The sequence below is a fragment of the Artemia franciscana genome, chromosome 9 (genome assembly GCF_032884065.1).
Source record: "Artemia franciscana chromosome 9, ASM3288406v1, whole genome shotgun sequence".
Lineage (NCBI taxonomy): Eukaryota > Metazoa > Arthropoda > Branchiopoda > Anostraca > Artemiidae > Artemia > Artemia franciscana.
The window spans coordinates 44,753,141-44,819,990 of NC_088871.1; the positions used below are offsets into that span (position 1 = coordinate 44,753,141).

General features: G+C 35.5%; 1 protein-coding gene across 1 annotated transcript; it reads right to left on the reverse strand.

Moving 5' to 3' along the window:
* Window positions 1-6,892: 6,892 nt before the first annotated feature.
* Window positions 6,893-59,944, reverse strand: LOC136030836 (kynurenine formamidase-like). The gene is made up of 6 exons (XM_065709883.1): window positions 59,770-59,944; window positions 47,131-47,265; window positions 28,722-28,800; window positions 17,593-17,775; window positions 15,137-15,269; window positions 6,893-7,129 (listed from the first exon to the last, which is right to left on the reverse strand). Exons 1-6 carry the CDS (start codon window positions 59,942-59,944, stop codon window positions 6,998-7,000), a joined length of 837 nt encoding a protein of 278 aa, XP_065565955.1. The 3' UTR covers window positions 6,893-6,997.
* Window positions 59,945-66,850: the final 6,906 nt, after the last annotated feature.

A 66,850-nucleotide genomic window follows, 5' to 3' on the forward strand; every position in this document is an offset into this window, starting at 1 on the left:
GAATGGGCCCTCTTGCGACATTCTATAACCATTGGCTCGATACGATCACCCTTGGAAAAAAAAATAAACTCGCATCCATGATCTTGTCTTCTAGAAAAAAAAACAAAATTCCACATTTTTGTAGATAGGAACTTGAAACTTCTACAGTAGGGTTCTTTGATACGTTGAGTCTGATGGTGTTATTTCCGTTAAGATTCTATGACTTTTAGGGGATGTTTATCCTTTTTGATAAAATAAGGCAAATTTTCTCAGGCTCAGAACTTTTCATAGGTAGGAATAAACTTGATGAAACTTATACTATTAAAATCAGCACAAAAAGGCAATTCCTTTGATGTAACTATTGGTATCAAAATTCTGTTTTTTAGAGTTTCGGTTACTATTGAACCGGGTCGCTCCTTACTACAGTTCGTTGCCACGAACTGTTTGGTATCTTGTAATGGCTTGGTTTCGATTATACATCATGCAGTAGCTCTTTTGAGTCAGAAACTGAAATGTCAGGGAATATATTTTGTAGTACCCTGTTTGCAGGTTAGATCAGCCATGCTCTTGGCTGGTTATGAAATTTTGTGTTTACAATCTACTAGTACTACTACTATTGCTACAGTTTACTGCGAAGGACAAGCTGTGCAGACATCAGCACATTACATTCAAATAGGCAATGGTAATTTTTTGGTATTGTGATGTCTGCAAAGTGGGGAGGAGGTGGTTGAGCCAGGAAAATTTGAAACGGATATGAAAAGCCAGAAAGTTGAGTTTATTTCAGCCTGAATAGATTCTGCAGTAAATTTTAGAATGGTGCTTATTGGGGAAAAGGAGACATCTTTCATTAATTGATTAATTTCATTAATGAGGCCTCCGATAATATCCATCAACATAGATTTTTAAAGGGGACTTGTCTCCCAGTTGGCTGGTGGGAAAAGTATTATTCTGAAGTAGAATTATTTGCTGTTTCTTCCAAATTCAGAGCAAGCAAAACATACGTTTGATAAGTTTCACATTTAATTAATATTTAAGCGATTTATACAATGAATCCAAACCAGACCAGACCAAACCAAACCAAAGCTGGTTCTTTATTCTTAATTGTAGTCCGGGTTGATGTGGCTCAATTACTTTCACAGTGCTTGTTTGAAGTATTCCTAATTCCAGTATGCTTATAATAAATTTTTTCAAAAACCATTTTGATTGAATTTTAGTCCGGATTGATGTGGCTCAATTACTTTCACAGTGCTTGTTTGAAGTATTCCTAATTCTAGTATGCTTATAATAAATTTTTTTCAAAAAGCATTTTGATTGAATTTTAGTCCGGGTTGATGTGGCTCAATTACTTTCACAGTGCTTGTTTGAAGTATTCCTAATTCCAGTATGCTTATAATAATTTTTTTCAAAAAGCATTTTGGTTGAATTTTAGTCCGGGTTGATGTGGCTCAATTACTTTCACAGTGCTTGTTTGAAGTATTCCTAATTCCAGTATGCTTATAATAAATTTTTTCAAAAAGCATTTTGATTGAATTTTAGTCCGGGTTGATGTGGCTCAATTACTTTCACAGTGCTTGTTTGAAGTATTCCTAATTCCAGTATGCTTATAATAATTTTTTTCAAAAAGCATTTTGATTGAATTTTAGTCCGGGTTGATGTGGCTCAATTACTTTCACAGTACTTGTTTGAAGTATTCCTAATTCCAGTATGCTTAAAATAAATTTTTTCAAAAAGCATTTTGATTGAATTTTAGTCCGGGTTGATGTGGCTCAATTACTTTCACAGTGCTTGTTTGAAGTATTCCTAATTCCAGTATGCTTATAATAATTTTTTTCAAAAAGCATTTTGATTGAATTTTAGTCCGGGTTGATGTGGCTCAATTACTTTCACAGTGCTTGTTTGAAGTATTCCTAATTCCAGTATGCTTATAATAAATTTTTTCAAAAAGCATTTTGATTGAATTTTAGTCCGGGTTGATGTGGCTCAATTACTTTCACAGTGCTTGTTTGAAGTACTCCTAACTCCAGTATGCTTATAATAATTTTTTTCAAAAAGCATTTTGATTGAATTTTAGTCCGGGTTGATGTGGCTCAATTACTTTCACAGTGCTTGTTTGAAGTATTCCTAATTCCAGTATGCTTATAATAATTTTTTTCAAAAAGCATTTTGATTGAATTTTAGTCCGGGTTGATGTGGCTCAATTACTTTCACAATGCTTGTTTGAAGTATTCCTAATTCCAGTATGCTTATAATAATTTTTTTCAAAAAGCATTTTGATTGAATTTTAGTCCGGGTTGATATGGCTCAATTACTTTCACAGTGCTTGTTTGAAGTATTCCTAATTCCAGTATGCTAATCATAATAATTTTTTTTTTCAAAAAGCATTTTGATTGAATTTTATAGTTCACGTTGATGTGGCTCTATTACTTTCATAGTGCCTGTATGAAGTAGTCCTAATTGCCATTATAGGTAATTACATTAACTTTTTTGCAAAAAATCATTATGATTTGATTTGCAGGTAAATGAAACCCAATAATCTTAATTCTTAATAAGTCATTGCAACCAGTAGGCTACTATTGAATTGTAGGTTATTGTTTTTAAGAATGTCACATCTAACTGCAACAGCTTCAAGACTAAGTGAGATTGATCCCAGATCGGCTAAGCATATACTTATTCATTTTAGTTTGATGACTTACTATAATCCTACTTTAGATTTTGTTTCACTTTGTTTAGAAACTAATTAAACAGGACTGCAGGTTATTATTTATCCCAGAAGAATTTAATCTTGAAAAATAAACAAAGGATGGAAAACTACCATTATTGACTATAATCAGTTTCTCTTTCTTCTTGGTTTTGAGCAGGATTGAATGTGGCATCAAGCATTTAGTCCCCTTTTTTCTTTAATAGTGTTTAATATTATAGATCGTCTTAAGCTAGAAGAAAGGCTGTCATGTTTGGGGGGAGGGCTGACTCCCCCAGTGTTTTGGTCACTTGGTAAAATTGTGATGCGGTGCACCATGATTTTTCCAACACCACTAAAATTCTTTGTTCCCTTAAATAGAGACCACTAACTACTGACATGTTGACTCGGAGATCTGTTCGAGTTTTAGCTTATCGAAAACTTTCCTCTCTTTACTTCTTCTAGTGATATTAGCAAAAGAAAGAGGATTTCTGTCGAGCATAGGTGCGATGCAAAGAAATCTCCACGAATATTAAAATTGGTAGTGTAGATGTGAGCAAAAAATATTCGTAGCTCTTCAGTTTATTCCAATATTTCGTCTTTGAAAAGGGAACTGACTTGAATAGAACATACAGGGACAGAAGAAGGACGATGCAGTTCAACTAGTCGTCCTTTGGTCTGGTCATCTCCTTAAAAGCTATGGGTGTTAGTCAGATGGGCCAAGCAACCCCATTTCTTCTATTTAAAAAGTTCTTCTATTTAAAAAAAAAAAATGTTCAGTTTAACAGTAACACGAAGTAACAGTAACACGAAGTAGAGAAGCCTATGTTAATCTGCTATATTCCAGTAGCCTTAAAACACTAGTTTTTCATTGGGTAATTCCTTGTAATCACCAATTCTTTCTCACTGTCATGTGCTTCTCGTAACTCAGTCTAAAATTGATTGTTATAAATTTAAGTGCTATATATAGCTGAAATCCATTGGTATCAGAAAAGAAGAAAGTGATTCCCATAAATGTTTACCCAGTGGACCACTTAAGTAAATTCAATTTGGTGTGAATATAGAAAGAATTTTATTACAGAAGATGCTAAGAGTCATCTTCTGGTTCACTATCAATCGAAAAAAGTTTCAACCAATTAATTTTCGAATACTAAGTAATTAGAATGCATTGACTAACAAATAGCATTTGATTTCCTTAGGTTGGCAAATCCTAGACGTGGGCGAATGAAAATTTCTGAGGTGGATCTACAGAACAATTTAGACCTAGGCTAAGTTTTTTAAGGTCTTCAACCTTTTCCCTACTTATGAGCTCTTATATATTCCACGAAGATAGGTCTAATTCTCTATTAAGTATGAAACAGAAAGAATAATCAATGTTTGGCTTTGAGCCTACACCAGTTAATTCAAAGTTGAAAGTATTCCACGAACTTTACTTTTCTAGAATCAAAGTTTTTTTTTGCTAATTGAATTTATTAGTTATTGGAATACACGCACTGGCCAAACTGTATTTTTCACAAATTTAAAAACAGCTTCTTATTTTGCTCTCCCAAGTTAAACCTTGCTGAAAGTATGTGTGAATCCTAAGATGTGTGTTTGTGTGTGCATGTGCTTTAATCCTAAGAACTTTCTGGGTCTGGAAGATGAGTAAACAAGCAGCAATCACATCATTTTGTTAGAACGATAATAGAAGGAGCAAAAAAGAACAGAAAAAGAAGGTTTTAGTGTTGACGAAGAAAAAGAAACGTAAGCAGCACCAAAAAAGACTAAGGAAGTGAGAGAAGCAGATAAAGAAACTAGGAATCTAAATGAAAGTTGGAAAATAAAAATCAACGGACTGACCAGAGAAGTAGATCAAGGTGTAAATAATGCAATGTAGGTCTAACTGGACGTAGTTTTCATATTAATAGACATTTAGCGAACCCTAGTCATGAAAAGAAAACAAAGTCAGATGAGTGCTATACGACTCCAATATTATCCTTCAGCCAACCACTCCAGGCTGATGCAAACATTGGATACTGGAGTTCAGATAAAAAGATGGGAGGTGCAGAACTTAGGCTTTCTAGATTTATTGCGCGTCACAATGTCGCTATTGACATCATGGATGAACTGCTGGAAATTCTAAAGACCTGTTTTCCTGACTCTGATATTGCAAAGAACCTAGCCTGCGACCGCACCAAAACTTAACATCTCGTGAACAACGTTATTGGTGAAGTTGGTTTCAAAGGTCTCTGCAAAATGATCAAGAAGCGAACAATTTTCGATAATAGCTGATTAAAGCACAGACTTGAGTAACAAAAAGAGTCTGATTATAGTTGTTCACCGCCTTTATCTGAATCTTGTTTATCGAGAACACAGTTTTCCTGTAGGAGACTCCTTCTTGAGACTTATAGAAGTTCAGCAATGTACAGCCGTAGATATTTACCGAGCCACAAATAAACCACTTTTTCAAGAAATTGGAGCTGTAAAGGCTTGTCTTCTGTGTTGAAAGAGGTCAACAAGCCGGAGAAGGCCACTGCCATACTCAAAAATCTGCTGTCACCGTTTTTCAAGGCTTGCTTCATGGCGCATATTTTGAAGTTTATCGAAGACCTAAACAAACAATTTCAGATAGAAGACACCAGAATTCATCTTGTTTATAATCATTTTTATGAAATGTACAAGACAATGGAATCCCACTTTTGTTGCCTAGTTATCCCATAGAAAGTAATACCCACCTCATAATCCCACATGACACCAACTACTAAATTGATGTCAAGGATGTAGATTATGGGGGCCGAAAGGAAGTGACTTTTACCAAAGAAAAGGCATCTCTATCTGCTTAAAAAAGAGTGTAGGGAATGTTTGATCTTGCTCTGTGATGTGATGAGAAAGTATTTATTTCAACTCCAAGCATTCCTCGGCAACAAACTTCGATAGGCTTCATCCACGCTATGCTATGGGAGTAGAGTGTAATCAGCCAAACCTGGCTCCGCTTCTCGCTCATTGTCCAAATTTATTGAGTGACAATGATCTGGAAGATATTGTATAAGAATGGAAGAGATTACCCTTTTGCTCTGAGCTTGGTACTTTGATTGACTGAGACAGCCATGTTTTGGATTCAAGTTTACAGGCAAAAAGATGTTAATGGGTCAAAGCGTTCTCCTCTGCTCGGGTGTTTCAGTTTAAGCCTACTTGTTCTTCCATAACCTTCCGCAGCTACTGAAGTAAGTTTTTCAGGTATCTATCTGAACAAAACCAGTATTAGAAATCGTCTTGTTTTCACCACCTTGAACGAGCTTTTGAGTGCAAAACGGATCGTTCTCACTCAAATAATTGAAAACCGCCCTTAAAAATGGTTCTGCATCCAAAGTGGAGCAACCGTGGAAGAGGATATAAAAAGTTGGGCTCGAGAAGAGACAGCAGAAAAAATGACTAACTACCACCAATATTCCTCATTTTTTTTTCTTTTTTTTTGAATGTTACAGTTTTGTTTCATTTGTACGGTTAAACCTGATTTCTTGTGCAATATTGTCAAAATACTTCTGCTAAATTAATTTAATTTTGATTATTAGAATTGAACAAGAACTTAGTTAGGATGACCAATGCCTTATGTGGTTAACGCGTAACTCACCGGTAAGTAGTCTAGTCCGTGGACCCTGGGAATCTGTGGTGTTAGCCATTTTCATGGAGCGATACTTATATGATTAGTCTGTAGCTTCTGGCGCTCGCTACTCTCATTCTATAGGCAGATTATAAGTTCTTGACACTAAGTTATTGGCCTTTTTACTTTATTCATTATTCGCCTTAATGCCCGAAATTTTGAAAGAAAGAATCAACCCCAACGATCAGCTTCGAGAACACTTTCAGAAAATTTTACTGAAACCTTCTTCTAAAAAGCTTTTAGCGGTTGGGACGGCTATTTTGTTAAGCTGAGAAAGTCTATAGAGGCAATCTTCATATCAAGCTATGAGGTTGCTACTGCCTTGGGTTTATTTTTCCTCCTCTTGCCCTAGAACTTTTTCTCAGTTTTCAGCGAAATCAGTCAAACATAACTGCCGGCGAGCGTCGCTAAGTGATGCGAGCGGCAAATTTTAACCTACTATTCAGATGGTAAAACTAATCTCTTGTGGTACAACTTGGGTTGCCAAACTCGTACAGTACATCTCAAGCCTTAGAAACGCTGGACACTATCGTTTCCAACATCCACAGCTTTAATTGTATTTTTTGAACTGCTGAAAAATGATATAAGATGAGTAGTTTGCTTTCATGGTAATTTATTCGGTCAATAAAACAAAGCTGATCAATTTTATTGCTAAATTTAGAATCTTCGTTTGGTGAAACGCTGCATCTTAAATAAAAAGCTCAGCTAAATGCCAATTTGACAATTTCTTGTGAAAGAAGGTAGGCATTATTCCTAAGGTCTTCAACAATGTTAAAATGATCGTAGCCATTGAAAATTTTAAGCTCTGCAGCATATCCTTTCTCCAGCAGCAACTACAAAAAAAATGTTATATTAGCGTATAATGAGCAAAATATAGTCATTTCACATCTCTACTTTATAAACCATTTTTAGAAGACAATAATTAAAAAATTGAAATTAAAAAAGATGAATACCATTCCCAAAAAATTCTATAATAACTGGATACACTTACACTCCTTGGATTTAGTTGAACTTTAAGAGCAGGAGTAGTCAAAGAAGCAGCCCCCAAAGTTTGAACTGAATACCCAATCATTACTGGGATAATGCTGAAATTCGCCAGCAGAATCACCATGGTCGAGAACCTTTTACAGGGGAATTACAGTGCCCACAATGGAAAACAAGTAAAATCACATAATACCCTAGTTTACGTCCTGGATATCCCCAATATGAAGTGTTTTTTCCGCAGTTAATTAAAAAAAATATATCCACATAAAAAAAAAATAGTAGTAAGTAGAGCTCCTTTAAGTCAATACTGAGCATAAATAAAGTCAAATGATCTTCCAAGCGTAAAACAACAACAGACCATTGTCAACAAATAAATGAAACTCAAAACGAACAGAAATCAAACAGTTCATGGCAATGAACTGTAAGTAAGGAGCGACCCAGCTCAATAGTAACCGAAATTCTAAAGAATAGAATTTTGATACTAATAGATGCATCAAAAGAATTAGATTTGTATGCTAATTTTAAATATATAAGTTTCATCAAATTTAGTTTTACCCACCAAAAGTTACGAGCCTCAAAACATTTGCCTTATTTCAAAAAAAAGGGTGGAAACACCCTATAAGAGTCATAGAATCTTCATGAAAATAAAAACTTCAGATTCAGCGCACCAGAGAACACTAGTGTAGAGGTTTCAAGCTCCTTTCTGCAAAAATGTGGAATTTTGTGTTTTTTACCAGAAGAAAGATCACGGATGCGTGTTTATTTGTTTTTTTTGTACATGAGAGGGTGCATCACGAGGGGGCGAGCCGCCTCGTATGTGCAATAATTTCTGTTCTTTTAAGTTTTAATGCTGTTACTTACTTTCAGTTGAAGAAACTTGTTTTTTATTTAATTATGATAAAAAGCCTATTCAAACTCAGAACGGGCAAAAATTAACATGAATAGGGCTGATTAGCCCCCATGCCTTCCCAAGACCAGAAAACAAGTTGCGCTTTATAAACTACGTTTGAAATATTTTCACTTCTTTACTTTCATAAATAAAAAATTATCAAAATTTTATGGAGTAAATATCAATATATGTCAATTAAACTGACAAATAACTTCTGTTTATTTTTTAATGACATAGTCTTTTTCACGGAAAAAATTATATTTTATATCTTTTAAGTTTTTTCTAATATACGATGGCATTAACTTGAGGACTGTGGGGAGGTTGACAAAGACATAATTACAGGACCTTTCAATAATGCTGAACAAAACAGTCCTCTTAAAATTTGATAGGATGTGTTTTGGGGAGTGATAGGATTGTGGAGGGAGGCTGGTTGTTTTCCTTTCACTTTTCATTCTTAAAGAAGGCACTAGATCTTTAACTTCCAATCGCGCGAGCCACATCCGAGATGAAGTTTATACGACAATCTGTTCCATGAGAACCTTATATGCCCGGGTTATAACTTACAACCCTTGCACCTGGGTTCTGGAATGTTGTATCCACCTTGAAACCCTTGTTATATGTTCTTTGGACTATTGTGAACAAAATGGTTATATCATGGTTTTGATTGGATGCGTTTGGGGAAAACACGTTGCCAGGGAGAGGGGGGAGCTAGTTGCCCTACGTCAATTTTGACTCTTAAAAGGGAATTAGAACTACACTTTTCAAATCAAGTGACTTTCCTCTAAATTTCAAACAACCACATCTTCCATAAAAAGCTTATATGTCCCAAGGGCATAACTTAAAAACATGGCCCCCAGACTCTGGAGGAGGGAGAAGGGGTGTCAACCCAAAAGGCCTTGCATTGTGATCTTTGGACTGCTTTTGAACAAATGGCTATCTCAAAATATCGGTAATATAGTACATCAAAAATATAAATTTCTTAGTATAATAGCTTAATAGCTATACTAGCTGTAATATATAGGCCTAATTATTAGCTATTAATCTTATATTAGAACAAACTTATCTCGTCTTCTATTTTTGTTTGTTTTTTTTTAACAAAAATATCTGTTTTGTGTTCACTCTGCCGTTGAAGACTCAAAAGCCATTCTAATCCTTTTATCCTACGACATTAAAAGACAAAATACATTTTAAATTTTTAAACTTTTTAACTTTAATAATTAAAAAAGATTAGAAATTTACGGAATTTATATCAGTATATGTGTACCAAACTGATAATCCACAGCCATGTTTATTAATAAAATAAAAATTATGCTCTGGTCAAACAGTTCGTGGTAACGAACTGTAGTAAGGAGCGACCCGGCTCAATAGTAAACGAAACTCTAAAAAACGGAATTTCGATGCTAAAAGATACATCAAAAGAATTGAATTTTTATTCTGATTTTGAATATATAAGTTTCATCAAATTTAGTCTTTGTCATCAAAAGTTACGAGCCTGAGAAAATTTGCCTTATTTTGGAAAATAGGGGGAAACAACCCCTAAAAGTCATAGTATCTTAACGAAAATCACACCATAGCATACAGCGTATCAGAGAACTCTATAGAAAAAATTTCAAGGTCCAATCTACAAAAACGTGGAATTTCGTATTTTTTGCCAGAAGACAGGCAATTGTTTGCCAGAAGAGGAAATTAAAACTTTCCTCAATTTTTTTAATTTATCCAAATCAACACCCCCAACTCTTCAAAAGGGAACAGATCCGTTTCAATTATGTCAATCACGTATCTATAAGATGCTTTTATTCTTCCCATTAAGTTTCATCACAATCTCTCCGCTCTAAGCGTTTTCCAAGATTTCTGTCTCCCCCCGTTAACACCCTATGTCCCCGGATCTGATTCGAATTCAAAATATAGCATCTAAAATAAGACATAAGATCCTTCTATATATCAAGTTTCATTAAGATCCGATCACCCATTCGTAAATAATGATACCTCAATTTTCAGGTTTTCCAAGAATTCCGGTTTCCCCCCACAACTCCCCCCAAAGTCACCATATCTGGTCGGGATTTAAGATAAGAGCTTTAAAGCACAAGATCCTTCTAAATATCAAATTTCAATAAGATCTGATCACTCGTTTGGAAGTTACAAATATCTCATTTTTTCTAATTTTTCGAATTCTCCCTCCCCCCCCCCCAACTCCACCAAAGAGGTCAGATCCAGTCCAGTTATGTCAGTCACGTATCTTGGACATGTTTTTACTCCTCTCACTACGTTTCATCCTAATCTTTCCGCTCTAAGCGTTTTCCAAGATTCCCCCTCCCCCCAATGACGCTGTATCCGGTCGGGATTGAAAATGAGAGTTCCGAGTTACAAGGTCTTTCTGAATATGAAATTTCATTAAGATACGATCACTCCTTCGTAAGCTAAAAATACCTCGTTTTTTCTAATTTTTTTAGAATAAACCCCCCCCCCCCAACTCCCTCAAATACAGCGGATCCATTCCGGTTCTGTCAATCAAGTATCTAGGACTCCTGCTTATTTTTCCCACCAAGTTTTATACCAATCCTTCCATTCTAAGCGTTTTCCAAGATTTTAGGTTCCCCCCCTCCGATTCCCCCATATGTCACCGTATCCAGAGCGGATCCGTTCCGGTTTTGTCAGTCGCGTATGTTTGTCAGTCAGTTGTTTTCATTCTTCCCACCACGTTTCAACCTGATCTCTCCGCTTAAAGTGTTTTCCAAGATTTCCGCCCCCCCCCAACTCCCCCTCCCCTTAATGACTCTGGATCCGGTCGGGATTTAAAGTAAAAGATCTGAGTTACGATGTCCTTCTAAATATGAAATTTCATTAAGATCCGATCACTCCTTCGTAAGTTAAAAATACCTCATTTTTTCTAATTTTTCAGAATTACCCCCCCCCCCCCCCCAACTCCCCTAAAAAGAACAGACCCGTTCTGGTTATGTCAATCACGTGTCTAGGACTTCTGCTTATTTTTCCCAACAAGTTTCATCCTGATCCCTCCACTCTAAGCGTTTTCCAAGATTTTAGGTTCTCCCCCTCCAACTCCCTCCAATGTCACCGGACCTGGTCGGGATTTGAAATAATAGCTCTGAGACACGATATCCTTCCGAACATCAAATTTTATTAAGATCCCATCGCCCCTTTGTAATTTAAAAATACTTCATTTTTTCTATTTTTTTAAAATTAACCGGCCCCCACTCCCCCTCCAATGGTCAAATCGGGGAAACGACTTTCTAATTTAATTTAGTCCGGTCCCTGATACGCCTGAAAAGTTTTATCGTCCTAGCTTACCTGGAAGTGCCTAAAGTAGAAAAACCGGGAACGACAGACCGACAGAATTTGGGATCGCTATATGTCACTTGCTTAATACCAAGTGCCACAAAAAGAACGACGAGCCTCTTACTTTGTATTCCAACAAAAGAATCAGGAAAATCAATCGAGTCCCTTAGAATGCAGAGAAAAATTTAATCGAGAACGATTTGACCCATCCAAGGATATAGCTGAGAAATAATAGGGCACAGTTCAAATCTGGTCAGTTCCAATAAAACAAAATCATTTGATTTCGTATTTAGCTTTTATGTTCCTACCAACTTACGAGATTTTCAGAGCAACTACATTAAAGGATAAATCAAAAGAAATAAAAACCTTCGTTTGAAGTTGAAAGAGATAGTTCCATATTTTGTCATACTTAGTCATATTTAGAATATTGAAGTAGGCCAGCCAAGGCTTTAGTCCTTGCCACAGGTGGGATTAAACCCGTCAACGTCTGATCAAGAGGTAGGCTTTCATCCCCTGTACTGTGACACGGTATCAAAACTTTATTTTTCTGCAAAACTGTTTACATACTATTTATTATAGGACGTGTTAGCCTCTAACTATGATGCGGGCACCACTGCAACCCTGATTTAATAGACTATTTAACCCCTTTCTATGATGTTCTAATGGCCCGTTAGCAGTGAAGAAAAACTGCACATGATGAGTTAATTTAATATTACAGTTAGTATGAAAAAAGGTTCGCAGTTTACTAAAATACCACTGCAACAGTTTTTAACCTGAAAGCTTCAGTCATTGAATACAATTAAATAAAAAAAAAACTAATTTTTTTAGCTGAAAGTAAGGAGCGACATTAAAACTTAAAACGAACAGAAATTACTCCGTATATGAAATGGGTTGTCCCCTCCGCAATCCCTCGCTCTTTACGCTAAAGCTTTTAATTGTTTTAAAAAGTAGAATTGTGGCAAAGAGTCAAACTTCAGCGTAAAGAGCGAGGGATTGCGGAGGGGACAACCCATTTCATATACGGAGTAATTTCTGTTCGTTTTAAGTTTTAATGTCGCTCCTTACTTTCAGCTAAAAAAATTAGTTTTTTTTATTTAATTTCTGAACGTTTTTGAATTAATGCATGTTTGGTTTTGGCTCTCCGCACATAAATTATTAAAATGAAACTTGTATATTAATTCTTTTTTTGGCTAAATGACTTTCTCTTAGTTTTGATAAGACGATTTTGAGAAATAAGGGGTGGAGAAGGAGGCCTAGTTGCCCTCCAATTTTTCGGTTACTTAAAAAGGCAAACTAGAACTTTTAATTTTTAATGAACGTTTTTATTAGTAAAAAATACACGTAACTTAAGAATTAACTTACGTAACAAACTTTCATAACCTTATATTTTTATTATGTATACGAGGGGGTTTGTACCCTCGTTAATACCTTGCTCTTTACACTAAATCGTAAGTTTTGTCCCAATTCTTTAAGAATGACCCCTGAATCAGAAAGGCCGTAGAATAAATAGTTGAAATTACTAAAAATACTTTAGCATAAAGAGCAAGGTATTTATCTCCTCCTAAATACCTCGCTCTTTATGCTAAAGTATTTTTAGAACCCCTGATATGCGTAATTATCTCTGTTCGTTTTAAGTTTCAATTCTACTTCTTCCTTTCATTTGAAAAACTTTTTCATGTTTATTTTTCATTGTTTTCTTATAGTAATGCTAGAGAACCCTGCGCCCTTTTCATTGAATTTCTTCCCCCATGACAGATTCCTCCAAGGAAAGATCCTCCAACATAGCCCCCTCTCCTCAGCCCCACCCCCAAACAAAATAAAATCCCCCTGAAAACGTCTGTACACTTCCAAATAACCATTACTATATGTAAACACTGGTCAAAGTTTGTAACTTGCAGCCCCTCCCCCAGGGATTGTGGGGGGGGTAAGTCATCCCCAAAGACATAGTTATTATGGTTTTCGACTATGTTGAACAAAATGGCTATCTCAAAATTTTGATCCGTTGACTTTGGGAAAAAAATGAGCGTGGGAGGGGGCCTAGATGCCCTCTAATTTTTTTGGTTACTTAAAAAGGGCACTAGAACTTTTCATTTCCGTTAGAATGAGCCCTCTTGCGACATTCTAGGACCACTTGGCCGATACGATGACCCCTGGGGAAAAGAAAAAAAAAAAAAAAAAAAAACAAATAAACACGCACCCGTGATTTGTCTTCTGGCAAAAAATACAAAATTCCACATTTTTGTAGATAGGAGCTTGAAACTTCTATAGTAGGGTTCTCTGATACGCTGAATCTGATGGTGTCATTTTCGTTAAGATCCTACGACTCTTAGGGGGTGTTTCTCCCTATTTTCTTAAATAAGGCAAAGTTTCTCAGGCTCGTAACTTTTGATGGGTAAAACTAAACTTGATGAAACTTATATATTTAAAATCAGCATTAAAATGCAATTCTTTTGATGTAGCTATTGATATCAAAATTCAATTTTTTAGAGTTTTGGTTACTATTGAGCCGGGTCGCTCCTTACTACAGTTCGTTACCACGAACTGTTTGACTTAGAGCATATTGTACAAATGAATGACCAGCCACTTCCGGATGCTGTCCTTTACAGACAACCAGTGCGCACCATCGTAAGGGAAGACCCAAGAATACGGTACCACCTCGGCAACTCAGCTCAATAGTAACCAATATCCTGAATAAAATAATGTTAATTACGGCTATTACATCAAATGAGCTGTGTTTTATGCCATTCCAATAATATTAAATTCATTAGGTTTAGGGCTACTCATCAGAAGCTAAGAACCTGAGAAAATATATATGAATCAGTAAAAAGAGGGAAACAACCCGCAAAAGTCAAGTGGTCATATAATTTAAGAACCATTCCAAACTTTTACTTCAAACTGAACGAAATTTAAGGAATATTTATATTGAAGAAAATTATAGCTACAAACTCAATTCTTTGACTAGGATGCATGGTCAAACAGCATGCATGAAATGATTGCTTACCATATTTTGGTTTATGATATTTATCCGACGTTTCAAGACTACTCTTAAATGATCCCTGAATAATTGAAAAGTAAAAGATGAGCAGAATGTCTAAATTGGCAGGGAAAAGGGCTTATGCTCTAGGGTGCTATAATTGTCTACGCCAAAATTTTTGCACGATCATGACTTCAACAATTTATAGATTGTTGCTCGCATGGAATGTTGCTTGTTCTAAGTTGCTTTCCAAGTTAGTTGCTAGCTTGAATTGTGTTGTTTGTTGTAAAGCTTGTATGGAATGGTGATTTCGACAAGAAAAGATACAGAAAGATCACTAGGTGCGGCGGTTGACCCAAGGTTACTAGTTCCGGCTAGTCACTGAGGATTCTTAGATTCAACTCCCACACCTTTAACCACTGAAACAACTATGATGGCTTCGTTACAAGTGAAATAATTTCACAGTTTTGGAAACTTCCCCCAGGCACAACCAATCAAATCACCCTTATTGACAGAGCCTCTGGCCTTTCAACCGTGTAATTACTCTACAAACTTAAAAATTGTATTTTCATTTCAATTCAATTTTTTCATTTCAATTCCTTAAGTGTTAACTTTCACTAATTTTAGTTCTTACCTGAGGATTGAACGGCTTAATTATTTGTTACATTTAACAATATTTTCTAATAGTAACTGTCTCACCTTATAAAACTTCTCGCTTTGGTCTTTAAAAGATGGTGGATCATATTCACCGACCACAACTTGGCAAGCAACTTCGATTTTACCCTTATTTTCAGCCAAATTCAGCATCGGACTAACACTAGCGGCTTCTATCCTAAAATCATGGCATTCTGCAAATGTGACAGTTTCTAAGTATACAGAATATTTCTATTATAAGACTTACCACCAGTGAGAGTCGAGCCCAAACTTTTTTGTATTTTGTTGCTTGCTCCACATGTATTTTGAGCTGGCAATAAAATTACTAATTTAAATTTGTTCTATTTTAATGTTCTTTTGACAAAATAATATAAAATAGATTTTAATAAATTGTTCTCAAATTTTAAGAAATTAGGTTTTGCTCTAAATTTATGAAAGTTTATCAGATGAGTGTTTGAAAAAAAGGGTAACTACAGTTATTAAACCTGATCAATTTGGAAAGCTTCTTCTACATCTAACATCCACTTTCTTTTTCACGTTATGGAAATAAAATAAAAATTATATTTAAAAGAAACGGTTTTCAAAAGATAAAAGTTTTTCAAGAAAAATGAAGAGCTCTATTGAATCTTAAAATCAGCAGAAATAAAAACTTATAAAAGTTCAATCTTAAAACCTATATAACTTACTATCAACGAATATAAGTAATTACTGCGAAAGTAATTAAACTAGACTGATGGTTTGAAACATATTGATACTAACCCCCTCAAATTCTTCGCAATTTCGGTTTTTCAATGACATCATGGCAAAAAGTAAAATAGTTTAAAATGCAGTGTCTTCCAATACTTTTTTGTACTGAATTTTACTGTAACTTTATCAGATCGTAACATAGAACTTGGGGGGATAACTTCTAAATTAATCATATGGAATAGGATTTTTTTGGAAGCTGGTCAAAGCAGATTTTATTCTAGAAAGCTGGCCTAAAGCAGATTCGGCAGATATATTCTTATATTATTTTCAAATTGTAATTATAGCGCAATTTCTCGCATGGAGCAGAATCTATTAATAAATTAGTTCATCACTTTGCCGACACAAAATTTAGTTTGAAGATACATAGATGTTTCAGTTTATTCCAACGCCTTTTTTGTTGTTCTCCCATTATTTTTATAGTTGAAAAACAAATTTATTAATTCATTATTCTCTTGAAGGTACAAAGTCTCTTTCTTATCCAACTAATGGTCAGGTATTATATTCTGAAAACCAAGGTAAATTTTTCCTATTTTTTCAAATTTATTTCTTAAACTTTTCATAAAAGTCAGGACAAAGTTGAGATCTGCAAAACAAACTGATTCAAGGCAATACATATATACGTCTGTAATACAATATAATATATGAAAGACAGTATAATATATGTAATGCACACTACAGATTAAAGACGTAAAACATACGTAATACAATATAATACATATGGAAACTAATACAATGTAATGATACTGCAAAAGATACCAAGAAAAATGAAAATTACACAAAATCGCAAACACACCTGCGCATAATCATCGTCGCGGCCTGAAAGTTCTACATGTTATTTTCACCCTTATGTAATAGCTTTCAAACCTGTTTGTTCAGCAGATCTCAAAGGGATGATCAGCAAGGGAATTTCAATCGAGAGAATACAACTGAAATTAAACAAACATTGTCTTTCTGTTCCGCCCTTTGAGAATAGGTGAGCAAGAGGCATTCACCAACTATTTGAAAAGAGTAGGAGCGTCATGACATTTTCGTACGACATCGACGATATAGATCAAAAACATCTTAAGACACTGGAAATTTCATCATCAAATTTTGCTTTAAAATATAATTTCCTGATGGTTTTAAATCTAATTCAACTGAATTCCAGAAATCAGGACTGAGGTGCTGGATTAAAAAATATGATCTAATAGTTGGACAAAAAACTAGTGTGTCAAGCCAAATTAACAATTAAAACGATTTTCTAACATTTCACTGATGGCGAAATTTTCATTGCATTTACTCACTTTATTCAAGGTGTGCTTCCGCCTTCAAATTCACAGAATATGATGAATTTATTGCTGGTAGGCTTTATTTATTACTGTTTTATTTTTGTTTCGAGTTCTTTTAGCATCCGTCCATATTATTCGTTTTGATAGAATTTTTTTGTATAAAAGGCAACTCCAGTAGGAAGATACTTTTCCAAAATCTATCAAGAAATCCTGAACGAAACAGAAGTGGAGCGGGTTCAAATTTTAAGAGTGGTTGCTAGAATATTAAATTGTATCAAAAATTTTCACTCATTTCAGTCATATAAAACGTCCAGTAGCATTGAAGGATGTCAGTACGTGGGCTGGGGGTCTATGGTGTGACTCAGCAGCCTCAGTCACCTGGCGTATAGAGACGATTGGCTCTTAAGATTAGGCTTCAATCCCGTTGGAGCCACACCGCCACAAATTACAATTATTTCTATAAATAAAGAAAAAACAAGTTCATACTTGTCAAGGGATAAAGCTGCATTGACATAAGTACCAATTAGGGGTTGAAGGTCGAAAACACCACTAATCAAAAACAATGCTTTTAATAGTTTGGCACTCTCCTTAATGGATGATATCCACTCTGTAGAAAGTAAAGTTGATGCTAGATGTGCTCCAGCTGAATGTCCAGCAACAACGACTGATCTACCAAAAGAAAAGCATAAATCAAAAATTCAAAGAACAAATAATAACAATGTATTCATTTTTTAACAGAGAGCAGCTATCACATGACTTTAGACCTAAGGCTATAATTGAAGTTTTTTGGCTGATACGGGTCAAAACAATCGAGTTCATGTTCGAAAATCACTTGTGGATGTAACAAAAAATTGTAGGCATCGAACGTTTCAGAAACTCAGACATGTAAATAGGGTCATCTAATAATTATGAAATTAAAACAATGAAACTAGACTTAAATTTGTTTTTGCTGGAGATAACACAGCTAGATATAGTAATTATCAATGCCATATTGATTCATGTATAGGGAGATTACTTTCTTATAGCATATCTCAAACATGAAGCAAATATAAATTGTCCAAGGTTATTTCAACTTCTGGCAAACTATAAGTTTTAGGAATTTGCTGATGCCTCACTCAATGAATTCTACATCCAAATCGCAGCTGTCGCTAGCAATCTAGTAAGAGACGATCACGTTCCATAGTAAAAACAAAACAGCCTATAACTCCAAAAACTAGAGTTAGATCAAAAACAGAAATACACTATTAGAGCCACCTTGTCCTGTACCGCTATAAAGAAAACTAATCGTCACTTGGCTTGAATAACAAGGAAAATATATTTTGGTTTGAAAATCCAGAAAATTGACTGCAACCGCAATATTCTGCATCGAATGCATACTATTTTCTTTTCTTTTTTTCCTTTTCCTCAGATAGTGAGGCACTGGAACATCGTAGAGGTTTTTTAATAGCTCATTTTAAAGGCAATTGATGGGCTTGAAAACCATGGGTGATTAGAACAAATATTTTTAAACCATAATAATTTTTTTTACGAAAAACTGCATTTTCATGCTCAAGACTGGTGAATGACATCATAATCGTAATAATAATATAATAAAGGATACGGCATTAGACTTTACAGTCCCTACCGGCGGTGCTGATCTCCGTTTCTTGGCCCTTCAGCCAGGAAGTGCAATGGGGGGTTGCATCATAATCGTAGGTATTTAATAATCATAATAGAGAGCTGTTTAATGGCTCATTTTTAATGAAATTGCTGTATATCGAAACCTTTTGTAATTAACAAAAATAATTTTTAATATAAAACAAATTTTTACGAAAAACTGTATTTTAGTATAACACTGGAGTAATGAATGTTACTTCGTATGCATTCATCTTGCGTACGAAGATCAAAATAGTACTTTTAACATTATAAAATCATGTAGTTATAGTTATATAAGATGCAGTAATTTTTTGAAGTTTTTAACAAAAAATCTATTCTGTGAATGGAATTATGGCAAAGAACGAACTTAAGTCAAAAGGATCTGCACCCTGTGGTTCCTTCATATAATTAAATAAAAAAAACAAGTTTGCTTCCTCATGAACGCCCCGCTCTTTACGCTAAAGTTTGACTCTTTCTCTCAACTCTTCTTTTTAAAACAGCAAAAAACTTTAGCGTTAAGAGCGGGGCGTTGATGAGGAAGCAGCTCCTTTCATATACGAAGTAATTTCCGTTCGTTTTAAGTTTTAATGTCGCTCCTTACTTTCAGTTAGAAAAAAACTCGTTTTTTTATTTAATTTCTGAACATTTTTGAATCAGTGCATGTTTTGATTTTGGCTCTCCGCAGAGGAATAATTGAAACAAAATTTGCATATTTATTTATTTTTTTTTGCTAAATGGCTTTCTAATAATTTTAATCGAATGATTTTGGGAAAAAAAAGCGGGGGAGGAAGCCTAGTTGCCCTCCGATTTTCGGTTAATTAAAAAGGCAACTAGAACTTTTAATTTTTTACGATTCTTGTTATTAGTAAAAGATATACGTAACTTATAAATTAGCTTACGTAAAGAACTTTTGTGTCTCATGTTTTTATTACATATATGAGGGGGTTCACCCCCTCGTCAGTACCTCGCTCTTTACACTAAAGCTTAAGTTTTGTCCCAATTCATTAAGAATGACCCCTGAATCAAAAAAGCCGTAGATTAAATAGTGGAATTTACTAAAAACACTTTAGCATAAAGAGGGAGGTATTAGGAGGAGGTGAGCCTCTCATATGGGTAATAATTTCTGTTAGTTTTAAGTTTTAATGCTGCTCCTTTCTTCCAGCTGAAAAAAACTTTTTCATATTTATTTTATCATTTTTTTTAAGTGATGCTAGTAAATCCTGCGCTCCCTTCATGGAAATTTTCTTCCCCCATGACAAATTCCTCGATGGAAAGTTCCCCCAGCATATCCCCCTCTTCTCAACCCCTCCCCCAACCAACAAATCCTCCTGAAAACGCTTGTACACTTCCCAATAACCATTACTATATGTAAGCACTGGTCAAAATTTGTAACTTGTAGCCCCTCCCACGGGGACTCTGGGGGAGTACGTCGTCCCAAAAGACATAGTTATAAGGTTTTTCGACTATGCTGAATAAAATGGCTATCTCAGAATTTTGATCCGTTGACTTTGGGAAAATAATAAGCGTGTGAAGTTGCCTAGGTGCCCTCCAATTTTTTTGGTCACTTAAAACGGGCACTAGAACTTTTCATTTCCGTTAGAATGAGTCCTCTCGCAACATTCTAGGACAACCGAGTCGATACGATCACCCCTGGGGAAAAAAAACAAACAAACAAATAAACACGCATCTGTGATATGTCGTCTGGCAAAAAATACAAAATTCCACATTTTTGTAGATAGGAGTTTGAAACTTCTACAGTAGGGTTCTCTGATACGCTGAATCTGATGGTGTGATTTTCGTTAAGATTCTATGACTTTTAGGGGGTGTTTCCCCCTATTTTCTGAAATAACGCAAATTTTCTCAGGCTCGTAACTTTTGATGGGTGAGACTAAACTTGATGAAACTTATATATTTAAAATCAGCATTAAAATGCGATTCTGTTGATGTAGCTATTGGTATCAAAATTCCATTTTTTAGAGTTTTGGTTACTATTGAGCCGGGTCGCTCCTTACTACAGTTCGTTACCACGAACTGTTTGATCTTCATTATTTTAGCTAGGAAGTAACTAAAACGAGTTTCTTTTTTGAATTTAACAGATATTACTTTAAATTCGATATATTAAGTGTTCTCCCCGACGGGAAATCGAGCCCCCTTCTCTTGTGTGACTAGTGGGTATGCTTACCATTGTACAATCGGAGTCTTGTGATATATGAAAAAACATGATAATAAGTTCGTTAGTACACTAAAAAATGATATAAGAAATCAGTCTGGTTAATTATAAATGGTGATGGTGTAAGTTCCATTAGTATCATAGCTGTAGAGATTGCTGAAACCTAGTAAAGAAAAAAAAAGGCACAAAGTTTGATGCCTTAGTTTGATGCCTTGGGCTTAGTTTGATGCCTTATTCTCAGAAGATCATCTCTTACTGTTCTAAATAAGAAAAAGCCATAGGCTTTTTCCTGTTTGTAATTTGAGTTGCAACGATATTACATAAACGATCGATATAGTTCATCAAAAATATTGTTAGTCAAGAGGATCTCATGTAGCAATCATTAATAAAGTTTTGTTTAGACGCTAATATGATATTAAAGAGCGTTGTACGGTTCCTAGTGAAGTTGCTATGCTCAACGAAGCCAAATTTCAGTACCCATTCCTAAGTATTCATCTTTCAAGATATCAGAATGAGCCATATGCCAACGAGTTTTTCCTTTTCACCTTGACAAATAATGCCAAAAAGAAAGGAAGAGCTCCATAAAGGTATGAGCGTATGTATTGTGCTAGAGAATAGCAAAACACCACATCAAGGGTTCCATTAAAAATAGATTTATTTTATGTTCGCCCAACTCTCTCCTATTCAATTTCCTCTATATTGGTGGCAATTAAATTCGTGAAGCCCCAACACAAACAAGGAAGCAAAAAAGGGTCTTACATGTATCAAAAGCCATCTTTCAAACTCTAGACGAACTGTTTTAACAGATGAGGAATCACCGATACGCTCGTCAAACTAGGAGAGTTTTATAATTTATGTTATTGACAAGATGGGTTAAACGGTTCAATAGGTTGTCTTCCCCCTACCCTGTCACTCAATGTTTCAGGCAAATAATATTAGGGAAATTCTGCTTCGACTTGAATTGAATTTCGAATGGTTAAAGACAGCCTCAAAAGTTGATGTTTCAGCTACCAAATGACAGTGGGGCCTGCATTTAGGGATCAGTACAGGCACGTAAGCAGATTTTTTTTCGGGGGGGGGGGGCAAAACCTTCGAAACAGCAGATACAAAGTATTTTTATATTTAGTAACTAAATAAATGCAAAAAGCACGTATATCGGAAAATACAGATTAACTTTAATCTGTAGTATTGTAGTGGATGGGGGGAAGAAGACTGAAGCCTCAAAAGTACGTTTTATTTAATTTAAATGACACGATCAGATTCAGCGTATCAGAGAACCCTACTGTAGAAGTTTCAAGCTCCTATCTACAAAAATGTGGAATTTTGTATTTTTTGCCAGATCAAATACAAATCACGGGTGCGTGTTTATTTTTTTTTCCAGGGGTCATCGTATCGACCAAGTGGTCCTAGAATGTCGCAAGAGGGCTCATTCTAACGGAAATGAAAAGTTCTAGTGCCCTTTTTAAGTGACCAAAAAAATTGTGGGAGGGACTGCACATTACAAACTTTGACTACTGTTTACATATAGTAATGGTTATTGGGAAGTGTATAGACGTTTTCAGGGGGGATTTTATTTTTTTGGGGGGTGGGGCTGAGAGGAGGGGGCTACGTTGGAGGATCTTTCCTTGGAGGAATCTGTCATGAGGGAAGAAAAATTCAATGAAAAGGGCGCAGGATTTTCTAACATTACTATAAGAAAACAATGAAAAATAAATATGAAAACGTTTTTTTCAAATGAAAGGAAGGAGTAGCATTGAAACTTAAAACGAATAGAGATTATTACGCATATGAGGGGTTCTAAAAATACTTTAGCATAAACAGCGGGGTATTTAGGAGGAGATAAATACCTTGCTCTTTATGCTAAAGTATTTTTAGTAATTTCAACTATTTATTCTACGGCCTTTCTGATTCAGGGGTCATTCTTAAAGAATTGGGACAAAACTTACGATTTAGTGTAAAGAGCGAGGTATTAACGAGGGTACAAACTCCCTCGTATACATAACAAAAATATAAGATTATGAAAGTTTGTTACGTAAGTTAATTCTTAACTTACGTATATTTTTTTACTAATAAAAACATTCGTTAAAAATTAAAAGTTCTAGTTGCCTTTTTAAGTAACCGAAAAATTGGAGGGCAACTAGACCTCCTTCTCCGCCCCTTATTTCTCAAAATCGTCTGATCAAAACTATGAGAAAGCCATTTACCCAAAAAAATATTCATATACAAATTTCATTTTAATAATTTATGTGCGGAGAGCCAAAACCAAACATGCATTAATTCGAAAACGTTCAGAAATTAAATAAAAAGAACTAATTTTTTAGCTGAAAGTAAGGAGCGATATTAAAACTTAAAAAGAACAGAAATTACTCCGTATATGAAACGGGTTGTCCCCTCCGCAATCCTTCGCTCTTTACACTAAAATTTGACTCTTTGCCATAATTCTACTTTTTAAAACAATTAAAAGCATTAGCGTAAAGAGCGAGGGATTGCGGAGGGGACAACCCATTTCATATACGGAGTAATTTCTGTTCGTTTTAAGTTTTAATGTCGCTCCTTACTTTCAGCTAAAAAAAATTAGTTTATTTTTATTTAATATCCCACTGAAAGGGAAATTTTAGGGTTAACAGAGCAATATGGGTGCTCTGGGAGGGGGGGGGGGGGGGTAGTTCTTCTATTGCGAAAACGTCGATTTTGATGAAAAATGATAGTTTCCATAGTTGATCCATTAAAAGTTGTACTTTACCCTGAAAAGGGGGGATAAATCACATTCAAATGCATTTAAAGAGCAAAAAAGACACATGATAATATTCAAATGATATTATATCTATATATATAAAAATAAGTTGTCTGTGTGTGTGTGTCGAGTGGCGTCATGTTTGTGTGTCGACTGACGTCATGTTTGTCGACTGACGTCATTTTAAGGATTGAGCTGTATGCGTCATGAAGTTGTTTGTCGACTGACGTCATGTTTGTCAACTGATGAAATTACATACCGGGACACAAATGACGACCGGGACACAGGGAATATAAATGACGACCGGGAACCTCAAAGAGAAATTACAGACTGGGACACCCGGACACAAATCACGACCGGGACACAGGGAATATAAATGACGACCGGGACACAGGGACACATCATTAGAATAATGAGGTATAGATCTGAATACGGATTGTTTTTCCCATGGACAATTATATGTTGCATGTTCAAGAGTCAGTAAACCTGACAATCTATTTAAATGCATAGACAATGGGACAGCGAAGAATGTTGTATATTCGCATGTTTTACGTAGTTATAAACATATATATATATATATATATATATATATATATATATATATATATATATATATATATATATATATATATATATATATATATATTCACAGGTGGGACAAAGGGACACAACTACAATGGCGCTTAACTAATATGGCGCGTAACGACTTACGCGCGCGGGGGGGCTTGGGGGGCGCGAAGTGCCCCACCAACTAGGTGTTGGGGTGGCGCGAAGCGCCATCCAACAGCTTCTAGTGCTATTCAACAGCTTCAACAGCTATTTGTGGCCTTCTAGTGGCGTCAATTCACTGAAATGTAAGGGGGACACAAGGGTTTTGTTTTCATTTTTTAATGAAGATACCAACAAATTAACAAGATGAGCAAACATACTTAAAACGGGGGTAGCGGCAACTCTGCTGTTTGGATAAATCTTTGACTAACATATTCAAAACCAGTGTCTCCCCTTTTTCAACAGCCATGATCATACGATTATTGAGTCTGGAATTTCACATTGTCAATCACAGATAATCCTTTCTATTCCCTAGTGCCGAGAAAAATCGTTCATTACTGGCATTGTTCAGAGGTAAAGTAGCATCTAGCTTCATTAGTTTTAGCACAATTTTAGTAGAATAGACAATTGTGAGGTTGGATAAGATTTCTATAGCTCGGAGTAAGTTCATTTTGAAAGCCTCATGTTTTGAAAGATACAACATTGCAAAGGAGAGTTGAGATTCCAGGGCATAGTCATCAACACCAAGAATAGCTTGATGTTGACACATTACTCTCTGAACTTTTATTAATTCGAGAAAATCATAACTTGAAGGGTAGAACTTGACTTACTTTGACTTAACACTCTTGCTCAGTAAGGCCGCAAGCGCAGAGGGGACTGGTTGGCAACACCGTCAGTCTTTTCCAAGTAGCCCTGTCCAGGGATAAGGATGGGGCCTCATTTGGGTTGATGTTGCGATTGAGCAGGCGTTGGTTTATTACATCAGCCTATCTAGTAAGTGGCCTTCCTCGAGGGCGTTTCCAGCCATTTTCCGAGAAATTGAAGGCCAAGATCATCCTTGCGGGGGTGCTTAGCGGGAGACGGAGAAGGTGGACATACCACCTTATAGAGCAGGCTTCTACTTGGGTAGAGATATTCGCCAGCTTGAAGGTCTTCAGAATCTCGGTATTGCGGATCTTGTCATACCATTTGAAGCCTTGTAATCGACGCAGGGTCTAGCCTGAACAGGGTCTAGCCCTTCTTAGCTGTTCATGTCTGTCGTACAGCATGATGCTTGAGACTGTGACGCTTGAAATTCGGGCTTTGGTATGGCAGCTAATTTGCGGTTTGTGGAAGACTGCCCCCAGGAGTCGTCCAAACACAGAGCTTGCCTTGACTAATCTGGCTGAGATTTCGGCGTCAAGTGTGCCACTTGAGGATATAATTGATCCGAGATATGTGAACTGCCTTACCACATCGACAGCTTGGCCGTTAATCTCAACAGTCGAGAATGGTGCTGATGCGGTCTTTTCTAATGGCACGATCTTCGTTTTCTTCCAGTTGATTTGCAGCCCAACTCTGGAGGCTGTGGAGGAAAGCGTCTCGAGTATAGACTTAAGTTGGTCGAGATTGTCACTAAGGACAGCTACATCGTCCGCGAAGGCAACATCGGACAGATTCCTCACGGCATAACTGGTGCCGAAAGGGTGGGCATGGTGCGTCTCTTTCAGGATGTGGTCGATGACGCAGTTAAACAGCTCAGGTGCAGCAGCGCATCCTCGCCGTACTCCATTTTGTATCAGGAAGGAAGAAGAAAGCTTCCTGTTAACCAGGACGGCACTTTCTGTGTTGCTGTAAAGTTCTTTGAATAGGCTGACTATCTTTGCGGGTAGGCCCACAGCTTTCAGGATTAGCCAAAGGAATGAGAAGGGCAGAAGGTTGATAAAATGTCATCTGGCTCGTGAAACGGCTTATCATCTTGAAGAACAGAAATTTAACAGAGTCTGGTGAAACTGCTACCTGATGTTGTGTTTACCAGTTTCTGAATTTCAAAGAATCTTTGAGTTCTTGATTCAGTAGTCGTTTTGCTAGACACGCTACCTCTCTTATATTTCGGCTAGCCTAGCAACAATACAATCATATCTGGCCTTCGCCTTGAAAAATAGAGTGGCATGCGTTTCCAGTGAGTTCGGACTGTCTGCTCAAGCTCCAAGAGTTTTTGCTCACTAATACACAGGAGTAACACAAATAATTATTGTCAAATGATGCTATATGATATAAGTATGTAAGTTCTTTGCACCACAAAGAAAAATTCCAAAAGTTCGTTGATCCTTTTCAGGCAATCAGTCAAAACCAAGTGTAATATGTGGGCGTGGCAGTGTAAAAAAAACTGTATGAAGCACCTTCTCCTTAAGCTTTGCTTGGTCTCTGTTAGATTCCCAACACATAACAATTACACCGTAATAATATTGGGCAACAAAAACATCAATTCTACAAAAGTTATAGTTTCACAAATTGAGGTGGATAAGCTTTCGGCATCTAATATTTCCATGTAATATCAGTCGATTAGTCACTCCCCTGCTTTTCCATTTGATATGTACCTGGGTAGGATCACTAACTGTTCTCTTTTAGAAACATCTTTGGTCTCGTCAACAAGAAAAGTGTAGTAATTAGCTGATTTTGCTTCTGAAATAATATTTTGCCGCAAGGCATTTCCCATCAGTGTAACTGCATCGTTTTGGTACTGATGACTGCAATAGTGACCGGACTTTCCCTGCAACTTGACCTTCAGCATGTCTTTCTTTAGATACCTATAAATATTTCCTTCGTCAGTTCAACAAAATTACTTCGGTTTGTGGATGTTTCTGATTCGTCTGAACCCCTAGAAGGAAGACCCTGGCAGCCAAGAAAGCAAATAGCACCAAAAATATTATTCACCTGATATGTATTTTCTTTAACTTTTGACATCTTGACCAACTTAAGCCAATCGCTTCACATCTTGAAGTATCAGTACTAATTATCATAAATTCCACCTATGCTGAAACACAATTCCTATGTCTTTTACTACAATCATGTTGTTTCAATAGACCAGAACTGTATTTCCACTTACAAAATTCTGTCTCGATAAAAGTCCTTTTTCCAGCAGTTTCCTTTGCCCTTAGAACCCCACTAGATAGATGGCAGCAAGCAAAACAAACACATAATCTAAGTTTTTATGAGTATTCAATTCTTATGTAAGTCTTAAAGTAAAGCTCACTAAATTTCGTTCCGTTAGAAGTGGAAGCTGGATATCTCTCAAGAATATGTTGAGCAGGTTGGTCGTGACCTATCGCAGATACCTGAGAGAGATCCTCAACTCCAACTGGAACCTCCAACGGTTTTGGGATTGTAGACCCCTGTTTCATGTTGACCTGGATCATTCATTGTTCTGCTTATTTCTGAAAGATTGTTACATGTAGGGAAAAGCATGTCCCGTAGTCCAGCACCTTGAGCATTGATATTATTGCCAGTTCCTTGCACTGAAATTTCTTCACTTTTCTTCCGGACTTAACCGAAAAAAAAAATCACTTTTCACTCATTATTTTATTATGGGCTCACCACAGCAAGAAAACAAACTGACGAGCTGACATATAGTTTTGACTGAACGCTAGTCAGTGATCATGACAGCGGGTAAGACTCCGAAGAGGAATTGTTTTACACATTTCAAAACAAGGTTGCCTACTATCCGTATATTTAGGATTCTCCAGGATGAGGACAGAAGCAACATTTCAATACAATGTGATTGAAAAGTGACATCAAAAGTAGCAGTAAGAGAAGTAACAGCAGCCAACTATTTAATGGCTCGGAAAAACAAAAACACGGGGGGGGGACGATACAAGCGACCGAACAAGCAGTCACGCTAGTTCAATATAGCACATAGCTAAAATACAAAATAGCTATTAAATAGAAGCAAAGAGGTCTTTTCCAAATCCAGGGCGCGTGCCCCCTGAACCCCTTATTGGCACCACTGTGGCCTTTTAAGCTTTCGTCAAGATAGGAAGCTTGGTAATATTTTTCAATGACTAAATATTAAAATCCCGAGAGGACATGAGGATTTTGGAAATGCCTAGGTGGGTCATGTTCGAAAATTGGTTGGGAACCACTGATCTAGACAGAGCCGTTCAAGGCGGGGTCAACTGGGGCAGGCCACCCCAGGTGCTTTGAATTGTGGAGGGTGCTCATGGCCGGGGGATCCCCGCTTTGATCATATTTTTCCCTTTGATCTGGCTATTTTTACTTATATTTGAGACGGGAATGCCGTAATTAATTTTGCTCCTGGCACTATCAACCCTAGGAACGGTTCTGTATGTAGAAACACACAGATGGCTAGTTCGCTAGAGAAAACCTAATCATTGAATCTTGAAGAAGCAATTCTATCAACTGTAAGTATTATATCTCAATTTTGTACATGACTACATATAATTATCAATTCTTCTAAAGTTTCATCAAACTTTATTTTTAGTTTAATCTTTTTTTAGAAGCAGTACTAAGCTAACAAAGCCTACTTACCTTGATCCTCGTTCAGTTGCGAATTCAATAACCTTCACCATCCCCTGTTTTACTTGATCAATAATCTGGCTAACAGTAACTATAAGAAAAAAGTTTATTCAAAAGTTGGGTAGCAACAACCTAATATCATAAAACTCAATTTAACAATAAATTGCTTCAGTACTTCGCAGGTACTTTTAATCTCAACCTATTTAACGTACAGGGGTGAACCATGAATTTTCTCAAATTCAGTAATTTGATATAATATTTTCTCACAGATGGTATTCCAATTATCGTTCAAAAACAGAACTGGTAGTATTTTCGTGTCTTGAAACTTTATTTCTAAATACTTTTGTGATATTCCACTAGTTCTAGAACCTTCCTACCCCTCTTTTTTTTGGACGGAACTCACTCGATTGCAAATAAAGTTCATGTGCCTTTTCAGGAGCCCAAAGAAATTGGAGGGCCAGCAGCCCTCATGCCACATATTACCCTACAGACTTCAGATAAAATTTAAGCCGTATTTCAGCCCTCACAGCCGTATCTCAGTAAACTTTGGGTAATACTTCTGATCTTTAAGGGACTGATAAGAGAGGTAATCCATTGACCAAAAGACAATATGTGCACACTACTACTGCTTCAGCTACTGCAACTAGTGCTACTACTATTACTAGTACTACTAACACTACAACATAATACAAAATACAAAATACAAAATAATACCTCAAATGCAACTACTACTAAGACTTACAGTCAAAAAGTTCGTGGTAACGAACTGTAGTAAAGAGCGGCCCGGCTCAATAGTAGCCAAAACTCTAAAAAACAGAATTTTGATACTAATAGTTACATCAAAATAATTTTATTTTTATGTTGGTTTTAAATATATAGGTTTCATCAAGTTTAGCCTTGCTCATCGAAAGTCACAAGCCTAAGAAAATTTGCCTAATTTTAGAAAATAGACACCCCCCTAAAAGTCATAGAATCTTAACAAAAATCACACCATCAGATTCAGCGTATCAGAGAAACCTACTGTAGAAGTTACAAGATCCTATCTACAAAAATGTGGAGTTTTATATTTTTTTTGCCAGAAGACGGATGCGTGTTGTATTTGTGTTGCGAGAGTAACACTTTGGTTTTGTCCCGTTTTTTTGTTTTTCTTTTTTTTTCTATGTCGCCGATCTCACCTTATTCCTGGAAACTGGTAAGGGTCTAACCTGTGCGGTTTTTACGAAAAGTGTGGACCTCAGGCCAGATTGATGAATATACCATTACATTTTGGAAAGCTCCGCAGAACTCTTGCCTGGGGCCAAAAAGGATGGTTTTTGCTTGTCCACGAGCCAGAGCCTATGGTGTGCGAAGTGAAGGGGATTTACATAGCCTATGTCAGAGAGGAGTATCTGAAGTTGTTCAGCCAAGCTTTCGTTTCATCAAACCATGTTTCTGCTTTCGAGTGGAAAGCTCCGTTCTAGCACTGAAGCAGGCAGGCACCACTTTCAAATTGAAGATGGACTAAAATCTATAAGTGTTAAATATATGCGGCAGTTACCCGGCCCCACAGCCAATATATCTTCTTTGAATGATAAATAGAAAAATTTACAGAAGCAAAAAAGCGGCATTTTCCCACGGGTCCGAAAGTGCTGCCGTGATTTCGGCTGGGTTTATCATTTGTTTTTTCGGACTTGGGATTGAGGTAGAGAAATGCTATCAGATGTGCCTCTTAAACTTTAAAAGTTCTGTCATTGCTAAAGAAATTGCAGTTTATCCTTTGCTCCTTTCTAAGTGGTGACGTTAAAAAGTTGGCCTACGGCAAAAAAAATCCACTTTTGAACTAAGACAGATAGAATTATTTTTCAACGTCAATCGATAGCTCTTGATGAGCTGATCAAAGTATATGTCATCCATTTTTTGGTACAAAAATTTCTTCATGAGATATACTAGTTTGAAAGTTTCAAGGGGTTTACAAATTCAGTAGTAGGGTACACACTGAAACCAAAAATAGGCCGATACCAATTGTGAGACAAGTAGAGGACTTGTAAGCAACAGTTGGCTGTTAGACCATAATCATCTTCGGCAATAGGGGGTTTGCAACTTTGGCTAGTTGGTGTACCTGTTATTTGTTTCAGGTGTATTTGATGGTAAGACCAATTTGGTTCCAGTGGTAAGACATGCAGGGGACTTGTAAGCAATAATTGTTGTTAGACCATAATCATCTTCGGCAATAAGGGGTTTGCAACTTTGGCTAGTTGGTGTACCTATTATTTGTTTCCGGTGTATTTGATGGTAAGACCAATTTGGTCCCACTGGTAAGACATGCAGGGGACTTGTAAGCAATAATCGTCTGTTAGGCTACAATCATCTTCAGTGAAGAGTGGTTTGTAACTTTTGCTAGTTGGTGTAGCCTGCCCATACTCACTGTAACCTAGAATTAAGTGTTTACGCAACGGGTACAAACGATAACGTAAAACAACGAGGTAGTTTCGTAATAATTAATAGAGTGTCATCTATGGTATTTTGATCCTGAAAAGTTACGGATAGCTTTATAATACCAACTGGATCAGATAAGATACTGTTTCAAGTTTTCATCCGTCATGATGTCTACGATTGATAAGGATAACGTTCAACTGGCTGCAAATTCAATTTAGTCCCTTCTTTCGGTATTATCGATAGCTCGTGATGAGCTGATAAAAAATATGTCATACTAGTTTCTTCATAATTAATAGTGTCATTTATGGTGTTTTGATCCTGAAAAGTTACAGATAGCTTTATACTACCAACTGGATTATGTAAGATATTGTTCTAAGCTTTCATCCGTCACGATGTCTACGATTGAAAAGGATAAAGTTCAACTGGCTGAAAAGTCAATTTAGTCCCTTCTTTCGATATTCTTTTGTTATTGTTGTTCTTTCAACGCTGAGGAATAGCCTTTATCATGTGATTACTGACTGTGTTCTTCTTTGAACATAACGTTTAAAAAGCTTCGATAGGCTGACAACTTCAGCGTTTAACAGATAGCAAAGAAGCAAAACCAAAGTGCTGCTCTCGCAACACTCTATTCGGCGAAGCCGGAGTGAAGTTGCCGCAAGACTTCACGGTGCTCAGGCAAAGTAGGTCTAGTTGTTTTTCTGTTTGTCTTTTTGTTTTTTTTTGTTTTTTCCAGGGTTGATCATATCGACCCAGTGGTGTCCTAAAATTTCATGAGAGGGCTCATTCTAACGAAAATTAAAAGTTCTAATATCCTTTTTAAGTGACCATTCTAGCATTATTTAAAAAAACAATGAGAAAACAAGTAAAAATAAAGTTAATTCAACTGGAAGTAAGGAGCAGCATTAAAACTTAAAACGAACAGAAATTATTACGTATGTAAGGGGGTTAGTCTCCTCCTCAATGCCCCGCTCTTTACGCTAAAGTATTTTTAGTAATTTCAACTATTTATTCTACGGCCTTTGTGATTCAGGGGTTATTCTTAAAGAATTGGGACAAAATTCAAGCTTTAGTGTAAATAGCGAGGTACTGACGAGGAGGCAAAGTCCCTCATATACGTAACACATATATACAAATATAGAAGTTCGATACGTAAGTTAATTCGTAAATTACATATATTTATTACTAATAAAAATGTTTGTAAAAAAATAAAAAGTTCTAGTTGCCTTTTCAAGTAACCAAAAATTGGAGGGTAACTGGGCCTCCTCCCCCACCCCTTTTCGTATCAAAATCATCCGATCACAACTATGAGAAAGCCATGTAGCCAAAACAAAATTAATATACAAAATTCGTTTTAATTATTCATGTGCGGTTAGCCAAAATCGAAACATGCTTTAATTCAAAATTTTCAGAAATACAAAAAAAAATAAGTGTTTACACTGAAAGTAAGGAGCGACATCAAAACTTAAAACGAGCAGAAATTATTCCGTAAATAAAAGGGGTTGTTCCCTCCTCAACGCCCCGCTCTTTACGCTGAAGTTTTTATTGTTTTAAAAAGTAGAGTTATGAGAAAGAGCCAAACTTTTGCGTAAAGAGTGGGGTGTTGAGGAGGGGACAACCCCTTTCATATACGAAATAATTTCTGTTCGTTTTAAGTTTTAATGTCGCTCCTTACTTTCAGTTGAAAAAAAAACTTTTTTTTTTATTTAATATTAAGTTGAAGCCATCAGGGTATCCTGACGGTAAATTAAAATATAGTATGTACATACAAGTTATCTATTATACAATTGTATCATACAAGTGTATCAGCAATATCATGTATGGTACAATTGTATCATGCAAGTGTATCAACAGTATGTATCAAACAGTTCGTGGTAACGAACTGTAGTAAGGAGCGACCCGGCTCAATAGTAACCAAAACTCTAAAAAATGGAATTTTGATACCAATAGCTATATCAAAAGAATCGCATTTTAATGCTGGTTTTAAATATATAAGTTTCATCAAGTTTAGTCTTACCCATCAAAAGTTACGAGCCTGAGAAAATTTGCGTTATTTTAGAAAATAGGGGGAAACACCCCCTAAAAGTCATAGAATCTTAACGAAAATCACACCATCAGATTCAGCGTATCAGAGAACCCTATTGTAGAAGTTTCGAGCTCCTATCTACAAAAATGTGGAATTTTGCATTTTTTGCCAGAAGGCAGATCACGGATGCGTGTTTATTTGTTTTTTTGTTTTTTTGTTTTTTTTTTTTTTTGTTTTTTTTTTCCCAGGGGTGATCGTATCGACCCAGTTGTCCTAGAATGTTGCAAGAGGGCTCATTCTAACGGAAATGAAAAGTTCTAGTGCCCTTTTTAAGTGACCAAAAAAATTGGAGGGCACCTAGGCCCCCTCCCACGCTAATTATTTTCCCAAAGTCAACGGATCAAAATTCTGAGATAGCCATTTTATTCAGCGTAGTCGAAAAACCTTATAAGTATGTCTTTGGGGACGACTTACTCCCCCACAGTCCCCGTGGGAGGGGCAACAAGTTACAAACTTTGACCTGTGCTTACATATAGTATTGGCTATTGGGAAGTATACAGGCGTTTTCAGGAGGATTTTTTTGGTCGGGGGGAGGGGTTGAGAAGAGGGGGATATGCTGGGGGAAGTTTCCATCGAGAATTTGTCATGGGAGAAGAAAACTTCCATGAAGGGAGATCAGGATTTACTAGCATTATTTTAAAAAAAAATTAAAAAATAAATGTGAAAAAGCTTTTTCAGCTGGAAGTAAGGAACAGCAATAAAACTTAAAACAAACAGAAATTATTACCCATATAAGGGGCTCACCTCCTTATGATACCTAGCTCTTTACACTAAAGTATTTTTAGTAATTTCAACTATTTATTCTACGGCTTTTGTGATTCAGGGGTCATTCTTAATGAATTGGGATAAAATTTAAGCTTTAGTGTAAAGAGCGAGGTACTGACGATGGGGCGAATCCCCTCATATATGTAATAAAAACATGAGAATACAAAAGTTCTTTACGTAAGCTAATTTATAAGTTACGTAAATCTTTTACCAATAAAAAGATTCGTAAAAAATTAAAAGTTCTAGTTGCCTTTTTAATTAACCAAAAAATCGGAGGGCAACTAGGCTTCGGCCCCGCTCTTTTTTTCTCAAAATCATTCGATCAAAATTATGAGAAAGCCATTTAGCCCCCCCCCCCCAAAAAAAAATATGCAAATTTCGTTTTGATTATTCCTCTGCGGAGAGCCAAAATCAAAACATGCATTGATTCAAAAACGTTCAGAAATTAAATAAAAAAAACGAGTTTTTTTAACTGAAAGTAAGGAGCGACATTAAAACTTAAAACGCACAGAAATTACTTCGTATATGAAAGAGGCTGCTTCCTCATCAACGCCCCGCTCTTTACGCTAAAGTTTTTTACTGTTTTAAAAAGAAGAATTGAGAGAAAGAGTCAAACTTTAGCGTAAAGAGCGGGGCGTTGATGAGGAAGCAGCCTCTTTCATATACGAAGTAATTTCTGTGCGTTTTAAGTTTTAATGTCGCTCCTTACTTTCAGTTAAAAAAACTCGTTTTTTTTATTTAATCATACATAGAAGTGTATCAGCAATATCTCAGCAACGCCTCAGGTTATTAAACTAAAATTTTCAGGGCCACAAATACTACTACCACTTTTGCTACTGCTTCTACTACTACTACAATCAAACTAATCAAAATCACTCAAGTGCATCCAGGTTGTCAAAATGGTATAGAGGGTATATCTTAGAACTTGAAGAGAGCATAAAGCGGAAACTTTCATGGAAATTTCATGTTGCTATAAATCTAAATCAAAAGACACTATTTGTACACTGGTCGTCAAAAGAATATATAAGCAATATATCAAGAACTACTGACGGCCTTAAGTTGAGACTTTTGGGACTACTACTATTACTACTGCTACTGTTACTACAATTGAAATATATCAAAAGGGTTTAAGTGCATTTAGGTTATCAAAATGGCATATTTACAATGTCTTAGTAACAGAATACTGTATAAAGTTTTACTTTTCAAGGAAAGTTTGAGGGGGTGTAAAACTAAATCAAAAGGTACTATGTACATCCAGAATGTAGAAAGGGGGTAAGTGCAATATCCCGGAAACGACTACGAGTATTAGATTGAAACTTTTAAATCATATTTTTGGGGATACTGGATTCAATCAAAAGATACTAAGCCCATCCAAATTTGGCATGAGGGCATATTTATGATATCTTAGGAACCGATAAAGATATGAAGTTGAAATTTGAGGTTACGTTGAGGGGGAATTTAACTGAATATGGTAGTTAAAAGGGCCTACCTTTAATGCTTCTGGGATAAGCCAAGGACATTAAGTTGAAACTTTCTGGGATGTTGGGGCGTGAGTTGAAAAAAATCAAAACGCACTATGTGCATACATGTTGTCAAAAAGGACGTGTAAGCAATATCTCAGGAACGGATGAGCGTATTAAACTGAACGGTGCTACAACTATTATTTATAATTTTACTACTACTACTACAACTACCACTCAGGCTACTACTACCCAGGCTACTATTACTGCTGCTACTACTACTGCTACTGCTACTACTACTGAATTTCTTAGATTATTTACGACTGTGACAACTTTTAACTGCTTATGTTTGTGACTACTTACGACTGCGAATACTTATGACTGTGACTAATTGTGACTCAGAATACTTGCCACCAAGACTACAAAAAAGTGTGCTTGCAACTTTAACAACTCGGAATGCTTGTCACAGTGAATGCAACTACTTGTGATTGAGACTACTTGTGACTGCTACTGCAATTACTTTTAACTCTGACTGTGACAACATGCAACTGCGGCTATTTGTAAATACAACTCTGACTACTTGCAATGGCTACTACTACAGCTACTACTACCATTGCCACTACTACTGCTACTGTTACTAAAACTATTATTCCAAGTATCACTGCTAGTAGTACAGCTACTACCACTACTACAATTGCTACTACTACTGCTACTACTAATGCTGCAGTTGCTGCTACTACTATTGGAAAAAATCAAAAGAATTAAGCTGCATCGAGGGTGTCAAAATGGCACATCTGCGATATCTCAGGAATGAAATAGAGCATCAAGCTGAAATTTTCAGGCAAAGTTGGGGGAATGTAAAACTAAATCGAAGTAAACTATTTGCATCAATATTGTCAAAAGGGTGACTATACAATATTCCAGGAAAAGTAAGGGTAGTACTTTGGAACGTTTTTAGGATGTTAAATTAGGCTAAAACGCATTATGTCCATCCAATTTTGTATGTCTGCAATATATCAGGAGAAGCTAATGATGTAAGTTAAAATTTGTTAGAGTATGTTGACATGGAAATTTAACTACATCAAAACACACACTGCACTTTCATGGTTGCCAGAAGGGTTTATTTGCTATACCTAAGAAAAGTCTAAAGAAATTTTGGGGCATGTGGAGGGGGATAACTTATTAATCCGTGCATATACCCAAGGTTATCACGTGGTGGAGGTTCGAATTCCGTCAGCCCTATTGAACCCCAAACATCATGCAGATTTTCAACTCATATATTTGAGTTTTTCCCCTCACCCATCAATCCAAAGCAGTATAGCGCAACCATCATTAAAAATTGTTGCACAATTTTGTCCACGCTTTAAATAACAAGCCAAAATTTCTATTCTTATAGGGATTAAATAAATAACAATATTTTTCAACTGAAAGTAAGGAGCAGCACTAAACTTCAAAATGAACAGAAATTATTCCGTATATGAGGGAATCGTCCCATCTTCAATACCATGCTCTTTGCGCTTTATGGCACTTCTAAGAAAGCTTCTTAATCTAATTAAACGGCCCTTGCGTTTCAGGAGTCGTTTTCTCATTAATTGGGACAAGCAGTCAAACTTTCGCGTAAAAAGCAAGGTATTGAGGAGGGGGGGGAAGCCCTTTATGTGCGGAATAATATTTTTCTTATTTTACTTTGCATGCTGCCCTTTACTTTCCGTTGAAAAAAACTTATTTTTTATTTGATTTCTAATAGTTTTTTCAAGTAATCCCGGTAAATCCAGCACTATTCATGATATCCATGAAAAACTCCCTCCCCTCACAGGAAAATTCTCCGTAGAGTTCCTCCCACGTAAGATACACCTTCCAGGAAATTCTCTCTGGATAGGTCCATCCTCACTAAAAAATATTATACGCAAACAATGGATACATTTCATAGCTTAGAGTCCTTTTCCCAGGGCCCTAGGGGGTAATATTATTTCCAAATACATAGTTGTTTAACTTTTAAACTATTCTGAACAAAAAGACTATCTAAGACGATTTTGGAGAAAAGGGGGCGGGGGGGGGGTAGATATCCTTCAATTTTATTGGTCACTTAAATAGAGCGCAAGAAATTTTGCTTTCCTACTAAATGACCCCTCTCATGATCTTCTAGGACGTTGGGTCGATACAATCAACTCTGAGAAAAACATTAGAAAGAATACATGAACTCTGTTCAAGTATTCTCACAGTTCACAGATTACATCCGTAATCTGTCTTCTGGCAAAAAATACAAAATTCCACATTTTTGTATATAGGAGCTTGAAACCTCTTCGGTAAGGTTCTCTAATATGCTGAATTTGTGTTTGCAATTTTCATTAAGATCACGATGTTTTTTTGGTCCTTTCCCAATGTTTTCCCACTTTTCAAAAATCAGGCAAATTTTCTCGGGATCATAACTTATTATGGGTAAAATCAAACTTAATGAAGTTTATATATTTTGAATCGGCATCAAATTCAACACTTTTGATTCGTTGATTGTTGTCAAAAATCTGTTTCTTAGAGCTTCGATTATTATTGAGAAGCATCACTAGTTACTTCTAGCTCGTTACCACGAACTCTTTGAAAAACCGTAAAGATTTAAAAGCTTCTTTTCTCAGCCAATAAAAAAGACAAAGTCAATTAAAAGAGAACAAAAGTTACTTTTGAAAAACTTTTTTCATACAAATAATTTTTCGAAGAAAAGTAAAGAGCTAAATAAACTAAAGATAAGCAAAAACAAAGTAAAATCATTTCCCATTGTAGAACTACAATACATCACTGTGAATAAATAAACAAAACCGAGAACGAACAGAAATTATAATAGATAACAAAGTAAAATCAAAAAAAGCAAAATTTTCACAAGGGGGAGTAGGAGAAATACCCCCTGGGCCTTCTAAGGGCCAAAAAATAACTTACAATTTAATGAAAGCAATATTTATTTTGAGCTATGAATTCTTATGTTTGTAGAACTCCACAAATTTAACAAAACAGAATAACAGTTTTTGAAGCAGAACAACTTACATGCAGGCATATTAGAATCAATTATACGAGTTGCCATTTTCACAATAGCACTTGCCAGACCCTGGGATTTTCAAGGGTTAACCCTAATTAGAAATCAATTGGTTACTTGTACATATTGATACTTTAAGATTTTGTATCCCTGCTGAAAGAGTTCCCAATTTTGAAGTTTCCAATGGTGTATTAAGTTGGAAGTTTTGCAAACAACTGCAGTTTTATGATTTCCAGACATAATGTTACTATTATTAATCCTTTGAAAAATATTAGTAGTATGGCCTCTATCCGTTTAAGCAGACACCGATCCTATTACTTAAAGCACACAAATATCCCTTTACTTAAAGCACACACATATCCCAATGTGCTACTGGAGTTCCTAGTCCATCGTATCCGGCTAAAAACTTTTATGAGAGTCTTACAACAACAAAGAGGCATAAAAATCAATGAGATGACAACAAACGAGACAAATGAGTCTTCACATTTTCTAGGAACAATATATGTACATCTTCTCTTTGAAACTATTTAATTGGTAAAAGCGCAGCCCTACACATATGGTGTTATCAGAGTTTCCGGGCGATAAGGAAATTCTAAGAAATGCATGCCACATGTAATTTCACCCTAAAATAATCCCATCGATAGAAGTGCGCAGTACTCCCGTTGTGTAAGGTATCTCCGACAAATATTTTCATATAAAGGAATGATCGTCCAAGCTATTTTCATTAGATGAAGCGAGCTTAGTGTAACAGAATGTCTAATAAAAGGAATCTCAACAAGGACTCTAATATACAAGAGGTTTGTGATCTACACATTTCCGTTCTATGTTTAATGGATGGGGACAGTTTCTTATACAGTTCCGGCTTATCTAATGACATTTAGAGTCTCCTTTAGATAGCGAATTGTATTTATATCACCTATAGTTTTAAAATCACCCTCCCTTCAAGCTATTCTTGAGCCATTGAATTCAATCCGTAAAATAGCTTGGACCTGGACCTTCAGGGGGCGGTAGAGAGCAATATCAAAACTATAAAAGAGCTTTTGCTGAATTTTATGAAGTGATAATAAGTTGTTTTTTTTAAAAACACCTCTCCCTATTAGTTATTCTTAAACTTTGAATTAATTCCATGAAGTACATCTCTCCATAAAAATTAGTGAAAACACTTTTGAGTACAATAAACACTACTAGTTGAAAACTCCCAAGAGTCTTAGTCGCTGATTGAATATAAAAATATTAGTTAAAGCACTTTTGAGTACAGAAATATAATTATTATTAGAAATAATTATTACTAGAAAATATTAGTTATTCTTAAACTTGTGAATTAAGTCCATGAAGTACAATTGAACCCAGGCCATAACATGATTATTAGTCGAATATGGATTATGAGAACAACAGGGTGTATCTCTCCTTAAATTATTTTTTTGGTTGTTAACGAGAAATGGATATAGACTCTGTTGTAATGAACATGACAGGACTCCATATCCTTCGGAGGGAAGGGGAGATCAGATATTTAAGGGGCGGGGGGTTACTTTCTTTTAGAACAGAATTTTTTAACTTGAATTTTCTTATGCGGCAATCCGCATTGTACTGTATGATTGGACATCCACAGTAGATGGTTTATTAGATCTTTTGGTCAATATTGATTTTGCATTGGACAAATAAACGTTTACATCATTTAAAAAAAGTTAACATGGAATATTCGAAAAAAGTGTGTGCACATAATAAAGTCATTGCTGCGTTGAATGATGGATGAAAATTTGAAATAGAATTTTTTTTTTACTGCAATTGTATGATATATAAAAGACAATATCATGATTTAGCCAATCCTTATGAGTCTAATGAAATCAATTTAGAACATGTGGATATTAGAATACATGAATTGAATCCGGAAGAGATGAGGAGAAAAATATTAAATGAAATCAATTCAATCAGAGTGGAAAGGAACTCTATTTTAGATTGGTCAAGTAAGAAACTAGCAAAAGAAAAGGCGCCCTTGCCACCCCACGAAAGCTTAAAATCACAACGATGGTCTTGGAAAAGGAGGTATACTATTCTAGAAAAAAGTCACATAGAGCAAAATAAAAGATCAAGAAAACCAGTATCCCCCTACATGACTTTTCACTTTCCTTGAGAAATGAAAGAGAATATTCGTATAAAAGGAATTTGATATACAAGAATTCAGCCTCATTCTTGAAGAATACCCATATATCAATTTAAGCCGAATCTTGTCACTGATGGCACTTATAAGAATGTTATGCCTTTATATTTGTAATAAATACTTTTATCATATTAATTTGGTCTTTGATTTTCATTAGAGCTGGATTGAGGAATACCGAAATTAAACAGATGTTTTTTAATGGTTAGAGATATATGAACAGGATTTTTCAAAAATAATTATGGAACTTTAGAGTACAACAGACTCATGAAAGTGCTTTTGAGTACAACAAACTCAACTAGTCGATGAATTCGAGTGTTTTAATAGCTAACTGGTTATCAAAAATTTACTAAAAGCAATTTTGAGCACAAAAAAAACTAAGCTAGTTGTTAAATTCCTTATGCTTTATTACAACAAACTCAGCTGGTTGGTAAATTCCGAGTGCTTTAGTTACTGACTGAGTGAAAAAAAATTAATGAAAGCACTTTTGAGTATAACAAAATCAGTGTTTTAGTTAATGAATGAGTACCACATAAAATTAATGAAAACACTTTTGAGTACAATAAACACTACTAGTTTCTAACTCTCAAGTGTCTTAGTCACTGATTGAATATAAGAATATTAGTAAAAGCTTTTTTGAGTACAGAAAACTAAGCTAACTTATAAATTCCATGTCTTTTGCTAGCTGGCCAAGTATCAAACATTTAATAAAAGCACTTTTGAGGACAACAAACTCTGCTAACTGATGAATTCCGATTGTTATAGCAGCTGGCTGAGTACCACAAAGTTTAGTGAAAGCACTGATAATAATCTAAACTAGTTGGTAATTCCAAAGTTTCTTAGCCACTAACTGGAATAAAAATTCAATTAAAGCAGTTTTGAGTACGACAAAATCAGCTAGTTCCCTGACTTTTTCCTTAACAATACTCAGTTCTTTACCATTTTAATTATAAGGTGTAAACAATTGGTCAAAAGATCTCAGTCGGTTAAAATATCGTAATATAGTACTCAGCAAGCTTTTATTATAGTCAATCATATTATAGTTCACTTTCCAGTAATAATAGTCAATTTCTTCATGTTCTCATCAAAAGAGCCCATTCAAATGTAACACCACAAGATGATAATTTCAAGCCGATAAAATCAGTTTTATATACTCCAATCATTAATCCTTCTAATGTGCAAAAAATACTGATTTAAGACATACGATAAACTAGGTATTGTCATCAGCCACAGAGTACCACTGATACAGGCGAACAGAAATAAATCCCAGCAAAAATTATGTTCACCAATGATCACACAATGTTACCCGTCAAATTTCCCATACAGAACGTAATTTGAAATTTAATCTCTTCTTTAGATAAAACTCAGAACATTTTTTTTTTGTACTCAGCCAGCAACCAAAACATTCGAAATGTATCAACTACCTAAGTTTATTGTAGTCAAATGTCTTTTAGCTTACTTTTCTTACATCTCTGGCTTTTTTGTAAACACTGTGAACGCTCGATTTGCTAGCGTACCCTAAAATTAATGGAGACAAAAAAAGTAATGCAGGAAATATTTTTATTAAAATACTGGTATGTAGAATATCATCATAAAAAAATGAATGCTTTAAATTCATACCATAAAATACTTCATTATATTTTCTCTTGACATCTCATTTATTCAATTTTTTTAATCATACATGAGTTTTAACATGGATTCAACTAAAAGTAAATCACAAAAACCATAATATGAATTATTGGGCTCATTGGCTGCATCCTTTGGTAAACCATCGGTTATAGTTGTTGTGTTTGTAGATGCTTGGTTTTTCTATCAATTCCTCTTTATAGCCCCGTTTATATGTTGTCTGTCAATACCCTTTTTATTTTGCTTTCGATTTTGCTGTCTTACCACATTATTTTTACATACAATACAGTTCTTGCACATAGGCAAGATATACACTATGATATTGGTGCAGCTGTAGGTCTTTCTTTTCTCCTTAACTCTCATTTGAATTCTAATAGCAGAAACGTGGGAATAGGATCTGTCAACAGGTAGCGTGGTACCAAAATCATTAGCAAGGAAATGACCATCATCGTCAATTATTAGTTTCAGACTTGCATCATCTTTGAGCACAAACTTCACTGGAAATGCTACTGTCGCAAATCCAACCTCATAAGCGCAGAATCATTTCGATGCTCCAAAGAAATTTAATCTCTCATGGTGATGACAATGCACGCATACATTTCCTATAATATTCCAACAATTACTTGTTTTGTAGTTCAGATATTGGTCTTCGTCAGCATTCAATGCAACAATAACTTTATCATGTGCCCAAACTTTCTTCGAATGTTTCATCTTCACTTTTTTAAATGATAAACTGTTTATCCTTCCAGTGCATAATTAATATTATTTAAAGCATAGAATAAACCATCTACTGTCGACATCCAGCCATAGAGTACCATAGGGACAGCCGCATGAAAATCTCAAGTTCAAAAAAATTATGTTCTAAAAGAAAGTTACTCAACCCCGCCCCTTAAAAATTTGGCCCCTCCCTTTTCCTCCAAAGGATATAAAACCGTTATGATCATAACGATAATGTGTATAGTCAATTCTCATTCACAGCCAGAAAATATTTTAAGGGGAGATTTAACCTGCTGTACTGATAATAATATTCTGTTAATAATTATCTTAAGGTTTGGGTTAAAAAATAGTCTATGGACTGAATTCAAAAGTTTGAGAACAGATAGTACGGAGAAGTGTTTTTAAAACTCTAATGATTACATATAATGTACAAACACATAAAACTCAGTAAATGCTCTTTATTAGGTTTGAAATTTCTCTTTACCGTCCCTGAAGATTCAGGTTCAAAAAATCAACCTCTTGAATTCAATAACTCAAGAATAGCTAGTAGGGAGGAGGGATTTTGAAACTATAAAAGATATACATACAATTCGGTAACTAAAGGGGACTTTAAATGTCATTTCATAAACCGAAACTGCATAATAAACAGTCCCCATCCGCTAAATATAGAACGAAAATATACAGATCACAAATCTTATGTATATTGGAGTCTTTATTAAAATTCCTTTTATTATACATCGTGTTAGATTAAGCTCACTTCATCTAATAATAATATTTTGATCGATCATTTTTTTATATGAAATTATTTGTCTGGGATACCTTACAGCTTGTGTCAGTGGCATTGTTTCAGAGAGAAATAATAGGTGGCATGCGTTTCCAAGAGTTTTCTTATTGCCCGGAAGTTGTCATAACGCCATATGTTTATTTCCGTGCTTGTTTCAATTGAATGCTTTTACCGAGAAAATATACATATATTGTTCCCAGAAAAAGTTAAGACTCTCACAAAAATATTTAGCTCGATACGACTTGCAACTCCAATAGCACATTGGGACATGAATGTTCTTAAAATAATAGGATATTTTTTTGCTTAAAGTAATGAGATATGTGTGTGCTTAAAGTAATAGGATATGTGCGTGCTTAAATAAATAGAGGCAATACTAATAATATTTGTTCTAGAGGTCTTGTAATTAGTACCACCTTTGATTAATTGGACGGCTTTGAAATTTATTCTTGGTATCTGTCTTAAAGATCATTTACCATGTGGTTATTCAATATTATATTGTAGATGGATGTGCTATTTGGCATGTAATTTTTTGCAATAGTTACAAAAGAATTAAAATAAATTCAGAGAAAATCGGCTCATATCTTTGGGAATATGCTAATATCAATAATTTAATCGGTTTTTAAAGTGATTTCTATATTTTCAATGTTTTTCAGCAACGTGATCATTAGTTACGATTATTTAGTTAGCCAAGTATGAGCTAGATGAAAATTAAAAACAAATATTGTCCTAAAATGAATTTTTTAACCTAACTTTATTGCACATAAAAAATTTTCGTTTGATAATATTTTGTTACGGTTGTTGTTATTATATTTTCTGTGTTTTTTCTTTCACTGCGGCTTAAAAAAAAAACACACCAAAAAAGAACACAGATATGCAAGTTTTTCATTTTTCTTAGTCCTTACTTTCTAATTGTTTTTATTCCTGAAACTGGATTTTCTCTCGTTTATGAGAGATATCTTTCCTGTGAGAAAATAAATGGACGCAGAATTACGCAAAAGAAATCCTCTCCAGGGCTTTGGTAAGAAAATGGATTTGTCGCTTCAAAATTTGTTATCTCCAGAAAGACACATATGCATACAATTATAAATATGCGTAGTTGTTTGAAAAGTAAAAGTAGCATAGGGGAAATGTCGACAAATGTGTTCAACAAGCTCAATATCTCATAGTTAGGTTATCACAAACTACCAGATAAGGCGGTATACTTCATCCTTTTGCACATTCTGGAAGCAATTGTGGCCCAAAAACGTCCCATGAGAATGGCCGGGACGTAATTTAGTAAGTATGTTCAAAATCGTAGAGGTCTGAGAACAAAAGCTTCTTTCTGTCATTCTCTTTTGCACGTGTTTGTTTTACCTATTGAAAAAGTTTCAGAAGACATTACAGGGTACCCTAGAGTTGGGTATAAAAATTGCGCAAAACAAGAGACCCAGGAGAAATTCTAGGATTCTATCCAGGTAGGAACTGAACCTTCAAACTCAACATGCTTGAAACGCATTAAAGAGCTGTCATCTCCAAAAAAGAGTGTAATCTTGATAAAAGTAACAGATTCAAAGTCATAATGTTAGTGAACCTTAGACGGAGGTTTGAAGCTCCTACCTAAAATTGGGGTAAAATTTTCATTTTCGAACAGTTCATGGTCGCTAAATCAAAGTTAGGAGCAACTCTGCACAATTGTAGCCAAAACTCTAAGAAACAAATTTTGATAACGACTATTGCATCAAAAAAATTTTACTTTTGTGTTTATTTGAAAAAGTTTCAATTATGTTTAATGTTACCAATCCAAAGCTTACAGCCTGGGAAAATTTACATGAAACAGGGGTCACCCAACACCAAAAAAAGACACAACTTTAATGAAAACCACACCATTAGATTCTGTATATAGAAAGCCCAACTGTGGACTCTTCGGACTTCTATTCCTATAATCCGGAAAATAAAAAAGGTTTCCCCCAGAGTAAACATCAAAGATGTGTGTTTATTTGGCGTTTCACACGATCACCCCCCAGGGATGATCGTATAAAACCAAAGTTCCTCAATTAACTTAATGCTTGATTTCACTGAATTCATTCATTTAATTGAGCATCATATATATTTTAAAGCCCATGTCTATCTCTCCATGAACCTTCATGTAAATATAGAAAGAACATGGAGGAATTAGAAATTATTTTCCCATCTTCATTTAGGCTAAGCTTGAATAAGGATGGTGTGGGGTGATAACTCCCTTCTTGTCGCAGAAAAATGTTTATGACATTTATTTTAAAGCTTCATAAACTAAACTGATTTTTTTTTTCATAAGTAAACTGACTAACTAAAGTAATTTTATATTTCATAAAATTATACACAGTGATGTGTAAGTACTAGATGTATTATGAAGGCTGAACAATGTAGGCGGGGAGGAAGAGATGCCCCAGAGAGTGTATTATCATTGATGGAAATTTGTAATCGATAGAAAATTATTTCTAATCCCTCTCAATCCCCAGGAATATTTTTGGTCAACACCCTTATTATTGGTGCTAGTGGGGGGAGTAATATTAAACTTCAAATTGCGACTAACTTTTTCCATATAGCATAAAATGTAACATTCACATGCCTCCAGGATAAGAGGTGGAAAAGGGAGGGCGGAGCACCATGACCATTCAGGAAGTTTCTTGAGGGTTGGGAGAGCTACCAAGAGATTTAGCTTCAGCGATTTAAAATAGTAATATTTCTCTTTTCCTATTTATATACAATGTTTTAATGTATTTAAATATGTGTACATAACGTATTCAAGCATCAGAGAACCTTATTGTAAAGGTTGTAATGGCTTTAGCTGTGAAGAAGATCAAAAGACACCCGCAATCGCCATCCATATGAATAATACCCCTTTCTGTCCACCCGAAATTCTGCAGTAACAGCATCATTAGCTTAAGGACTTATTCAACAAAACTAGCATTCGTCAAAAGATTAACTGGACATTGAAAATTTTGTCTAAAATTTTAGTAATAGTCTAACATTTTTATTTTTGATCAGAAAAACTGAAAAGGTGGGGTGCTACAAATTAATTAGAATTATTGATGCGCACAATTTAAAGCCAGAAATTGAGGGGGAAGGGGCATGCGGTCAGTTCTGAACTTTATATCTTGGTTAGGCACTCTAATGATTTGAAAAACAAAAGAAAGTTCTTTCAGCTGAAGGTAAGGAGCAACATTAAAACCTAAAGAGAACATAAAAATATTCCGTATGTTACGAAGACTGTCCCCTCCTCCTCCCCGTTCATTTTTTGCTAAAGTTTGGCTTTGTGTACCATTCCAAAAAAACAAATGCTAATATACAAAAACCATTGTATTGGAATAAGAAGCTTTTTCAAACACTGAAAAAATAGACTATATCAATCCTATACTAGTATGAAAAAGAATACCTTTCGGGGCTAAGTCATACCCAAGTATTACAGTGACACACTTTGCATCATATAGGGGTTGAACTGGGTATGCAGATATATTTTTGCTTAAATCTTGCCAATACCCACCATGGATGTAGACACAAACTGGAGCATCTAGAATAAAATGAAAGCATGATAAAATTTTAAAATTTAAGCCTGAAGTTTCATACACTGGAACTTCTACTTCCCTTTTAAAGAGTCGGTTGGATGGCAGTCAGCCCCTGCCCTCCCCTCCATGTCGTTTTCAGGATCAGCCGCTTCTAATCCACCAAGACATTTGACAATAGTTTTGAGATAACCACTTTGTTGGGAAAAGTCAGAAGGTCCAATAAACGCACCTCCAGGGATGATACGACTACCAAACCCCTAAGGAAGGACCCAAAATAATTTAAATTGTTAATTGTTTACGCATAGATTTTAGATTCACAGATAATGTATAATAAAAAAAGGGCGTGTGTTTGATCTTGGGTGTTTGATAGGTTCAAAACCTTCAAGAATTGCTTTCTCAGCCAGTAAAATGACAAATTTTGTGAGGGGAGGAAGGTAAAAATATTTGGCTCTGAACAGTTTGAAAAATACAGTCAAGCTCTTAGGCCGAGAAGAAATTAATGTGCAAAATAAGCTGTTTGGGGCAAGGACCCCATAGGGTCAAATTAAGGAAGAAAAAATTGAAGTTGGCCTTAAAACTAAATCCTAAGCATTTGGGCTAAGGTAATAGAAAAATACAAATTTCTTTTCCTTTTGTATATATACAATATGAAAATGAAAATAATGTTCCTACGAACACTGGGCCTAATAAAGGACCAAAAAATAGCAAAAAAAAATTTGAACAACTAAAAACTTAAAACTGTACGCCTCTTCTGTAAGGGGATGCTGATATACTAAAACAACATTAGTTTTAGGAATAGTTCATCCACAAACGGGCCCCAAAAAGGGCCAATGGTTAGATAGAAGCTTGTATGCTTAAATTCTAAACCCATGAAGACTGCAATACTCAACTATTTTCTAATTAGCATAAAGCGTAAACCATTTGGTTTTTAAGTCGAGAAACCAATGCATTAGAAAAACAGAATTAAAATATTGGTTCCCCCGAAAAGGCTAAAACAGAACCAAAGACTCTTTTCTCCAAACGACTTTAGACCTACGCTCTTAAGTGGCTGGACCAAGTGACCCCTTGTGAACCAAAAACAATCGAAGTTGGGGGTACCGGCCAAATAAAATCAGGTCTAGAAAACATTTTTCAGTTGACTTCACATTTACACCTGCAATTTCTTGGGTCACAGATACCCAAAATTTAAAAAAAATTGAAAAATATGTCGGTTTGCCTGAAAGTGGAACGTCTTAAAAAGTGACTAATAGTCAAACAGTTCGTTGTAAAGAACTATAAAGATAATCAGGCTCACTAGTAACCAAAATAAAAAAAAAGAATTTTGATACCAACAGATATATCAAAAAACTGTAGTTTTATGCTGATTTCAAATATATGAGCTTCATTATGTTTAATCTGACCCATCAAAGGCTACGAGCTTGGGAAAATTCGCCTAATTTAAAAAAAAATTAGAAACACCATCTAAAAGTCATAAAACCTTAATGAAAATCGCACCATTAGATTCAGCATGTGAGAGAACCCTACTGTAGGTTTGAAGCAGATATCTGAAAGCACGTGGAATTTTGTATTTTTTGGCCTGAAAAACGATCAGGGGTGCGTGTTTCTGAAGTGTTTTTGTTGTAAATTTATTGGTTGAATAAATTGATTGAATTGATTGACTGTTAAATTAGAACAATAAGAAGCTTTTTTAAAAAGTATTGAAACACTTTAGCGTAAAGGGAGAGATGTTTTGGGGGAGTAATCCCCCTCATAAACGTAATAATTTCTTTTCGTTTTCAGTTTTAATGTTGTTCCTTACTTTCAGTTGAAAAAACTTGGCAATAACAGTCTCTAATAACTACATTTCATTAGATTAGATAATGCTGAGATTTTGCTAATGTCAAACTGTTATTGTCCCCTTTTATTGTAAGATCGGTTTGATCGGCTATTTCAGAAAGTCTAATATAGAAAATTTTCACCATATGGTTAAACACCTAAAAATTTTTCCATACAGCTAAGGACTGATAATGAAGCTCTCTGATTGGCTGGTCTTAGATAAATTCAATGGAAGGTCAGAGAAGTAAATTTCGGAGCCAGCTCTAGCTATCTTAAAATTTGAGTGAAGTTTGGTTATAAATGGGCCCGTTACTAGCTAAAACATTGGCCTTGGCTATACAATATTACAGAAAACCTTCATTGAGAGCACAACTGCATTGTAGTAGTGTGCTCATTGTAAGCGTTACAAAACCTAAACGTCAAAAACAAGAAGAACAATAGGGAATTCTTTTCGCATTCAGTGGAAATTCTAATTTTAATGAATATTTCGACCCTATGTCCAGGGGCCGTACTCAACAAGAACCTTGTTGAAACAGCATCGCCCATAAGTATTTGAGTGTCTTTTATGAAAGATTGCATCTTCAACTGGATATAAAACGCTTGTAAAGTAATAGCCAGACACTAAGTCCTTATTCTTTTCAAATAGTTCGTCGTAACGAACTATAAGTAAGGAGTGACCTGGCTGAATAGTAACCAAAACTTTAAAAAACAAAATTTTAATATAAATAGATTTATCAGAAGAAGTGAATTTCTTTGCTAATTTCAAATATATAAGTTTCATTAAGTTTAGATTTACCCATCAAAGGTTACGAGCCTGTGAAAATTTTGAAAAAAAGAGAAAACATCCCTTAAAAGTCATAAAATCTTAATGAAAATCACATCATCAGATTCAGCGTATCAGAAAATCCTTGTATAAAGCCTTCAAGCTCCTATCTGGTAAAATATGGAATTCTGTATTTTTTGCCAGAAGAAAAATCACTTACAAAAAATAAAGGCTTCAAACTCGTGTGTGCAAAAATGTGGAATTTCGTATTTTTCACCAGAAAAATTCACTGATGCGTTTTTATTTGTTTTTTCCCAAGGGTGATCGTATAAACCCAGTGGTCAGAGGATTTTGGGAAGGGGGTCATTCGAACGGAAATTAAAAGTTCTAATGCATTATTTTAAGTGACCAAAAAGATTGGAGGACAACTGGGCCCCCTTCCCAGGTCCATTTTTACTAAAAAAATTTTGATCAAAATTCTGAGATAGCCATTTTGTTCACTACAGTTGAAAACCAAATAATTATGTCTTTAGGTGTAAAATGAACCCTCACATTCCGTGGGGAGAGGTCTCTAAGTAATGAAATTATCCCATTGTTTACGTATAGTATTTTTTATTGGGCCATAGGCAGACACTTTTTTTTGGGGGGCGTGGGGTTGCACTTGGGGTGGATATTTATGGGGAGATTCTGCTGGGAAGGAAATTTCTGGGGGTGAATATTCCAGAGGATAGGTTACACTGGGGGATTTGACAGAATTACTATACGAAATTCTTTTTAAATGTCTTACATTTTCTTTGTCAAATTTTTCATTTGAAGATGATCTGGGGGAATTATCCACGGGCTTTTTCGACGTGTTCCATTTTTTGGGATTTCCATTTTCTGATTTCCACGGAAGGGGGCATTTCTGGAGAGATCGAGAAACCGATTTGAGATTAAAGTCTGATTCAAATGAAAAAATGCTAAGGAGAATTTTTCAGGCTGAATCGTCCGTAAGCAATTTTACAGGCAGGGGGATTCTCAGTAAGGATGGAACTCTCAGGAGACAATTTAACGGGGAGAGGGTGCACTTTATGTTGGATGAATTTTCGACGGGGGAGGTTTACAGGAGGAGGAGGGGTATATTTCATAGAGGATAAGTCAGATTTACCGGCATTATTTGAAAAACTAACGGAAATTATCCAATATATTAAGGGTTGCTTCCTCCTCAATACATTACTCTTTACTCTGAAGTTGGACTGTCTGCTAAAACTGAAACAGTGTAATTATAATAGGAAGCTATTTTTACAAAGTAACTTTAGCTTAAACAGCAACGTATTGAGAAGGGGACAACCCTTCATATACAGAATAGATCTGTCAAAATTAATATGCAAATTTTGTTTTAATTTTTCATGTACGGTGAGCCAAAGTTTAAACAGCATTAGTTGAAAAATGTTCAGAAATTAAATTGAAAAATCTAGTTTTTTACTGCAAGTAGTAGTATCCCCTCACTGCTTTCGACAAGACCCGTAGCCGCTACTCTTTTCGTCCTTAATGATTTCAGGTTAACAGCAATTCCCTCAAGACACAGGTCCTATTAAACTTCTTCGAGACGCACGTGCATGTTATGTCATAGGGGAGGGGGGTAACGCAATCTTGCGTGACTCCGCTTCAGTATTATTTCTGTATCAGAAAGATAAACATCTTGTTTTTTTCTTAACTGAGGATAAAATATTCCAAGAAGGCGTGTGTTCATGATAGCATTGTAGTAGCATTGAATGCTGAGAAAAAGAAATATTTTCATTATGAAACAAGTGCTAATGGTAACACTATTGGATAATATACGTGCGTTGTCTTGATGGTAAGGAGTAAAATTTCGTTAGAGTACCGAGAAAATTCAAGTATTATAGAGGTGGATATGCGAAAGCAGTATCTTCAGAGAAGTCAGTATTGAAAGAGAACGTAAACGTAAAACTTTTACTTGATGAAGAAAGTCAACTTCTTGCGAATGGTAAAACGTTAACCGTGGACAGATCTTATCACCATCCTCCTACTATTACCATTCAACGAAAGGTAAAAATAAGACAAATGTACCCCACAGCGTCATGCAACATATCTTGTATAGATGCCAAGACTGTTACCTATGTAAAAATAATGTGGTAATAGACAGAGAAATCGCAAACAAAATAAAATGGGCACTAGCAGATATTATCTGCAAGGAAAGTAAAAGTGAATTGGAGAAAATAATGTTACTAGCACCAATGATAGTTTACCCATGTAAACATCCATTAAACCATGAATTAATCAATAAAAAGGAGAAGTTTGTCACTAGCAAGATCTATTGTTTGTCTGTAATTTGTGGTGAGAGTGTCATGATTAAAAACGAATAAAGTGGACAGAGAGGAAATTATAGGAAATCTTGTTACTTTGGAAAAATGGGAACTGTAGATGATAATTTCCAAAGATTATCAAAGCAGAAAAGAATCTTCACTAAAAGAATGATTGACAACATAATGAAAAATGAGTCTCGATCTTTGGATTATTGTCTGAGACTTATGTGTCGTGACAACAAGGCATTTAACTGATTTTATAAACGTAATAATTGAAACAAAAAAAATAATATGGCATATCTGTTTGAAGATTACCCAGAATTTCAGTTACTCCTCCCATGTCTCTAGTGAACCAATAAGCAATCAGCATAAGTGACTAGAGATAGAAAAGAACATTCATTTTCCCAAGTCAGTTTTGTTTTGGAAGTGAGACAGTCAACATTGAAAAATCTTTTACAAATGTCCTTTATGTTTGCATACATTGGTCACCTGGTAGTCCTGTGAGAATTGTACTTTTGTTCATGACTATAATGAAAAGTTTAGATAATGCAAACTGTGTAAATTGCACAGAGGATATGCAGTACAGATTAAGACTGTAATTTCTGTCTTGAAGAGATTTGCGACTCTCATACTAGAGGGTCCTATGCTGCAAGTGCTACTATGATAAATGTGATCAATGAAAACAAAATTACCCTGGTATGATTACAAAAAAATCCTACATGAGATTTCATTTTATTTTAAGAGGCTGGTATCGTCGTGGTTTTAAATTGTTTTGGGAACAAGAACCTGGTCTACACTTCAATTGCTGGAATAATAAAAGAGTGTTTTTTACGTAACGCTATGAAGATACTGGCTACTATGATGATAAACCTACAGACGTTTGTTTGGCTGTTAAAGAAAGTGCTTCTTCATATGAGAATTTTTTATGTGACATTGCTTCAAATAACCAAATTTAAACACGTAAATTTTATATAGTGTGAATAAAAATAGTATTATTGACTTTACGAAAAGATTTAATAAAAATGAAGTTACATAATACTGTAGATGACGTGACCCTGACTTTTCATGCCAAGATTAATATACTTTGAATTCTGACAAGCTTTCACCACTTATCGTTTCTGGCGATTACCTATACGTAGGGGAAGAAATCTAAAGGACACGGAGTTTTTTGTACATACAAGTTTTATTAATAAACAAATTTACAAACATTTTTAAAGCACTTTACTTTTAGGGCACTAAAAATTATATTATACAGGTAGGAAATAATATTTTCAACTGGAAAGTCGTTCACTCGAGGATTGTCGCTATAAATGCTACGAAATTCAATGTAAATATAAATTCACTGTAAGTACATCCATGACATAAAAAAATAAAATATAATTGTGCTTAAAAACCACCGTTTTTGATTGATAAATCTTGTACAAGCATTTGATTTAGAATAATAGATCCTTCACTTTGCTCAAGAAAGTTTTTAATGTGAGGCACATAGAACGTATACGGTAGAAAAATAGGATCAACAAATTCAATACTCTACGCTGTTGGAAAGACGCATAGCCAATGCCCCGTCTTTAGAGTTGATGGGCTACTATTAACAATGATAAGGGTATTGTTAACACTTTAACTAAGGCCCAGGATATCTGGGGATATGCAATAGCATTTGTATTTTGACTATCCAAATTGAACACATTGTGTATTTGATTTGTGTCCATGGTGCAAGTCTAATAGAACACAGCCCTGAGGGGTAATTCTCCAATAGGTTTCAAATTGATTTAGTGAGTATAATAATTTATTTTCCCATCCAAGCATAAATCTTTAGTTGTCGCATCTTTAAGTGCATTGCTAGCGTCAGTGTCCGTTTTATATTCATATCCAATGGCCATACATCTCAAATGCTTATAGGAAATTGGAGTCATCAACATGAATTGTATATAACTTGAATAATTTGAAAGGTTATTGCTTGTTGTAACCAACGTTACATTTATGTAGACACTGATTTGTCTTAACAAATTTTGCAGTACACAGTTTACATAGAATACCCCTTCAGACGCACTTGTTTTTTCATTGTTAGATTTTTCGACAATCACATGTAAATCTATAAATGTGGAGGTCAAATCTATGAAATAAAAATCACTGGAATAAATTTGAAAATATAAGTTTTCAGAGATCGACTGTCCCGGATAGAATTGTTCATAGTAGCCACGTTTAAAAAGATTTAGAGATGAGTTAAGGATGATATCCTTGATGTTGTAGAAATGCCATTTCTAGGAAAAGAAATCCTTCTTTGATCAAACAATTTTTACTTTTGGTTTCTCCTTTGACAAGAACAATGATTTTCGCTTCTGGCCTGACTTAACACTGATGAGTGTTAAGGCATTTCTTGCCCTTTGTAATTTTTTCCATTTTGTTAAGACGATAGTCAATCGCCGAGGGATCATGCGCTGGACCTGAGACTTTGCCAAACATTATCTTTAAAAAAACCCAGAGGCCCAATAATGTAATGTAGAAGACGCAAAATCCGTGGCAACTGGTGCAATAGATTTTTTGCCAGGGTTAATGCAGAGTAAAACAACTTAGCAAAACAATTGCCGAAACCGTAACAGGACTTTGATGAAAGACCTCTGTAATGTTCCATTCCATAATCCAACTGTCGCGGTCTAGGAGTAGCAACATAGCAATTAATATCAGCACAGACAAATTTCATTTTTTTTTATTAGCCATTACGTTAATGAATGGGTCAAAACTGACATTTAATTACGGCCAAATCTTTTGTTATTGCTTGAGGGACGCCCAATCTACTTCTTAAGTGTTGACATGAATGCATTGAAGATGCTTTATATTGTAGTGGTGAATGTATTTGCGACTAGTTTTTTGTTCTAAAAAACGTAGAAGGGGGACATTGGTACTACCAACTCTCGATGTTTCAAAAAGGGTGCATAAAGAAAAACCCAATTGTCCGATGAAAAGCCAGGTGCATAGTCTAAATAGGTAACATGATCCTTGCCACTCTAATTTGTTGTTTTAATTATAAGATCTTTTAAACCGAGAACCTCACGTAAATCCTCATTGAGGAAAATTCTCAAATGGATTGTTAATATAGATTCTCCTCAGTTCTGTTGAATATTTGAATGTAAAACCACACTTTTTTGACTCGCAATTTTTTTGTTGATTATTCGACACTGCTCTTGCATATTGTTGTAGCTCACAGAGTATGGTCGCATAGGGGTAATCACCAGAGTCAAAATTTGCCACCAAACTCACGTCAGAGAAGTCAAAGAGTCTTAATTTAATCTCATCTGTACGACTTTTCTAAGGATATCATATGTATTTTTAAGAATAAAATCAACAAAGGTAACTTCATACCTTCCCTCAAATGTGATGGGTGGAGAGAATTTTTTCCAAAAATCGCTTGTCTAATTCAAACTGTCATAGAGAAGGTCAGAGACATAAGATATGAATGTCACATAAAAATCATTAGACATTGTGATCGTATTTAGCGGTAATCTAAGAATCAAAATCAGAGATGTATCCTAGCCAGAGAAAAAACAATTGTCTCTTTCCCTTGAGAGTTCGACTCTTTATTATCTTTTCAATTTAATTTATACGATCATTTTTAATATTTTTGTAATTCATAATCATAGAAACTACCAAGAATCCCTTCATCTTTCATATCAGTTCGATTGATTGGAACTGTACCACCGACATTAAATTTTTCTTCGCAACCTTTTCATTGAAATATTGTTTAAGAAAAATGTCAAGTGTATTGTTACTGTCATGAACTTCAGGAAGGCTAACGTTGGACAAGGATCGATAAAAGCAGCAGTATTTTTCAATGTACAATATCTTGAAGTTAGAAGTCGAATGGTTCTTATCAACTGTTCAGCCTATGCCACCTTCATAGGGCTAAGACTATGATAGAGTAGCGTTTTATATTTCAATAAAACCTTTTTTTACATCTGGATTAACTAATTCACTCTACTGATCTGCTTGATTTTCTCTATAAGAATCTTGTTCAAAGATATATTCAAGGGTTGTAGCAAATTCAGAACTTCTCTATGAACGCAATGGAAAGACATGCGTAGCGACTAAAAGCACTGATTGCAAGCAAACTATACTTGAACGGTCGATTATGAAGCCTTTGAATCTCATTTAGAGTCAAAAGATCTGCTTGTAATATATTCAAGGGGAAAAAGGCTTTAGTTTTTCCATAATGATTACCGCGAATTCAATGATTTCGACAGAGAGTGTAGCTGGGATCATTTTGTAAATACTCTTTTGCCAGCTTATTTCAACTACAGAAACTTTGGAAAGTGTGGTGGGGGAGCTTAAACTCCCCGCCTCACTAAAATCCTCAAATTCTCGTTTCAAAACTTGAGCCATTTTGTACGTAAACGTGGTTTTAGGTGTCCGCTATCCTTTAATATACTAAAAGTGGGGGAATGACGCGTTCGTTTAATACCCTTTAAATCGTCACGCCCACTTGGCATACAAAAACCATATATCTTTTGATATTTCTCAAAATTCCCTAAATCATTTTAAAACGATTTAACGATTTAAAATCGTTATTCCCAATAAGATATTTTAGAAAACCTGATGACTAAAATTATATACAAATGACTATCGAATGACTCAAGTTGTTAACGAATTGCAATCAAATCTTATACAAAATCAATTAAATCGTAACTCTCGCCATGGTTTCAGACTTCATTCATTTGGTCTTCAATTCGCACATCCTCAGTTTCAGTGAGATAAGTTAAGAGTCTTTAATTTGTTCACGATACGAATGAGCCATTAAATCTACAACACTTCATGTAACTTTTCGATAAATCTTCTCCTTGTTTTGCCGTTTTCAAAGTTTAAGAAACTTTCACAAGTTGGAGCTTGATTAATGACATTTAATTTCTGTGGTCTTTCACGGTAGGGTTTGCACTTATCGAAACGTCGAGAGGCATTTTGAGGCAAAATTAATTTTTTCGTCGACAATTGTTTCATTGTTAATAAATTTATCAAGATTATCGTCAAAGTTCTCTTTTGGTGAAAGAGTGAGTTCAATTGGCGTACATTAATAGGTTTCAGCCAATTCTAGAGAATAGTGTTTACAGGTCCAGCGATTATCGGCAGTAACAATGAAAGGAAACTACCAACCGCTTGAACAAGCCGTTTTCTTTCAAAAGCGTTTCCCCTGTTTTTGAAAGCCGGGCACGTACACACGAACGATGTTGCTTTGTCTCTTGCCTAACACCTTCTGGCAGTTGAACATTGCCTTTGGTGAAATTTAAACAAAGCTCAGCTAGGAGATTAAAGAGTTCATTGTCAATACCGTGTTTGAGTGTAGGTTTCCTAAGCCATGGCTTTAAATTACATAGGACGGAAAATTAATGTCTATTTTCATGTAGCTTCTTCAGTGTCATGATGACGACTAATGATCTTTTTCACTATTTACAGGTAGATGTAAAATAATTTCATGATACCAATATATGTGACTACACTTAACTCTTCAGGCGTGTTTTGATTGATATCTAATAGAATGTAACATAAGGTTTATTAGAAGTTTGATTGTATGCCGAAAGTACAAATTTCGGTAGAACGGGGTATATTCGTTTGTTTGAAGTTATAAGAGAACTTGAATCATGAAAAACCCCATAGATGATATATTAAGTACAATTCAAAGCAAGTGTTCTCAAAAATTTGCTCTAATGAAAGAGATTATGGAGAACAAAAGTTACGGAAATTTGTTGATGATGAGACATGACTGCAAGTATTTGTAACATAACTTGAGACCATTCTTCAATGGATTCAGCTACAACATCAATAATCAACCACGAGTTGGGTTCAATAATATTAAGAACGTCTAGTCCTTGTATGAATTTTATATCTGGTGCAATGCTCTTAATTTTATGATAAAATTCTTGCCACGCATTATAGCAATAATAGATATTTTTTGGATTTTCTAAGAACATTTTATCACGATTTTGTATTATTTCGCTAAATGTGTTGTTTTGCAAGACATTGAAGGGCCACAGAGAGATGAATTGAATGGTGTTTTAAATTTATACATATTTATCCAAATTATACAAAATTATCCAATTTATACAAAATTATAAATTTATCCAAAGTCAAAATATAACTAACCGAAACTAAACTCAATTACTTGATTAAATAGTCAAAAATAGAATACATGAGTTCTTTAACATATTTAAAAAATGCACTACAAATAAAAAAATATAAAATAAGCGCTTGAATATATTTACAGACATAAAATACACTTTAGAAATGACCAGACGGAGGGCCGGACACGATAAGATTCCTCCCAAGGAGCGGGCGGCCAAAACGGAGGCCGGAAGATGCCACGGCGGCACGACTATGGTAGAACAACAGTATAATATTAAGCACTTTTTACTCTATTCAGCTTGAAAAGTAAATGTAAATGAATAAAATAAATAAAAACATGGAAAAATAGAAACATGTGAAAAAAAACACTAGAAAACACACATTGCTGAGCTGGAGACTGTTGGGATAGAAAAAAGGGAGCCCTCCTCCCGCACCCTATTGAACTTTCTCCAGACCGAGACGCCGTGTATACTCTACACATTCGTCTCGATCTTAAGTAAGATAGTGACCATGTGGTAGTACCTTCACACCACCTGCACATACACAAACTTTATCCAATATGGTCGACATGGAACTTTTCTCGTCTCGATCTGTATAGTTTTTAAATTTTAAAGACAGAATCGCCACGACTTTCACTTTTGAAACCAAATTGTCTTCTACACAGTTTCTATGAAGACACATTCCCTTAAATAGTGCAATGGCACTTCCTTGCCGACTTTTTTGATATCCTCATTTTGCGTTTGCACACAGTATACCTTCGGACCTGCAAGCACTCCTTGGGATATCATGTCGCCCCCCGTCTCAAATTTTAAAAATAACAATTTTAAAAATAAAAAAATTCACTAGCTACGGGTAAATTGATTCGTCCCAGATTATAGAATCCGTTCGCGAGCTAATTAATCACCATTTTCCAAATCGTCTAATAAATTATCAGTTTTAACTTTTAACAACAGTGAATCGTTGTCCCAATAATAAACTAGAACTTGTCCCTCCCCTGGCCATTGGAGCTTACATACATTGTAATAAAATACCGATAGGAGTCTTTTCGAAATTTCTAAAATGGCACTGCCACTGGCAATGTTTTTATTTAAAATACATTTTTTTTTCAATGTAAGGGGACTATATTGGAGTGACACATCCTTTTGGTTCGGTCACAACGTCACAACGTCTTCTATTGCGCACACTCTCGCACATTTTACCGAAGATCAAATTTAAAATTACCTTCAAGATCTCTTTTTTTACCTTCGTTTTTGCCTCCGATCGTTTACTGACAAAGGTGTCAATAACCGTCTTCATATATGGCTTTTGGCTGACTTGGGGGGCTCCATGAGTTTTTGTAACATAGAAACCGTTGACCAGCATCCACCACAAAAGAACGTGATGCACGTCAGTATTCTGTTTCTGATGAAGATCGGCAATAAGCTTTTGTTTTGAAGGTGTCCAGTGCAAACCACCACCCTCTACCAAAAACAAATTAAAGTGACCAAATAAGTCTTTAGCCACTGGTCAATTTATACACGGGAAAACAAAGTCCTTTGCCGAGGCATGAAGTTCCACTGGTATTTTACCATCAATTTCGAAAAACCCTCCTTGTGGTTCATTCTCCTCAACACAATCAATGTCTCGGGAATTTAGATCAGAGGGATTGTCCAGCCATTTATAATCCTCACACGGCAAAGAGAAGTGAGACATGCCGACGGATAAAGGGAATTCATATCCAAAAAAACCCTATACGACTTTTCACAGGTGCGTTGTCAAGTCGGATCGGTTTCCAGGATACAATCCCCGTGGAAAACATACCCTCTTCGCATGGATCTCTCTACAAATAAATGCTAATCCATGTCGGTGATCAGACCTATAGTTGCATCACTGATCTTAAGAATTAAATCAATCACCAGATAAGGAGTGGAAAAATACTGACCCAAATCCAACCCAAACGTCTCGTAAATTTTATCCGTGTTTTTACTGATAATATTCAAGAACGTCAATACATCACTTGCCAGGTACATTTTACGAAAACTCACCCTGTTTTAACACCCTCTCTTACCCCAACCTTTTTTTGCAAATCCATAATCGGCAGTGGTGCATTGACGACCATGAAGTAAATGCTTCGATGGGCGACAATTTTTCCTCATGTTGTCTCGAGATGGATAATACGGGTATGCCCTTATAAGTTAAAAAATCATATGTTTCATCATCTGGAAAAAAAACTGTTTGAGGAACTATTATTTGAGGAATTATATAGGGGGAAACTATTAAAATCACCGCTTTTCTGTTCTTGAATCAATTGGCTTAAAGCTTTGGGGAAAATACTATAAGAGTAAAAAACACGGATTTTATTCCAGTGTGTATTACGATTTTCAACTGTTGACCATTTAAATCGTAAAATCAGCAACTTTTTAGATGATATGGGTATGATATTATATGAAAAAGAACCAACTACTCATGAGCCATGAACAATTTCAAATTTATGCAAACGTGCCAGCACTGGAAATATAAATTTCAAATCATAGTTGGAATTGTACATGTAAATCGGTAGAAAGTTTTGCTGCCTAGCTTTTACACTGCAAGATTGATAAGCCACCTCTGAGAGTTACTCCCCCTGATAAAATAAGATTACTTAAACTGATTTACTGATTGTGATCGCAAACTTTCATATCCCCACAACCCAAAACAAATTTTCAAACAATCCGTGGTAACGAACTGTAGCAAGGAGCGACCCGGCTCAATAGTAACCAAAACTCTAAAAAATAGAATTTTGATACCAATAGCTACATCGAATGCTGATTTTAAATATATACGTTTCATCAAGTTTAGTCTTACCCATCAAAAGTTACGAGCCTGGGAAAATTTGCCTTATTTTAAAAAAAAAGGTGAAACACCCCCTAAAAGTCATAGAATCTTAACAAAAATCACACCATCAGATTCAGCGTATCAGAGAACCCTCTTGTAGGAGTTTCAAGCTCATATCTACAAAAATTTGGAATTTTGTATTTTTTGCCAGAAGACAGATCACAGATGCGTGTTTATTTTTTGGGTTTTTTTCCAGGGGTGATCGTATCGACCCAGTGGTCCTAGAATGTTGCGAGAGGTCTCATTCTAACGGAAATGAAAAGTTCTAGTGCCCTTTTTAGGTGACCAAAAAATTAGAGGGCATCTTGGCCCCTTCCCACGCTAATTGCTTTCCCAGAGTCAACGGATAAAAATTCTGAGATAGCCATTTATTCAGCGTAGTCGAACGACCTTATAGCTATGTCTTTGGGGACGACTTAATCCCCCACAGTGCCCGTGGAAGGGGCTACAAGTTACAAACTTTGACTACTGCTTACATATTGTAGTGGCTATTGGGAAGTAGACAGACGTTTTCAGGGGGAGTTTTTGGTTGGGGGAAGGGTTGAAAAGATGGGGATATGTTGGGGGACCTTTCCATCGCGGAATTTGTCATGGGGGAAGAAAATTTCCATGAAGGGAGCGCAGGATTTTCTAGCATTATTAAAAGTAAAAAAAAAACAAAGAAAAAATAAATATGAAAAACTTCTTTCAGCTGGAAGTAAGGAGCAGCATTAAAACTTAAGACAAACAGAAATTATTACGCATGTGAGGGGCTCAGCTCCTCCTAATACCTCGCTCTTTACGCTAAAGTATTTTTAGCAATTTCAACTATTTATTCTACGACTTTTGTGATTCAGGGGTCATTCTTAATGAATTGGGACAAAATTTAAGCTTTAGTGTACAGAGTGAGGTACTAACGAGGGGTTGAACCCCTTCATATATGTAATAAGAACATGAGAATACAAAAGTTAGTTACGTAGGCTAATTTATAAGTTACGTATATCTTTTACTAATAAAAACATTCGGAAAAAATTAAAGTTCTAGTTGCCTTTTTAAGTAACCAAAATATTGGAGGCCAACTAGGCTTCCTCCCCCGCTCTTTTTTCCTCAAAATCATTCGATCAAAACAATGAGGAAGCCAAAACAAAAAAAAACAACAAATATACAAATTTCGTTTTAATGATTCCTCTGCAAAGAGCCAAAATCAAAACATGCATTGATTCAAAAAATTCAGAAATTAAATAAAATTAAATAAATTAATTTTTTTAACTGAAAGTAAGGAGCGACATTAAAACTTACGACGAACAGAAATTACTTCGTATATGAAAGGGGCTGCTTCCTCATCAACGCCCCGCTCTTTATGCTAAAGTTTTTTACTGTTTTAAAAAGCAGAGTTAAGGGAAAGAGTCAAACTTTAGCGTAAAGAGAGGGGCGTTGGTGAGGAAGCAGCCCCTTTCATATACGAAGTAATTTCTGTTCGCTTTAAGGTTTAATGTCGCTCCTTACTTTCAGTTAAAAAATCTTGTTTTTTTTATTTAGTTTATTAAAAGCCCAACAAATATCTTTATCTTTAATGGTCAACTCGTCTTCTGGTGATAGAGTTATTGATAATTTGTATAGCGCAGCCGTGAAATTTACTTATTGGCAGTTTTAATACAGGCAACCATGCCTGCGCCTACACAATCTTCCACGCCAAATGTCTATACTACCTCTACCAATTACATCGTAATACTCGAGTCTCTTTGCCCGCAGGCAAAAGAGACTGCAATAGCTTCGTGTTCTTAACATGACTCAAATTTGAAGAATCGCAAACTTCCACGAGTTTGGCATCGATGTCAACCTTGTCTCTCTAAAAATTCTTGAGAGCTAATTCTAAAAATTCTTAAATCACAAGATGGCATTGTTGCCCAAAACCGTCTCAATGAACGATTGAAATGCCTCGATTTATGTTCAATTTTAATTTTGTATTGAATTTAGATAAACACATTGGACAATAGTAGCAGGCCCTCCCTTTATTATAATATACTTGAAGCACTCTAAGCCTATGTCGAAACGAAAGCGTTGTACACCTCCACTTGCCTATAAATCTTCATTACATTCTGCACCCCTTTTCCCCCTCCAGCCTATTAAAACATATTATTTGTTAAATTTTGTAACATGTAAATCTTAATTTTCTATAAATATAACAACTGACCCGCTCCCATTTTCAATATGATTTTCCATCCTATTAAAAACGCTTCCCATCCAATCCGAAGAAACACCCTCAAAATTATTCAAGTTCGGGTGAATCGTCCATGTTTCCGTTTGTAGGTAATACGAGTCCATATTACCTACAAACGTAGGTTTTATATTTAGTGTATTTTAGTAAGGTTTTTAATATTTTAGTGTATTATCCCGCCTCCCAAATAACTTTTTCGAGAAGGACACAAATCTTGCTGGCATAGGAGTGTAATACGTCCACGGGATGTATATGGATACTACCACTTGTAAGAGTATTGAAGGGTTCTCAAAACTCAGCTCTAAAAACATAAATATTGCGCAAAGCAGTATCCGCTAAATACCATTCGGGCAAAACAGGGGGTGAGCCGGCAGTTCTTTGTCCTTCTCCCTTCTAATCACTTCGGGTATTAGGCACTTTTTCGGCTCATTGGGTAATAACTCATCGGCTACCCATTTGTAGTGTTTTTGAACCTTAGATCGACTACAAGTATATTTAAATCAAAAATAGGGATGCTATGTTAACTGGATTCACCCCCACACTCAAACCCCCCTCATGTTCACTATTCTGTGGTTGTGTAAATGCACTGTCACAGAATTCGGATGGTAATGTCGGTATGTGAGCCAAGAAAATAAAAAAGAGCTTCTTAGCTCATTGAAACTATTTGAACCATATTATAGTTAAGAGTGAGCGTTCAGAGCTCGAAGGACCTAACTAGCACGTAATGACCATGCACTGGCCTTTAAAGGGACCCTTCGGCTGTATTGAGACCATACTAACAGTTATAACTTTAACGACCATACATGGGCCTCCATAAGGATCCTTGGGTTTCATTGAGACACCACTACCAGTTAAGAATTTAAAGACCATAGATGCCTCCAGAGGGAATTTTCGGACGTATTGAGACCATACTACCAGTTCTAAATTTAATGACCGTACATGGGCCTTCGAAAGGCCGTATGTATTGAGACCACACTATCAGTTATAAGTTTAATAGCCATATTTGGATCCTTTGGGTCCATAGCTCGCAACAATACAAACCACAAATTTAATATCAGAAATAACCCATCAGTTGTCCACCTTTACGTTTCTGGTATTATAATGTTTTAAAGTCTTAAAAATATTATGAGGGGGTATTGGTGTCCATTGCTGCTTCACCAAAGAAAGAGATGAGTAGCTGATCAATTTATGCATGATAATTATTGTCGCCCTGGAAACAAAATAAAAAATTTTACTCTCTTCATTCATTTGCGATTTTAAGCTGTGAAAAGAATATTAATCTAAGGCTCCTCAACCCTCCCCCTTCCGAACTAAAGGCCCAGGGTGCTCGTTCTTACGCTGGAAAAGAATATTAATCTAAGGCTCGTCAAAATATTCAGAATTAAGGGAGCAGGGTCCTGTTATTATTTTGAACAGGAATATTAATCTAAGAACCCTCAAATCCCCTCTTCGACAAATTTCAGCACTAGAATGAATTATTTTTAGTTATCAACCACAAAATAATGTCTTATTTTTTAGTTATTTCTCTTGGGTCTCCCTTTGATATTTTCCTCCATTATTAATCTTCGGATTAGGACCCCCAAATCTCCTTCTTAGAGACAGCAGTAGAATGCAGGACCTATAAAAATATCTAGCGTGGGATAAAGTCCATTTCCTTTGGGCCCGGGGGGCCAAAACGCAGCTTCCAACTATGGGAGTGTCTTTAGTCTATAAGCCTTAGGATAACCTTGCACTCTCAATTTTTTAATAGTCTGACAAATTTACCTCGCATAAAAATTTAGTTTTTACCGTTAAAACATATTGAAAAGTTCATTTCCCTGGAGTCTCCCCCTGATTCAATATAGAGAATTACAGTAGGTTAAAGTGGTGGAGGGCATAGAAAGAGGGGTTCACCAGAATAATAGCAGCTTTTGGGTAGAAATAGGTCATTTAGACCATTAACGGCTTAACACACCTTTTATCTTTTTTACCAATCATCTTGAAATGGGTTTAAATGAATTTTAGCGAGAAAATAAGATTATTCTATCAGTAATAAAACTTTTTTATGAGGAGGTGGGGGTTTTTAGATGTGTATCTAATGTAGGGAGTTATAGTAGCTCAAATTGGGGGAAAGGCTACAGAAAGAGAGACTCACCAGCAGATAAGCAAAAATCCAATTTTTTTTCAAATTTCTAGGGGTAGCCATTTTAGAAAGTCTTTAGTTGTATCACTTTCAGAATATGATAGAAGACTGATGGGAATTCCGTTCTATTAGCTGTTTTTATATCCCCCGGAGACAATAGAAAATTACACAGTTTCTCGTGTTAGAATAGCGGATGACGATTCTGTTTTCAGAGAAATAACGGTAAGTAAGAAATAATGGGGCTTCCTGGTCCCGTAAAAACCAATAGTCTCTCTAACTGCTCTGCTCATGAAAATGGCTGTGAATTTGCTTGGTTAGAATGACAGATATATTGGGATGATGTAAGGAGTATACCATTGTTTGGGTGGGAAGAACCCCTCTGAAGGTTTCTTAAAGAACAATGTTAGAAATTCTGAAATAAAGAAGTCCCTGAAGATTTTTTACAATTTTAACAATCTTAGAAATCCTGGGAGCAAAGAAGGCCTGGCCCTCGTAGGTTTTCTAGACATAAAACCCAAGAAAACCTTGATTTAGCAGGCCCCCTGAAAGTTTTTAAAATTTAATCTAAATTTGGTAGGGAGTTCGGAAGGTTTTGAAAGGAAACCCTGAAATAAACAAGCCCTTGCCCTCGTAGGTTTATATACAGAATACCCAAGGAAATCCTGGGGTAATCAAGCCCCCTGAAGGTTTTTAAAGGAAATCCTGGGGTCCAGAAGGCCCATGAAGGTTTTTCTTAAAGAGCTATCTCAGATTTTGTAAGCACTTTAAGAAACTGTGACGTAACATGAACCTGCGTCTAAAGACGTTTAATAGCACCTACTTCTTGAGAGAATTGCCGTTAAACTTTAATGATTAAGGAAGAAAAGAGTAGCGGCTATGGGCCTTGTGGAAAGCAGTGTGGGGATACTACTGAAAGAAAGCAGCGACATTAAAACTTACAACGAAAAGAAATTATTCGGTATCTGAAAGGGGCTGTCCCCTACTTAGCACCTTGCTCTTTACGGTAAAGTTTTTATTGTTTTAAAAATTAGAGTTGTGACAAAGAGTCAAACTTTAGCACAAAGAGGGAGGCACTGAGGAGGGGACTGCCCCTTTCATATACAGAATATTTTCTGTTCGTTTTAAATCTTAATGTCCGTTCTTACTTTCAGTTTTAAAAAAAAAATGATTTTTTAATTTAATTACAAAAGGAGCAAGAAAGCAAAGATCATAGGTGATAAAAGTTTAGATGATAAAATCATAGGGAATTATTTCATAAAGATTCACAAAAACTTACAGACCTACCCATTTGAAAGGCTTAAAAAAACAATATTCACGGTTTTTTTAGCTGATCAATTTATTCTGGGGTTCAAAATGGGCTATTAAAAAAGTAGTGCCCCTTATTAGCAGATATTTTATAATGAATAAAGAAAAAAAAATAGCTGAA

Bases quoted from the DNA above. Each gene is read 5' to 3' on its own strand.
- LOC136030836 (XM_065709883.1), bottom strand. From the start codon at position 59,944: ATGTCTCACTTCTCTTTGCCGTGTGAGGATTATAAATGGCTGGACAAT. The intron at 47,266-59,769 runs GTATAAATTGAC...ATTTTATTCTAG, and splicing joins AAAGGACTTTGTTTTCCCGT to ATGCTCCAGTTTGTGTCTAC. The intron at 28,801-47,130 runs GTATTCTTTTTC...TTTTTCTTATAG, and splicing joins GTATGACTTAGCCCCGAAAG to TTACTGTTAGCCAGATTATT.